Source organism: Cryptomeria japonica, chromosome 7 (assembly GCF_030272615.1).
Source record: "Cryptomeria japonica chromosome 7, Sugi_1.0, whole genome shotgun sequence".
NCBI classification, from domain to species: Eukaryota; Viridiplantae; Streptophyta; class Pinopsida; order Cupressales; family Cupressaceae; genus Cryptomeria; species Cryptomeria japonica.
Window position 1 is genome coordinate 231799475 of NC_081411.1, and position 72089 is coordinate 231871563.

The following is a 72089-nucleotide window of genomic DNA, read 5'->3' on the forward strand; positions in this document are numbered from 1 at the left end:
GATCCCCTTAAGCCACATGTCCCAATTGTACACCCATCTCCTTAAGTCAAGTCATGTCCTAATCAATTAATTTCCCCTTAAGCCATGTCCTATAATTTAGTTCAAATGATCCTCTTTTAAGCCACATGTCATATTTCTAGTTTGATCCCCTTAAGTCACATCCCAATTATGCCCATCACCTTTAGCTTGCCACAGGTGCATCCTAATTAGTTAATTTCCCCTTAAGTCACATGTCCTAGTTTTAACTTAAATTCACCCCCGTAGATTTAAATCCTATATATAATATATATCTAATTATTTTTTGTTGTTGGTGGCATGTGAAACAAGTTCATGAATCTTTAGAATTAAATCAAGATTTCCAATGAATTGGTAAGCATCATTTTTTTTTGTTAAATGTTTAGTTTTAATTTCTATATTTGATGTTTTTCAATGATAAATTGTTCAATTGCTAAAATAATTTCCCCTTTTAAGCCATGTCCTAATTGGTATGTATGCATCATTTTTTTGATTAAATTTGACTTAATTAATTTTTTTTTGTATTTTTAATTAAATTTGACTTAGTTAATATACATGCATTTAATAATTTATTTCTAATTAAGTTCTTATTAATTTTTTTGTGTGTGCATGTCAGTACATCTTGTAACCAGGCTTTTAATTATGGAGATCTAATTTAAAATCTCTAAATTGCTTTTGAAAGTGTGGAGATCTAATTTATCTAGATCGCTTTTGAAACTGCTTTTAATGTGTTAGATTGGATCAAACTTATATAATACTTTAGATTTCAGAATATTGAGTTAGACTTTAATATATAGATTTAAGACATGTGGATCTTGAAACTTTTAAATTCAAGAGATATGGATGAAGCTCAATTATTATATATTTAAGAGATGCACCTGGATTAAACTTTTTTATATAAGCTTTTATTATGTATATATGTGTGCATGTACATGGTTATTTTAGAAATTATCAATTGCTTTGAATTAAATTTTTAATGTATACAATGTGTGTGTACAAATGTGTTATTTTGAAAAATATCAAAATTGCAAGTATTTTATTTTTAATGTATATGTGTACGTGTACAAGTGTGCTAGTTTTATAAATATCAATTGCTCACATGTATATGTGTTCAATTCCACTTGCTTCATTTATTTTTAATATATTTATTTATTTTATCTCTAGTTAAACAATAGCAAGCTTCATTTATTTTTAATGTATTTATTTATTTTTAGTATCATGAACGTACACATACACATGTCTATAGATTTAGATTAAAAATAAATAAAATTTGCATAGCTCCAGATGATTATAAATAAATAAATATATGTATAAATATAATGTCCATGAAACACATGTATGTATGTGTACTAGAAGTGAACACTCAAATGTAAAGCACACACACACAGACCATTCACCATCTTTCACCTCCTTGTGATGAGGTGGGTTTCTCTGGACATCTATAGGCAGGGTGTCCCAACTTCTGACAGTTGTAGCATTTCATGGTGGAGAAGTAGGACCCTCTTCCTACTCCACTAGATCTACCTCTACTTGGGTTGCTAGATCCCCTTCCTCTATAGCTGCTCTTGCTATATGAATCCCCACTTTTCTCAATAAGTTTGGATTCTCCTTGGGACCTTCGATCTCCTCTTCCACCAAAACTTTCTCTATGGCCTCTACCATCTCTACCCCTACCTCTACCTTTGTTTCTTTGCTCTTTATTTCTCTTAATCTTCTCTTCCACTTTGAGTGCTAGTTGATAACACTTGTGAACTGTTTGTGGACATAGCAAACTCATCTCTTCTTGTATGTTCCATCTCAGTCCATTCAAATACCTTGCTACTTTTATACTCTCATCCTCTACTACCTTGGATCTCATGCATAGTTTTTGAAACTCCTTAGTGTAGCTACTGACATCTAAGTCTTTTTGTCTCAAATTTTGTCTTTTCCTATGTAGTTGGATTTCATAGTCTTCAGGAAGATAGGTTTCTCTAATCTTGGATACCATTGCTTTCTAGGTGGCTATTGGTTTCTTACCTTCTTTCACCCTTTCCTCTTGGATGAACTTCCACCAAGTTAAGGCTTCCCCTCTCAACCTTGATTTTTCTACTTTAACCTTTTGTGCTTTAGTTATTCCATCACATTCAAAATGGTTTTCTAGGCCTTCAATCCATTCTATAAGAGCATCTGGATCCATCTTTCCACTGGAAAGAGCCACACCCTCTAAGATTCTACCACTCATAGCTCTTAAAGCCTTCAAGAATGGTTCTTACTCAAGAATAGGGTCAAGTATGGGAACCTCATCTTCTATTGCCACCATTTTGCCCTTATCTCCAACCTTATCATGGACTTCTTCAGTCTTAACTTCAACTTCAACTAGTTTTGTTGCTAGTTGCTCCAACCTCTCTCTAAGTGCTCTATTTTCTTCTTCTTGGTCTTCGACCTTCTTGGCTAACTCAGCATTAGTCACCATGTTTGCTTCTAAGGATTCTACTGATCCTAAGTCAACTTGTTTTCTCTTTTCACCTGAATTTTACTTAGGCTCTGATACCACTATGATAGGGAGATTGAGTGAGAAGTTACTCAATGAGCCTAAATTGGTCTAATTGTCAAATGGACCCAAGGTTATGCCTTTTTTTATTGTATTCAGTTTGTATTGGCAACATCCAACTAAACTCTAACACCCACACTTCTCCTCAAACAACCTCACTATTGCGTGTTATGCAGCATTGTTCTTGTTTGCTTTCTCAAGTTGCAAAGGAAGTCACTCTTGTACCACACACCAAGGTTCCAAACTCTTTGATAATATCTGCCCCATCACTTTGAACTACTTTCTAACTCTGCCCTGCACTGTCATTACACCAAACACTTGCCATACAACATTAAAATGATTTAAAAAAACACTGTCACTGTCAAACCACTGGTTTTCTTGCACTTTGCAAGGTTAGATCACCATAGAAAAATTCATCAATGCATATATAAAAATCTAATAATCTTTGTTAGCCCTATTACAAGATTCCAAAGTATGAGTGTGTTCATAAAGAAAACTTGGATTCACAAAAGCATTAATTTCCCAAAACTGGGCACTTGCTGCAAGCCACTACTTCAACACACTCAGACATTAATAACTTCCAAACCAAAAAATAATAGTCCAATCTCTTCGGTAGAGTTTTAGACAACTGGATTAAAAGAAACATATCAAAAATTCATAAAGATCCAACGGTGCAATAAAAGGTTATCATCTCTGCACCTAGACCAATTTCGACAGTAATAAATCTGGAAATGTATGCTTGCTTCCAACTAAAGTTAACACACACTTGCAAGATGGAAAGCACACTGTTTGGAGCTCAAAATGCATCCAAAACCCCTTGAATGGTAGTGCATACATCTTCCTCAAGTTTTTTCACTCAATTGACCTCTGAGCACAAACTTATTTGAGTCTTTTTCAAATGTACTAGCCAAGTTCATCTCCAACTTGCCTAGCATGGACTCAAAACACTTCCTTTGCACAACCCTGACCAAAAGATGAATTATATACACTTTACATTAACAATACAACTTGTATAAGTCCATCCATGGGAGCCCAAACCTGGAATTAGACAAGTTGATGCATTTTGGAGGCCAAAACCCTTGACAGGGCAGCAAAGGAGCCAAAAATGAAACCTTTTTGTACAACCCACTTCCAAACACAAAAATTGCAATCTAATTACATGAATATCATTGAATATACATTAAAATAACTTCCCAAAAGGTACAAAATGAAAATGAGAAGTCCCAGTACAGACTGCTATACAAATGGAGTGCAAAACATGAGAAAAAAACATAAAAATTGCTGCTCTTTTGATTGATTATGATAGAAAGTACAAATTCCAACCCTATACAAATGAGAGGGAGGAATATATATAGTATTTGGAGGTATTTATCAAGTCATTTATGGACATAAGACATTTTTTTGTCTTCTTTTTACAAAAAAGTGTCTAAAATGATAACTTTTACAAGCAAAATGACAACTTTTGTTGTTCCAAATGGTAGTTTGAGCAACCTAACACAACCAACCTTCCAAAATCACATAGAAATGATTAAAAAAACTTTCTAAACATGTTTCAATTCTTTCCAAAGCATGCCTAATCCTATAAGGCAATTTTCCACTTTTTAGCCCTTTTAGGCCTAAAAGCACAAAATTGACAATTCAAGTCCTAAGAAAGAAAAATTGATCTCTCAAGCACAAGATGAGATTAAAAAATCATGAATTGACTAAACAAAAACTATGACAACATTCAAAACCTATTACAAGACATACAAACACTTAAGTGCATGAAAATACTAAAAAATGGAGAGTAAAGCATGACTAGGTGCTCCTGCACCAAGGACCCTCTATCAAACTGGTTTGATCATCTTTTTCTGGTCATGCTATTGTAACCGGCTATCCAAACCGATGGACCGCTTGATCTTGCAGGGGCATTTCTCCTTTTGTTCCATGCAACCCTTTATCTCTCATATGCTCTATAACCATTTTTATACTAAGCATAGTTGCTATAATGGTTGCCATATGACTGCAAGTTCTTCTTCTTGCATTCATACACTTTGTGGTCAAATCCATTGCATCTCTGACAGACAACATTATTATATCTAGGAAAAACAGTTTGTCTATTCCTAGACCCCTTTTTCTATTCAACTGCCCTTTGGTCATAATATTTGCAAGAGAAGCAATAACCGATAAAGGATGGCATATGACTTACAAATTTATTCTGCCATGCATGAGGAGATCTTACCAATTTGGTATCTCCCTATCTTCTTCTCCTAGCGTGGATCTTAGATTGTCCATGCTCTATAGTTCTTCCATCTGATCCCTTCTTTTCCCACACTTGCTTTGTCTTGTGTGCAGAAACATTTATTTTTCTTCTACCTGTAGGAGGTCTTCTTTGTTGTCTCCTTCTCAGGTTCTTGCTTTTGGTGAATTTGCCTTCTCCTATCTTTCCTTTTCCTTTTGAATCAACATTGTTCATCCTTCTTGCAACACCAGTCTTCATTCTTAGCTTCATGTCTTCACTGGTTGTGGTTAGATCAACCTTCTTCTTGGGAGTATTCTGAACAGTGAAGATTTGTCCTTTGTTATCTCAAATTAAGGAGACAAATAGAATGTCCTTGTGGGGGACATTTATGCTGGTGGAGCATTCACTGACACCACTTCCTAATCCTTTGGTATCCTTGGAATGCTTTTGCTTCTTCAACATTTTGTCCAAGGCATCACTGTTGCCATCAAATTGGATTCTCACCTTGATCTCATCCTGACACTTCTCAAGGTCACTCCGAAGATTCTCCATATCTCCTTCTAGCTACTGATATTCTTTGTCCTTGGCCTCTAGCTTTGATGCTATATCTTTACACCTACTCTCCTTGGTGTCTTCTCTTTGACTCTTCATCTTTGAGATACATTTCTCAGATTCTTCAAGGCATTTGATTAAGTGATTTTGTTCCACAACCACAACATTATTGAATAACTTCTATTCATTCCTCACTCTACTAAGTTCTTCGAGTGCACTTACAAGTTCTCCTTCAAGATAAACTTTTGTTTCATATTCTTCTTCATCTTCACTGTCACTTCCAAATACATCTTGCTAATAGGATTGATCTGCATGATCACTTTCAGATGTGTGCCTCTCATTCTTCGACTCTTGAGCCATGAAGAGGTGGGTTCCTTCTTCATCATTGTTGCTACTACTAATAGATCTACCTTCATCTACAGACTCATGTGTTACATTTTCCTTCTTGCTTCAACAAACCGGTTCTGCAGTGCTAGGCTCATTTCTATAGAGCTTCTTTAATCTGTCCCATAAGCTCTTTGTCGATTTGCATCTATCCACCTATTAGGTAACATCATCTGAGAGCCCATAGACTATAGCCTTCATTTCTACATCATTATATTCAAGTCTTCTTTCTGTTTCAGGACCAGTGGGAGGACTAACCGGTCTAGAGGGACCATTTACAACTGACATCCACACATCAAACCTTAATGAGGATAGGTAGAATTCCATCTTGCAACTCCAAATAGAATAATTTGAGCCATCAAAAAATGGAGTAGGGGTTGACAATAAATAAACCATTGTGTTCAAATACCAGAATCTACCCAAGCTGGAGAAATCTTATCAACCGGAAACCTACGCTTTGATACCAATTGTTGAACACAAGATGCCACTAAGAGGGGGGGGGTGAATTAGTGGTTTCCAATTTCTTAACCTCTTAATATTGAGAGTGATTACCGGTTATCAATCCTAATGCCAAGTTAACCTCCTGGTAAGATAAAGAAAGATGTCGCAATGCAAGCACACATAAATGCACATCACATGACACTGGTATATACGAGGAAAACCCAAGAAGGAAAAAACCTTGGTGAGAAATGTTGTTGGAGTCTACTACTCCAATCTAGCCTCACATCAAAACATATTGGTTGCAACATTTAGGGCACCAACCCAAGGAGCACCGACCCCTAATTTAGGGCACCAACCCCTGCACTAAGCTCCAACTCAGTGATTGACAATGAACATTATAAAATACAAAAGTAATAATCTAATTACAAGTGAATCTTGTAAGCACTGCATACATTTCACCTTGTCGGTTTCACTTCTCCTTTGCCTTACCTGCTAACTTCTACTCTTCCTTTTGTCACTCTACCTTTGTTGTGTTCTCAGTCAGTTTTTTGTCCCCTCCTTTCTTCTTCTCACTTTCTCTATCTGCTTACACTCACCTACTGATGCGAATATACCGGTTCAAACTCTATCGGTTGGTTGTCTCTACAAATGACTCTACATTGAGCAACCTAATGGATTTTCATTATTAGATGATGGAGACATGGTATCTAAACTGAAGAAATCTCTTTATGGATTGAAACAAGCCCCTAGAGCCTGGTGTGCTAGATTGGATAAGTATTTGTTGAAATTGGGATTTACTAAAGGGACTGCTGATAGCAATTTGTACTTTAAGATTGATAATGATAACATCTTTATTGTTGAAGTCTTTGTTGATGATATTATTTTTGGTGGAGATGATGATTTGATTATGAAGTTTTCCGATGATATGCAGAAAGAATTTGAGATGTCTATGATAAGTGAGATAAAAAATTTCTTAGGTTTGCAGATTTCACAGACTGGAAAAGGTAAATTTATATCTCCAACTAAATATGTGAAGGAATTGCTGAAGAAGTTTGGGTTGGATGACTCCAAACCAGTTGGAACTCCTATGGTGACTAGTTGCAAACTATCTAAGAATGACGAGTCTCTGAAGGCTAATCAGACCTTGTACAGATCTATGGTTGGTGGACTGCTATATCTTACTCAGACTAGGCTGGACATTATGCATGATGTGTGCATGGCTGCTAGATATCAAGTTGATCCGAAAGAGAGTCATGTCACTGTTGTAAAGAGGATATTCAGATACTTGAAGGGAACTGTGGACAATGGTTTGTGGTATCCGAGGAATGATGATTTCATGTTGTGTTCTTACATTGATGCTGATTGGGCTGGTGATGTTGATGACCGGAGAGCACTTCCGGTGGAGCATTCTTTTTGGGTAAGAAATTGGTTTCATGGGCTAGTAAGAACCAAGATTCAGTGTCCTTATCTACTGTTGAAGCTGAGTACATTGTTGCTGCTAGTAACTGCACTCAAGTAGTTTGGATGAAGTAAATGTTGAAGGATATCAGAATTATCTATGATGAGCCTACTATCATATATTGTGATAATTCAAGTGCTATTAACATGTCAAAAAATCCAGTGCAACACTCAAAGACTAAGCATGCATCAATCAAATATCATTACTTGAGAGAACAAGTCAGTGAAGAGAAAGTGAAGTTGGAGTATGTATCTACAAAGGAACAAATTGTTGACATTTTCAGTAAACCTTTGCTTGCATATACATTTTTCTATTTGAGAGACAAGTTAGGGGTATCTACCCCTCCTGATGAGAAATAGATGCATTGAATTGCATCAATCTGGAGGACTTCATAATCTTATTCCTTTTATTTGGATTGATGAGTTGGTGCTACATCGCTGCTCCTTTAGTGGAGTAGTCTATTGATTTAGTTTCCTATTTTTAGGTGGAGAGAATCATGATTTGTTTATTAGAGAGAGTTTGGTTTTCTATTTTGAGGACCTTTGTCATTGATGTCAAAGGGGTTGAGAGATCATGTGAAAAAATGCTTTATCTATCTTGATCTTAGGGGGAGTTTGTTCACTAGTAGAAATATAGCAAATAAATGACCAGGTGACTAAAAATTTTAGTCACGCCAAGTAAAAATGACCAAGTTCTAGTCATTTTTTGCAACACAACTATAACTGACTAATTTGGTCGTTGGGTAAGAAAATAGAACTAAATAATTAGTCACGCAAAAATAAATTACTAATTTGATCATCCAATAAAATGCATGACTAAACATATGATTTATGCTTGAAAAGCAATTATATGTGTGTATGCATATATAAAATATATTATACACACATATGTATGTATGTTTTATTGTATGTATTTATGTGTGCATATATGTATATGTATACATATATACATATATATATTTATATATTTATAGATCCAATGATTAGTACAAAAGAACAATGTTTTCCTTCTATTCATTTATGATAAGACAGTTACCTTGTTTTTTTGTCCTTCAAGTAAAAAAAATGGCCCATATAGGATCTTAGGCCCTCATAGTTAAAATTTTGCAAATAGTTAAATGGGGATTTAAATAAATTCAAATGTCTTTGATTTATTAGTTGATAGGTTCTTTGTGTGGGCTTTTGCTCACCGAAGTGCCAGCCTTCAACAATTACCGGACCTCCAGCCACTTTTCGATGGTTGTTCTTTGTTTGATGACCAGCTTGCAATACGGTTTCCCTTACCTTACATGCTAGACTGTTCCTTGTTGTCGTATGTCAGTTGTGCAATTAATTTGAAACCCACTTGGAGGAGTTGGGTTTTCAACAAAAGAACAAAAATATAGTGAAATTGGGCTCATCGACATGCAGCATCTCACTTCACATCTTGAGTCAGGCCTTTCTTTCTAAACCACAACACAATTTTTTTAGGGTTTGAAATTTTGAGACTTCTGTTGTATTTTGAGACTTTTGTTATACAGGCACCAAAACGGAGCTGCCCCATCCGCCCATCCTATCCATGCATCCCATGGATGCAGTACACGACAATGATTAATTTGACTGATTGGATTACCAAAATTTTCTTGTTATTTGATTGGGTATTTTTTATGTGTGCTAGTGGTTATTTGATTTTAAATAGTGAAGAAGTTTTTAATATTGATTTTAAATATCTTAGTTAATAATTTTTTATATAATTTATTATTTATTATTATTATCCGTCTAAAAACTAAAACTAAAATTATAATTATTAAATATATTCATAATTATTAATTGGAAGTTATTTATAATATTATTTAAATTATAATTATATAATAATATATTAATTAGATAATCATATTTAATCTATTTTAATATTATATTTGCTAGTAATATTTATTTTATATATTTTTTAAATTGTACACATATATAATTAAACTAAAAAATTATATCTAATATGTTAGTTGTCTCTAGATCTTATCTAACAAGTAATTATTTAATTTTTTTTGCTTTGTTCAATACAAAAAACGTAATTTTTTTTACTAATGTAATTCGATTAATTTCTATGTTAATTGACCAACTCTCCTTATATTTAATGTCCTTTTTCCCATCTAAATCATAATTTTTCCTTGTTTCCATTTTTAAAAAATTATTGTTTAGATCTTCCCTACTTTTATTTAATTCATTTTCTTAACCTTCTTCAAACATTTTAGTTTACTAACACCATTGTTCCATTTTATCTTCTTGTTTATCTAAACCAAAAACAAATAATAGATACTAATAAATATGTAATGATATATAATGTTTATGATTCATATATAGACTTTGTGGAAGAAGTATTAAAGATATGAATAAAATATATAGCAAGCTTAATAGTTATATATACTTTTATTTAGTAATAACTACAAACTCTATTCATATAAATATCTAATTTTTCAATTCTAATGTATCAATTCCGCTTCAAACCAATTGATCAAAATTATAGATAAATAGCATTTTATAAAATACAAAAAATATTATAGATATATTTTATAAATATTTTCTTTTATTTTATTGTAGATAAATGCATCCTTTGTATTTTATTAAAATGCTATTCACCTTTTGAAATTGTATGCTCATCATTATGGTTCACTAAACTCTCAGGTATTCCATGCAACACAAAAAGGGAGAAATTGAAGAGAATCGGTAGCAGAGCCAAAAATGAAATTAAGAGCAGTGCACAATCTTCCACAAAATTTCCGAATCATCACAGTAATCCAGGTATGCATATATTTGTAGATTCTTGTGGTTAGGGTTTTATATTTCCTATTTTTCAATGTTTGTTTATAAATCTTAGGTTAACTTTGTGCTTCTCAAAATCTTACTTGGAAATTTCAAATCATTCCGATTTTTTTACAGCAGCTTACTTGGCAAGTCCCCTGCTTATAACTAAGGTTTCAGGGCCACATCAGCATGTTTTTTGCCAAGGTGTCCAAAATAGCCCCCAAAAAAAGTGAGACCAATAGGCGTGCAAAAGAGACCCCAATAGTTGTGCAGCTGATATGGCATCACCTATTGGTTATTTTTTACAATATTAGTACATTTCTTAACAACTATTGGTACATTTCCTAACAACTGTTGGTACATTTTCTAACAAAAATTGATATAATTTGTTTCAAACAATAGGTTTTATTTGTTCAATTTTTGGAACAAAAGATATCAACAACCCTCACAACAATTGGTACATGCTCAACTACCAGTGCTCTTCCCCTAATAGAATTTCAGGTTCATTTGCATAGCTCAACAAATTTTGCTACAAAAGCATTTAATTTATTTATACACTATATTTATATAAATAGTTAATTACAATATAAATAGTTAATTACAACATGTCTGACTACGATCTCTTTGAAATTTATTTCCCTGTAAAACTTCACTCTCAAGCATTTTTGCAATAGGACTCCTCCATATCATGGCATTAAGAAACATAACGGTCATTTTAGTGGTGTTTGAAACTCTTGATATGGCTCAAGTCATTCTTCCCATGGTGAGAAAAATGACAAATTGGTATGGATATGTTACCAGTTTTTGTATTTGGGTTTAGAGATGCTCTTTCTTCTGTATGTGGATTTCAAGAGACACACAATTTGCACAATTTGGGATTCATATTTTGTATGCACCTATTCATCTTAACAGTGGGTTTCATATAGGCATCAACATTGGCACAGTTATTTTGCTTCCCTTGTCCCTCTCCATGGACAATTGTTTTGATCCTCATGGCACAACTGTTTTGATTCTTGTGTCCATTTATAGATAATAGACTTTTCCATAGATTTCACTTTTATCTATATAGATATCTGAGTATATATAGATATCTGAGTATGTGTGTATATACCCTAGCATTTTAATGAACATTTCCTATAGAATAAGAATTTTTTATCTATTTTTTTTTTAAAGATAACTGCTATCATTGTAAGGATAGCTCCCTCTATTACCTTCCAACAAGATTTACAAAAGATCATAAAATACTTAATAGAACACCCCCTTAAGGACCCCTGCAGCTTACAGAGATAATCACCGACTCCTTCCCTCCCCCTAATCACTACCCCTGCAGCTTACAAAGATAGTCACCGACTCCTTCCCTCCCCCTAATCACTACCCCTGCAGCTTACAAAAATAATCACCGACTCCTTCCCTCCCCCTAATCACTACCCCTTGCAGACACCCATGAAATGGTGCTCCATCTACCTTCCACCTCTCTTCTCCTAATCTTAACAAAATCTATGGGAACAAAGAAACTTAACTTAAAAGTTATTTCTTTTAAGAACTTAAAGTTCTTAAATAGCATGGGATATTAAAACAAAGTTTTTTGGGGGAAATTCACGGGGGATGCTCCACTGCAAATTATTGGGTTCGGCTCATGCAACATTCCAGGGGGCAACGATGCCTCTGTAAATAAGGGAGGAGCATGCGGTTATGATAATGTATACAGTGATGGCCGATTTTGGAGAAAATGGAAACCAGAGAGTGATGAGGAGACTTGGTTCGAAGGATTTAGAGTTTCTTTCAGGCTATGGTCTTTTGAGTTTCCAGGTACGTTTGAATTTCTTCTATGCAATGTTATTTTTTTTAAGGATGCGTAATATTCTGGAATGAAATTTAACCTGACCAATACCTTTCTCAGACCGTAGAAACCAGAATTGGCAATTATGGGGGTCGTTCTCCTCCAGAATAAAAAAAATAAAATTATTTAGAATACTTTTATCTGGTCTGGGAAATTCCTCTCTACATCTAAGATTCTTTGTAGTCTGGCCCTGCAAAGAAATTAATATTATTCGCATTGTAAAGCACCCACTTAATGCGTTGTTAGGAACAAAATCGCCTTATTCACAGGGAAATGGGGAAATAGCCTATAAGGTATTGTCCGCTTTAAACCGCCAGAAAGAATGGCGTTAATATTCATGATTTATGATATATGGTTATTTAGATCTTTCTCATTATTTCTGATCTTTCTGAGTCTATAATGACTCATCTGCTTTGCTCGATATTTTACCATTCTCTTGGAAACTTTCATCTGCAATGAATGTTAAAGAAAATTAAATGCACCTTTCAAGCTTCCACGTCCAGGCCACAATGCATATCGTCCCTGGTGCAATCTTCACACCTTACGCCAACCAGTTTGCCACGCCTAGGCAGATTCATGGAGTGGGAATTTTGTTCTCCTTTATATGGAACATATTTGGGATCAGTCTTCTGTTGATCCATGGGTTTTTGGATGCCAACAAAGTTGTCATGTTTAGCTTATCACAGACAACTTTTATCATGTTTTTTTAACATCTGTGAATGAATAATTGGGGGATTCTGAATACTCATTCCTTGTGATGCACACGATGAGAAGAATGCACATCTCAAATAGCTTGAGGGGGCAGAAGAAAGGCTAATTTTGGTAAAAGCAGATCTTCTAGACTACAAAAACCTTGCAGAAGCGAGCAATGGCTGCCAAGGAGTATTTCATGTTGCTTCTCCAGTCACAGATGACCTAGTAAGGTAGCAATTTTTCTGCAGAAGTTGTGAAAGTTTTATGAATGCTACAATAAATTTAGGGCACTGTAGGAAGTCTTATTATGGGTTTGTGTGAAGTCTTATTATGGCATGAAGTCAAGGGATTGTTAAGGTTTGTGTCTAATTAATGAAATTTTATTATTTTACTAATGAAATTTGATTTCAGCTTCAAATGTTGGAGCCTGTTGTAAATGGTACAAAGAATGTTCTAGATGCAGTTGTAGATGTCGGAGCATGCCATTTGGTGTTCACGTCATCTATTGGGGCAGTATACATGGACCCAAAGAGGGATTATGATTCAGTAGTTGATGAGAGTTGCTGAAGCAACCTTGATTTTTGTAAGGATACTAAGGTATGTTTTACAACTACTAGCACACATTCCAATTATTTAATGTTGATCTAGTCTCTGCACATTTCCCATTGCATCTAGATCTTAAGCACATGCTTCGTTAAACCTAATTATTCACATCGTCAGGGGATTGTTAAATTTCATAAACCAGAGGTGTTCAGATATCAACCTAACTTGTTCTCATAGCCTGTAAGGGCTAACTGTGAATGTTTTTAAATTCCCTTCTCTTATAAATTTCGTTCATATTCCCATTTACTCAATTTTTTAAATTTTATCTTAATGTTATAGTTACTGTCTTTCAATGAAATCAGAATAACTTCTTTAACAGACCTCATTGTCCTCATTGTACTGTGATTTCATACAAGTCACCTAAACAAGTAAAGATATTAACTTATTAAGTGGCCCATCTGAAATCACACTAGCTTCTCTAATAGAATCCACCTATTGATGTGATTTCAAATTTCTATCATATTACAGTTAAACTTTGGTGGTCACCACACCCTATATTATGACAGATTCCATGCACACCAGTTTCATGGTAGATTCCTGAGTGAACTTAATATAAGTCAAGCATTGATTTTCTAAGGGAGATAATATTCATTGTTGTTTAAATCATTGTATGTATTAGTTCTAATACAAGGAATATTTTCAGCGAGGATCAGATTGGTTGCATACCTTTGTCTCTCCTTCAAAACCTTTGGTCATAAACTATGTATATCCATTACTGCTACAGAATATCTCTGTTTTGACTGCTTTACAATGTATAGAGGGCTACATCTCTTATTTGGTCTTGTCCTGTGTGTGGAGAAGACATACATGATCACTGTCTTTGCATCTCTCCTTATATGATTGAGATTAATCATTCATAGCATGTGAAGGGGTATCTTTGAGTTTTGTTCGCTGTTTCAGAACTTGGAATGGCCTCTGTGATCCTTGAAATTAGCTCTGTCGTTTGTTGCTTCTAAGACATTTTGTGGCTCTTGACAGTGTATGGATTCATATGAGGCCGCAAGCTCCTTTCCTTGAACCTGCACTATTTTGATATTGTCTTTTAATATCACATATAAAACTGTTCTTGTGGACTTTGGCTATTCATTTTCCTTGTTTTGTCCTTGTAGATCTTTTCTTACGTTTTGGGTCTTCTCTCTACTCTGTAACAATGAAAGCTCTAAATCTTTTGACATGAGAATGTATGGTAAACAGAGGGGTTGTTTTCAACGAGAAGAGTTATTGATTGCATTCTACACTCTATAGGTTGAGACAAGGCTGACAGGCAAATCTGAAACCATGTATCTCTGATTGTGTCTTGATCACTATATTTGTTGTTTTTTCTCTGTATGTTGCTCCCAAAGTCTAAGGCTTCTCTACTTCCTTATTAAGCATCCCAGGCAATGAAGGCTGCTATCTTGAATGATAAAATACTTAGACATTAAATATTACTATTTGGAAGATTGTATACCTCAAAGAATACTCTGGGCCTTCTGAATCTTTTGATGGCTCTGTGGCTGCACTTTAAGGCTTTTGAACATTACTGCTCTCTGATAATGATCTCCAAATCCCTTGAAGAGCTCTGTATGGTCTGTCCTCTGAACCGTGACTAATCAAATAAGTATAGTGTGCATGTTGTTTGCAAGACCTGATCCTTGTTAATCATCATGCATCATAAAAAGCCTCCTTTCATGTGGAGAAGTCTTGAAGCAACTTGCTAATGCCTATGAACATTTGGATATTAATACTAAATAAACTTAGTATTCTTAGAAAACTGAATCTGAACGAACCTTTATGGGACAGTTCAAAGAATATGGTTGTGATTAGTTGGATGGTTCTTTGTTTTGAACTAATCTGTGCTTGATGAGTTGACCAAACTTTTCATGGGGATTGCATATCTCGAGACACACATAATGTTTATCATTTTATCACTGTTAGCTACCTCTTCATCTATTGTTTGGCCATCATTATAGCATGAACCTGCATTAAAGATGTTCTTGTTTCTGGAAGGTATAAGGCATCTATAGTATTTCATTCCGACAGGATGTTGACTGACATTACAAAATGTGCAACATAGTTTCTTCTCTTCATGAAACGTACTTATGCTATGGCCCTACAATATCTTTTGACTACCATATTGCTTTGGAGATATTTCAAACTATGTCTTTATATGTAAGAACCTCAAAAGGCCCTCAACTCTGACAACTGAAGTTTAGTTGAACCTGTTGTGTTTTAAGTTTGTTCTTTGCAGATTTTTGAATAGCAAGTATAACTTTGACTATTACAAGCTCAAAAAGCAACTATAGGGAATTGCTAGAAAACAATTATAATTCGATAGTAAACTAATCAAACCCTTATTACATTTATTCAACCTTTATTTATCCTCAATACATAAACAAACAATATTAGAGAGGAAACTGATAAATACCAAGAAATTCTGGAAACCCTTATTTCTTTCTTGCTGGTCATACACAGTCCATTATGACAGCTTGTTGTAACTTATTCCAGACTGGCCCAAACAGCTTGCATGATAGCTTAATGGAAGACTCCAGGCTAGGCACACCTTCTACTTATTTTTAATATATTTTTGCAACCCTCCAACATGCAGATCACAATCTCCTTCAGGTGATTGGCGCAACTCCCAAACAGCCATACAGCCACCAAATGATATCCCCTTTGTCTATCTCTATTTTCCCTCTTGTTGCTGCAACAAAACATTGAAGATTGACGGTGCCTCTCTGACTAATTAGCACAAACTTGGTCCCTGAATGAAACCAACTAAATAAGCAAGATCAACTGATATTTCACAGCCTCTGATGGATGCTATTGTACAAGAATCCCATGTTTTCCTGCACCGATACCTCCAATCACTGCAGAAGAATTTTCTGCTAAAACCCTTGGCCAAAAACTTCTCTCAGAGCTCCAATCAAAATATCAAAAATTAGCATAATGAAAACAAGACCTAAAATCTTCTTTTATCTTCTCCTCTTAGGGTTTGGCATGATTTCCAAGAAAGGTACGATTTTGGCATTAAATGAAATTCTTAACTTTTATTATTTATTTTTGACTATTCAAGTATAAAAAATAAATCAATTTAATATAAAAATTGGCCCCATCGAATGAGAAATAGACCCTCACTTAAGTTATAACTTAAAGTGACTTTTTAAAACATTAGAACATAAAAGTTCACCATTTAATATTTAATTAAAGTAATTAAATATTAATATCTCTCTAAGTATCCATCAGAGTTGCTTGCTGTCAGAATTGGAGACTGCCAAACCATACTCTTCTCTTGCCCAACCCACTGGCTATAAATAGTAGGACTGCTAAAAATAGAAAGTATCTCAAATGGAGTCCTGGAGACCCCAAACGAAAGCCAGTCCTGGAGTGCTTAATCTGAAGATGAAGAATCAAACTCCGAAGGACCCTCTAACCAACCTCATCAGCCTACAAGGGTCAGTGATAGGCTAATCTACTCAGCTGACAAATGTCAACTAGAAGGGGACATCATAGTCCGCCCCTCCTGAAACTGCTTGTCCTCAAGCAATCTCAACTCCGGATGCTGTAAAATCTCCTCGCTCTCCCAAGTAGCATCCTCTATCGGCAAATCCTTCCATTTCACCAAGTACTCTGTGATAGTACATCTCCTGAAATTACTCTCCCTAAAATCAATGATAGCCGAGCAGGTACGAGTATCAACTTCCCCTCATCATCCAAGCGTGGTAAAACCGTGGAAGGTAAAATATGGTGTCCCAACACCTTTTTGAGACGTGACACGTGAAACACATTGTGTACTCTGCTATCTACCGATAAATCCAACTCATAAGACACCTCACCTATACGCGTGGTTACTCTAAAAGGGCCATAATTATGTGTCTTGAGCTTCTCTGCTCCATTCCTCCTGAGAGTAGATTGTCAATAAGGCTGCAACATCAAATACACCATGTCTCCTACCTCAAATGACCTCTCCGTCCTCTTCTGATCAACATATTGCTTTTGTTGATTCTATGCCTTGGCTATATTTTCCTTAAGAGTCTTCATAATGTCCTAGCTCTCCTGTACCATGTCTCCTGCACTTGGCACTCTTTTGTCACTCAACAATAAGTCAATGAAACTAGGAGGCTCATACCCGTATAGTGTTGTAAATGGTGTCATCTGAATAGACATGTGGTGCGTGGTATTGTAACAATACTCACAGAGGTAAATCCACTTAACCCATGCCTTTTTCTGCCCCGAGACATAGTTCATGAGGTATCCCTCCACCCATTTGTTAACTATCTTTGTTTGACCTTCAATTTGAGGGTGGTAACTAGTGCTCGCTGTAAGCTCTGTCCCACAGAGTCTGAAAAGCTCCTACCAAAAGTGGCTCAAAAACCGAGTCTCCCTATCACTGACAATAGTCTAGGGCAAGCCATGTAATATGAATTTCTCTCTAAAGATCAACTCTGCTACCTAAATAGTTGAATAAGTGGTGGTGATTAGATAGAAGTGAGCATACTTCATCAAATGATTGACAACCACAAATATGCAATCACGTCCCTGTGCTCTCGACAACCCTATGATGAAATCCATAGACAAACATTCCCACTTCCTGTCAAGAATTGGAAGTGGCTGACATAAACCAGCAAGGTATGTATGCTCCTATTTATTCTACTGACAAACAGAGCACTCTCTAGCATATTGTAGAACATCTACCTTGAGCCCTTTCCAAGTGAAGCGCTCACGAACCTGTCTGTAGGTTTTGAAAAACCCAGGATGTCCTACCATTGGTTCATCATGAAAGAACCTCAGTACCCTACTCCTCAACTCTTATCCTGGGATCAAGTACACTCTGCCCTTGTAAATGATCAAGTCATTTACAACTATATACCTGCTGTCCACTATTGATCCCTCTATCAACCCTACAACCTAGCTATCTTTGGCATACTCTGCCAATATAATATGCTGCCAATCCTCTGCTATTTGGACCATAGAACTCAGGTGGGGATGACATGATAAGGCATCTGCAACTACATTTTGTGTGCCTTTGATATAGAAAATATCAAAGTTATAAGCCTGAAGTTTGCTGACCCACTTTTGTTGCTTGTCATTTAAGTCACGCTGCCCAAGGAAATGTCTCAAACTATTGTGCTCAATCTTAATGCAAAACTTGCTGCCCACTAATTACTGTCTAAATTTGGCCAGTGCATGCATTATAGCCAACATTTCCTTATCATAAATGATGTAACTCCTCTCAGGTCCACGAAGTTTCTTGCTCTCATATGCAATAGGGTGCTTGTCTTGCATAAGCACCACACCAATGCCCTCACCAGAGGCATCACACTGTAACTCAAATGAATTCGAGAAGTCAGGTGTAGCAAGTACTGGACATGAAGTCATGAGCTCCTTGAACCTATCAAAACACTCTTGGGCCTTAGGAGTCCATAAGAAGGCACCCTTTTTCATCAAGTCTGTTAAAGGTGTTGCATGGCATGAATAAACGTTAACAAAATGGCGGTAGAAACCACATACGCCCAAAAAACCATGCAACTGAGTAAGGTTCACTAGAGTAGGCCAATCTACAATAGCACAAATCTTCTCGGGATCCATCCGCACTCCCTCTACACTAATAATATGTCCCAATTACAATAACTCAGTCATTCCAAGGTCACATTTGGATTCCTTGGCATACAAAGACTCCCTACTCAAAACGCTCAAAACTATATCTAAGTGACTGAGGTGATCCTCCCAAGTACAACTATAAACCAGTATATCATCAAAGAACACCAATACTTATTTCCTCAACTGATGTCTGAAGACTTTGTTCATTGTGGTCTAGAAAGTAGCAGGAGCATTTGTTAGCCCAAATGGCATAACCACAAACTCAAAATATCCATAGTGACAACGAAAAGCAGTCTTCTCAATGTCCTTCTCACAGACACTGATCTGGTGATAGCCTGATCTCAAATCAATCTTTGAAAAATAACAGGCCCCATGTAATTCATCTATGAGCTCATCAATATGTGGAATAGGATATCTATTTTTGATCACCTGCTTATTAAGAACCCTATAATCAATACACATCCGCAATGTGCCATCCTTCTTCTTCACCAACACAACTGAAGAAGCAAAGAGGGACTTACTAGGCCGAATATGTCCCATGGCCAGAAGCTCCTGTATAATTTTCTCTATTTCATCTTTTAGGTGCTTTAGATGTCTATATGGAGTAATCATTATTGGCTTCGCACCCTCCTCTAGCTCAATGATGTGCTCAAAACCCCTATCTAGTGGCCTCCCTAATGGTATGTTCGGTTCTCAGTATCTGAATGTTAGGATGATATTCAACTTTCTGAGCATCCTGTTGTATGGGTATGATCATACACTCTGCTATCCACTCAGTTTGATCATGGCGTACAAACCTCTCCATCCGCCTGAGTGTAATCATTCTGAAATTGCTATCCTTAATCACTTTCAGCACATGTGTCTTTTCATTAATGGTGAAAGACATCTCCATCTCTTCCAAGTCAAGTGTAAACTTCCCTAGTTCATGCAACCATTTCATACCAAGGACCAAATCTGTATCTCCCATCTGAACCACATAGAAATCAGTCTTGAACTCATAATTGTTTACACGCAATGGGAGTTGTGTAATCATCCTATTACACTTTAAAGTGTAACCATCTGCCACCCTCACTTGGATGCCCTCAAACTCCTCTGTTTGGATTCCTATCTTCTCTACTAATTTGGCATCAACAAAGTTATGTGTGGCTCTGGTATCAAGCAGTGTAATAACTTTGTGACCAGCAAGTACTCCTCTCATTCTGAATGACCCTTCCTGTTGAATACTCATGAGAAGTGCCTCCTTAAGGTGTTCATCACCTTTTGCATCCATCTTGTCAAGTCTTGGAGGACCCTGTGTGTCATTTTCATCCTCTAAATCATCATAACCAGCAGGCTAGCCTTCATGATCAGATTCTGAATCTTCATAATATGCCCACATTACTCTGTTTGCCCTACCCTTAGGTCTCAAAGGATACTCATGGTTGGCATCATATGGACCTTTACAATATAAACAAAGTTTCTTCTACCTTAAATCGTTAAGTGTCTCACGATCTAAGGGAGGGGTTGTTGGCTTTGGTTTGTAATTATTTCTAAAGTCTGATTTTTCTTTCCCTTTGCTGAAATTCTTATTATCTTTGAAAGATGTTGATCCTTTTGACCCAAATTTATTCTGAGTGGCTGTCACATCCATACTCTGTGCCTTTTTAATGGCAAGTAGAAGTGTTGGGGGATCAAATGCCTTTACCCAACCTCTCAAAGGCTCCATAAGTCCCTCTATAAAAAAGACTACTAATCGTTGATTTGACATGTTATTTACCATGTATGACAATTTCAAAAACTCTGAAATATATGCCTCCAAGTTCCCTATTTGTTTCAGTTGTGCTAACTCCCGGAAGTAAGACTCGGGATCTTTCTTATCAAACCTCTCTACTAACAAATCAGCAAACTCCTGGTAGGTGGTAATCTCATCATGTTGGAGAGTGATGAGTCCATTATGCCACCACTCATGTGCAGTACCATCCAAATGTAAGGTTGCAAACTTAATTTCATCCCTTTCAGTCATGGGTCTCAGTGTGAAGTATGTATCCAGTTTACGGATCCTGGACCTAGCTGTGACTACATATCCTGGACCTACCTGTGACTACGTCACTGCCATCATAATAAGGTAGAGTGAGCTTGCTTGTGGCAAACTCAAGATCTCTATGCTAGAAATGAGGCCTCCTCTCTTGCTCGTTTCTCTCTACCTCCTATTTTTGCCTCATGAACTGATCAAAATTCAGATTCTTCCTAACATCAGGTGGAAGAAGACTCCACTCATCATGTACAGTCATGATGTTATCAACAAAGACAGGCTCTGCCTCAGCTCTAGCAACATCCTCGGGTTCTTCTACTAAGAAATTAGGCCTGGAAGGTCTATCAACTGTGTGCATAGCTGCCCTGTGAGGTCTAGGAATATTGGCTACACTCCTATTGTCCTCTAGTTCCTGATTGTTTTGGTTTGGAGGATTCATATGCTCCATCATGGTGGTGAGTTCCTGTAAAGCCTGAGCAACTTGCTGCTGCCCCGTAGCGATAGTCCTAAAAAATTCTCTTGTCTCCTCATCCTCAGCTCTGTGGCCTCTGGGTGGGCTGCCTGTATGCCTTTCATCCATAGTGTCTGACTGCCTGTTAAGACTCTGTTCTCCTTCAAGGAGTGCTCTGTTGTGTGTGTAATACCTATATGAACCCATTTCCTATGACTGCATGTCACTGCTAAACCCTTAGGATGGCAAGATTTAGCTCTAATACCACTGTAAGAACCTCAAAAGGCCCTCAACTCTTACAACTGAAGTTTAGTTGAACTTATGTTTGTTCTTTGCAAATTTTTGAACAACAAGTATAACTTTGACTATTACAAGCTCAAAAAGAAACTATAGGGAATTGCTAGAAAACAATTATAATTCGATAGTAAACTGATAAACCCTTATTACATTTATTCAACCTTTATTTATCCTCAATACATAAACAAACAATATTAGAGAGGAAACTGATAAATACCAAGAAATTATGGAAACCCTTATTTCTTTCTTGCTAGTCATACACAGTCCATTATGACAAAATGTTGTAACTTATTCCAGACTGGCCCGAACAGCTTGCATGATAGCTTAATGGAAGACTCCAGGCTAGGCGCACCTTCTACTTATTTTTAGTATATTTTTGCAACCCTCCAACATGCCGATCACAGTCTCCTTTAGGTGATTGGAGCAACTCCCAAGCAGTCGTACAACCACCAAATGATATCCCCTTTGTGTATCTTTGTTTTCCCTCTTGCTGCTGCAACAAAACATTGAAGATTGACGGTGCCTCTCTGACTAATTAGCACAAACTTGGTCCCTGAATGAAACTGTAGCGTCGTAAATTGTACGCACTTGCTAGGGTGGTACAATTTCACACCTAGTTTAGCACCTGCCTTGGCGCATTTTGCATTTTGCATTGCATTTCCCCTTTAGCACTTAATTAATTAAATTAATTAGGTCTAAGGTCCTATTTTATCATCTCCCATATCATAAAGTTGGGCCCTTTTCATTAAAGTGTGCCCCTTTCATTTTATTCCTCCAATACATCATTTAATCAAAAACCCTAATTAGGTCCTATTTTGAACTTTAAGGCCTAATTTTGGGGGTCAAAACATCTCAAAATCACCTGTAACTTCGGGATTCTCTCTAAAATCATCATATCCGATGGCCCTGAAAATTTGGTGAAAAGTTGTCAGGACCATGGCGCCCGTAGTGCACATGGTCCCGGACATTTTTCCCGAAATTTTAGGAGCATGATCCAATCATAAAATAAAGCTTAACCCTAAGAAACTGGCAGGAGATTCAATCTCTAGGTCGGCCAAAAGTTGAAATTAAGACCTAGGGTTTCATATATAAGAGCTCTCTTTCTTCATTTGAAAGGATCAGAAATTTTTGGTTTAAAGGACCTTCTATGTAGCGAAAGAGCAGATCTTTGAAGACTTCAACAACATTCAACATCCATCCATCAAGCATTCATCAATTTCATTCATACATTTAGGGCTTTGAAGACATTGAAGAGCAATAGGGGATTACCTACTGAAGATTGGCTTGTACCCCTCCCTTGGGGTTGGGTATGATTCATGTTGTTTTCATGTCTTTGCATAAGCCTCACTATATCATTTGTATTCATGCTTTAGATCACTTTGCATCTTGATTTGGAGCATTTACATTATCATTTACAAGCAATTAGGGTTTACTTTCTAGGTTGCTCTAGTTTGCTTACTTGCATTTTAGGATCTTGCACACACACAAGGTCTGCACACACATTACTTTATAATACAACTTGGCTATTCATGGAGGTGGAAATCACCGAAGAGGGGGTTGGACTAAGGCAAAACCCTATATAGCTACCCACCATACCCTTTTCAGATATAAGTGCAGGTTTCGGGATTCAGACGACGCCGCAAGTTGCAGATCCGGGAAAAGCAGGCTGAGATAGCACTCCACACCAAGTTTCAGAGCAAAAGACCAGGACAGGGGTGTGGGATGCCCTGGTCCTGCCAGGACAGGGGCGCTGGGTGCCCTGGTCCCTCTGTCAGACAGCAGTTTTCAGCATTTTTGACAGCTTTCTAGGTTGCAAAACAGCAATTTTCGGAGTAGTTTCAGGGGCAGAATCAGGACAGTGGCACCCATGCCCCCGTCCTGAACATTTTCACTTATATTTTAACTCTGGGTATGCATTTGCATTCTTGTCTTGTCCTTGTGTTTACAGCTTTCCATTGTTTAATCTCAATTCTGCAATCTTGTTACTAGTTCATACTTACACTTTAGGGTTAATAGTTGAACTTACATCATTCTATCTATCATTTGCAACAAAGGAATAGAAATCCTAATAGGTAGCCCGTGGCTCTCTCTTCGACAAAAAGAAGTAGCCAATTGTGTGATACCTCTAGGCTCTTTCGTATTCCACAAGTGTGTGGTTGAAAGTGAGATTAGGGCATGTTTGCTTAGTGTCACTTTTTTCCCCACACATTTTGGTGAACCCGACGTGAACTCCAATCTTCTCTAATTCTGATTTATGTTTTCAAATTTGAGTGTTTATGCTATTTCAAATTCAAATTTGTAGTCTTAATTTCTTGCAAGATTCAAAAATTTAGAGGAAATTTTTGCTAAAACCCTAAAGTTGAACTTGTGGATAGCTTAATTGGGATCGATAATTTCAAATCTGATTTAGGAACTCATTTAAATCATAAATTTCATTTTCTAAATCTACATTCTAAGTGCTTGCATTGGTTAAAATTAAACATTTCTTTCTATTTTGCATGTGTTATCATTTGAAAGAGGAAAATTGTTGTCATGATGCGTTCATCTCATAGATGTGATAATGGGTTAGCCTCCCTTGTTTCAATTTTTCCTTCTCCTAAAGAACCTCCCCTCATCTATAACAACATTTTAGTGCCTAAAAGAGTTGCTACCAATCCCTTTGAGACTCTCCCATGCTCTAAGGATGAAGACTTTAAGAGTGGTCTGGACAACTCTCCTAAAATGTGCCCTTCCTATTTAGCTATCCTAGAGGAAGAGAATGATATCATAAACACCTTTCTTAATGTTACTTCACCTTCCCTACATGATGCCTCTCTAAGTGAAAAGGTATTGATGGACATTGACTTATTTTCTCCTAAAGTTGGTCCTTCCAATGGGGGCATGTTAGTGCAACAAGAGGTTATGAACACTTCTTTCAAAGATCTCCTTCCTAAGCATGAATCTTTGGAGAAATATGTTCATGTTCCTCCTAAAAAACACTCCCTTCATGAGGATTCTTTTGTGCAAGAAGATGACATTATCCCTACATTTCCTAGTGATGGCATCTCCTTTTCCAACAAAATTCCCACTAGAGATGATGAATTAATGATAAATGCTTACCCTTCTCCTAAAGTTTGTCTTACCCATAAGCATCCCTTAGAGAAAGAAGATGAAATAATAAGCAATTTCCTTAATTCTCTCTCCCCTAAAGATCATATTGAACATATTTTGAGGAAAGAGGATGAGTTTAACACATCTATTGATGCTCTCCCTCCTAAGGATGAGGAATTAATAAACAATGTTATCTTCTCTCCCAAAATTGACAATACTTCAAACATTCCTTTCAACAACCTCACTATTTGGGATGAACCATTAGAAGAAGGTGTAGATTATTCTCTACCCCGTGAGAAAACCCTAGCCAAAGGGGATGAAATCAAGATTGAAAACTCCCTTGATAGTTTCTCACCTTCCTTGAATCTTAATTATTCTCCCTCTAAAAATAAAGCATCTCCCTCTCCTCAACTTGGTTCTACTCATAAGGATACCCTAGTTCAAAGCAAGATGGTTAACATCTCTCTCAAAGATCTCCCTCTCGAAAGTGAGACTTTAGAGAGTAATGTTGATCCTTCTCCTAGAGAGTTTATTCCCCATGTAGATCCTTTGATGATAGAGGATGATATGACCTTTCCTAGTATTACTCTGCCTACTAGAACATCAATGCCTACCCCTTGTCTCCCTCCTAAAATTGATTTAATCCGTGATAAGATTTTAGTGCAAGAGAAGACTATCAATAATTCTTCCAACACTTTTGTTCATTCCTCTAAACCATCCTCAATCAATTTGATATATGTGAATGAGACACCTAACAAACCTCTCTTCACTGTCCAAGGTGCTTGTCCTTCTCAAAATTCTCAACCTTCAAATAAGCCTATCTTAGTGGTTCAAGGTGGTTATGTTAATGATTCTTTTTGCACTCCTAAGAAACCTATTATTACTGTGCAAGGAGGTTATTCTTCTAAGAGCCCTTATGAGTATGCTAAGCAACTGACTAGAGAGAGTTATCATGTGGTTGCTCATACCTATAACACAAGAAACAATAGGCAACCTAATCCTCCTCCAGTTAGCCCAACTTAACTTCCTCCTTCTCAACCAATTCTTCCGCAAGCTCCGCGTATTTCACAAGTTCTCGGTAAGGACTATGATCTCATAGAACAACTTAAAGCTACCCCTGCTAAGATATCCCTTTGGGATTTGAACCAAACTTCTTCCGTTCATCATGGAATGTTACAAGATTCCTTGAAAGATTTGAATGTTCCTCCACCTAATATATCTAGTAAAATAGTATCTTTGGTTAACTCTGTGATGAATCCTAAAGCTCAAATTGTGTTTACTCAAGATGAATTGCCTACTAGTGAAATTCAACATCAATATGATCCCTTGATGATTGTGGTTATCATAAATGACTCTGCTATAAGACGAACATTGGTAGATAATGGTTCTGGCCTTAATGTGTGTAGCATTAATCTATTGCATAAGATGAATGTGGATACATCCCTTATTGAGCCTGACTCTCGTCCCATTCGAGGCTTTGATAATGTGGCTAAGTCTTCATTAGGTATTATCACCTTACCCATCACAGTGGGACCTGTTACTTTGCCTACTCCTATCCATGTTATGTCGGGAAATCTAACATACAACTTGTTATTAGGGAGACCTTGGATTCACAGTATGCAAGCTGTCCCCTCTACATTGCATAGACAAGTTAAATTTATTTATAACAATAAGACATATACCTTGATAGGTGATACTAATTTTCAATCTTGTTTGCAAACATCTACTTCCAAAGGGAGTTCTTCTAAATCTTCCTCTTCTAATGATGACTCTTTAAACAAGATACCTATGAACAAATCATCACCCTCTGATAATCAAAATTCTTTCGATGAGTCTGAAGTTCCTGAAGAAGATTCTTCTCAACTTGAATCTACACATGAAAAGGCTTTCGATCCTGAGAAGGTTCTCACAGAAGATGATTGGGGATCTCTTGATTTTAATCCCACCTTTGTAGGTGAGTATAGGGTTCCTCCTAGAGAGCTTAAAGTTAAAAAGAAGGAAGAAACTAGAGATCAATCAGTCTTACCTGAACCTATGAGCAATAATTTTGTGGCCGCTTCTCAAACTTCTTCTCCTCACACCTCTAATTCTGAAGAATTTGATTCTTTGTCTTATGAAAAACCACCTTTTCTTTCTGAAATGGCTAATCGTTATGGTCGTGGTTTCCATATTTTGGCTAAGAGTGGCTATAGTGGAAATGGTTGTGGCGCAAATGAACAAGGAATTAAAGTTCCTTTAGAACATAACATGCATGAATATTCATTTGGACTTGGATATAATTTTTCTAAGCCCACCAAAGCATCTAAAAGACCATCTCTCAATGTGAATGCTATATTTAGTAGTGATGATGATCTCACTTCAACTAAATCATCTTCTACTTCTATCAACTCTCATTCCCCTCATAAGGAAATCTTGGCGATGAACAAATCTCTTTATGAATCCCCTCAAATTTCTAAATCCACTTATGAATCTTTATCTCCTATTCATCATAAAGTCCTTTCCTCTAGGGATAAGGCTCTAATAAATTACACTCATCCCTCTTCTAAGAGTTCCTGTGACTTTTCTTCTTCAATTTTATACATGTTTTTTATCTCACTTATAGTTGAGCATTTAGCATGTCATATTCAAATACCTCATTCAATCTATCATGTCTTTAAATAACATTAATGGTTATTATGTTGCTCATCATTATGTGACATTGGTAGCTCATTTATTGGGGGCTCATTGTCATTCATGATGGTACAATTTCAAGTGCAATCATATTTTTGAAGCAACATAATAGCCTAATTTTCTATGTTATCTCTTGTTCCTATGGGGACAAGAATGATTTCATACATCTCTTCTTTATATGGTTAAAATTTCCCTTTGGGGTAATAGTGTGGAAATATTGATCATCTTTTCTTTAGAATCCTCTTTTCCTAGATATGGGAGAAGGTGTGTATTCTCTTTCTTACCTTACCCACTTGTTGTGAGGAGCATTTTACATACACTAATGTCTTGCTTGCATGAACTCATGTGAGTATGTAGTACATTTTGTTCATGTCTAAATCTCTCCCTGGAAGATTGAGTAATTCCTTCTTATTGTCCTTATCCTTGGGAGGCAATGATCTTTCCTTATTTTTTTATCTAAGGATCCACTTTTTCCTATTTTCGTGGATGGTGTGAACTTTATTACTTGATGTTATTCCTTGTATGCATTTGTTGTTGTTTGTTCAAGGATTCTCTCTTACAAGAGGTGTAAGTCCTTGACTACAACCTCTTTTTCACTTGGTAAAATACATCCATAATGAATTCACTCTCCCAATTGGGTTAAAAAGAGCATCATCCTTCATTAAGAATCACTTTCACCTCGCAAAATAAGGAAGTATTGCATTCTTATTCTCTTCTTTGTCTTATTCTAGAAGATGTTATATTTGTCTAAGACAATTCCTCTCGGGATAGGTGTCTTTTGTACAAAGATCTCTTCTCCTCTAAGGATCTCCTTTACACATACTACAAAATATCCCTTTTCAACTATCTTATCCTTGCTTAAAGAGTGCAAAACTCTCTTGCTTGGATCTATGACATTGTTGCACTTTTGGGGTATCTTCTTTTGTGATGAAGGTAGGTATCCTTGTTCTACTTTTCTTATGACATAAACATTACACTTTTTGAGCAATGGGTCATTCTCGAAACCAGAGCATAGACTCTTAGAGCGAGATGTCTCCATTTTTCTTTTATGCAAGGTGATTATTCTCGGAACCAGAGCACAGACTCTTAGAGCGAGATGTCACGCTTTTGTACTATACATATACAGGTTGTAGCATACTCGAGCGTAGACTCCTATGAGGTGCTTCTAACCTCACTTACACACACATGCATGAGGTGGAGTGGAACTAGTGGCATAAGGCTAGACTTTCTCACTCTCCTCCCTTACATGGATCACCTAGACAGACTCTAGGGGCTAGTTTTCCATGTCCTTTTTCCCATGGATCACCTAGACAAGATCTAGGGGCAAGAAGTCCATGTTTTCTCTCTCACTATTCTTCTCATGGATCACCAATGTGTGTATTCATGATTTTTTCCTTTCTTTTCTTCTCTAAAAATGTGTGGGGGAAAAAGTGACACTAAGCAAACATGCCCTAATCTCACTTTCAACCACACACTTGTGGAATACGAAAGAGCCTAGAGGTATCACACAATTGGCTACTTCTTTTTGTGGAAGAGAGAGCCACGAGCTACCTATTAGGATTTCTATTCCTTTGTTGCAAATGATAGATAGAATGATGCAAGTTCAACTATTAACCCTAAAGTGTAAGTATGAACTAGTAACAAGATTGCAGAATTGAGATTAAACAATGGAAAGCTGTAAACACAAGGACAAGACAAGAATGAAAATGCAAACCCGGAGTTAAAATCTGAGTGAAAATGTTCAGGACGGGGCGCGGGCGCCACTGTCCTGATTCTGCCCCTGAAACTGCTCTGGAAACTGCTATTTTGCAACCTAGAAAGCTGTCAAAAATGCTGAAAACTGCTGTCTGATAGAGGGACCGGGGCGCCCAGCGCCCCTGTCCTAGCAAGACCAGGGCACCCCACACCCCTGTCTTGGTCTTTTGCTCTGAAACTTGGTGTGGAGTGCTGTCTCGACCTGCTTTTCCTGGATCTGCAACTTGCGGCATCGTCCGAATCCCGAAACCTGCACTTATATCTGAAAAGGGTATGGTGGGCGGCTATATAGGGTTTTACCTTAGTCAAACCCCCGCTTCGGTGATTTCCACCTCCATGAATAGCCAAGTTGTATTGTAAAGTAATGTGTGTGCAGACCTTGTGTGTGTGCAAGATCCTAAAATGCAAGTAAGCAAACTAGAGCAACCTAGAAAGCAAACCCTAATTGCTTATAAATGATAATGTAAATGCTCCAAATCAAGATGCAAAGTGATCTAAAGCATGAATACAAATGATATAGTGAGGCTTATGCAAAGACATGAAAACAACATGAAATCATACCCAACCCCAAGGGAGGGGTACAAGCCAATCTTCAGTTGGTAATCCCCTATTGCTCTTCAATGTCTTCAAAGCCCTAAATGTATGAATGAAATTGATGAATGCTTGATGGATGGATGTTGAATGTTGTTGAAGTCTTCAAAGGTCTGCTCTTTCGCTGCATAGAAGGTCTTTTAAACCAAAAATTCCTGATCCTTTCAAATGAAGAAAGAGAGCTCTTATATATGAAACCCTAGGTCTTAATTTCAACTTTTGGCCGACCTAGAGATTGAATCTCCTGCCAATTTCTTGGGGTTAAGCTTTATTTTATGATTGGATCGTGCTCCTAAAATTTCAGGAAAAATGTCCGGGACCATGTGCACTCCAGGCGCCATGGTCCTCTCTGGACGCCACGGTCCTTTCCGGGCGCCATGGTCCCGACAACTTTTCACCAAATTTTTAGGGCCATCGGATATGATGATTTTAGAGAGAATCCCAAAGTTATAGGTGATTTTGAGATGTTTTGACCCCCAAAATCAGGCCTTAAAGTTCAAAATAGGACCTAATTAGGGTTTTTGATTAAATGATGTATTGGAGGAATAAAATGAAAGGGGCACACTTTAATGAAAAGGGCCCAACTTTATGATATGGGAGATGATAAAATAGGACCTTAGACCTAATTAATTTAATTAATTAAGTGCTAAAGGGGAAATGCAATGCAAAATGCAAAATGCGCCAAGGCGGGTGCTAAACTAGGTGTGAAATTGTACCACCCTAGCAAGTGCGTACAATTTACGATGCTACAGAAACTAACTGACTAAGCAAGATCAACTGATATTTCACAGCCTCTGATGTTGTTGTACAAGAATCCCACATTTTCCTACACCGATACCTCTGATCACTGCAAAAGAATCTTCTGCTGAAACCCTTGGCCAAAAACTCCTCTCAGAGCTCCAATCAAAATATCAAAACTTAGCATAATGAAAAGAAGACCTAAAATCTTCTTTTATCTTCTCCTCTTAGGGTTTGGCACGATTTCCAATAAAGGTATGATTTTGGCATTAAATAATATTCTTAACTTTTATTATTTATTTTGACTATTCAAGTATCAAAAATAAATCAATTTAATATAAAAATTGGCCCCATCTAATGAGAAATAGACCCTCACTTAAGTTATAACTTAAAGTGACTTTTTAAAACAATAGAACATTAAAGTTCACCATTTAATATTTAATTAAAGTAATTAAATATTAATATCTCTCTAAGTATCCATCAGAATTGCTTGCCGTCAGAACTGGAGACTGTCAAACCATACTCTTCTCTTGCCCAACCCACTGGCTATAAATAGTAGGACTGCTAAAAATAGAAAGTATCTCAAACGGAGTCCTGGAGACCCCAAACGAAAGCCAGTCCTGGAGTGCTTAATCTGAAGATGAAGAATCAAACTCTGAAGGACCCTCTAACCAACCTCATCAGCCTATGAGGGTCAGTGATAGGCTAATCTACTCAGCTGGCAGATGTCAACTAGAAGGGGACATCACACTTTACCGATTATTGTCTCTTTACATTAATTTGAACTTGAACATGAGCTGAGATGGTGAAATCAATCTAATGTAGAAAATCAAATGAAATATGTCACTCTAGTGAACAATTCTGCTTCTACTGGTCTAGATGAGCTTGATGTTTTTGTTCTATAATGGAGCCTAACATTTATGTGGTTTCTTAACACCTAAGCTTGACAAGGCTAGCTAAGGTGAATAATTTTGCTTGTTAATATGGGTTGGGCTTCCCATCCTAATCAGTAATGGTTATTCAAATGGTCCAACCTTCAAGAGCCCATACCATTTAATCATACTTGGTGTTGTGGAGATTACAATAGTGCTTTAATTTAGTATTATAAGGGTAGATGTTTCCAAAATAAATAGCATTATAAATAATAGATATGTATCAAATTAAATAAAAACTCTATAAGTTTTAAAAGCTTAAATAATAAGGTTACACAATTTTTTAAAAAGTTTACGAATCAATGAATATATATTTTTTATTCGTGAATTATTGTTGAAAATTGTATGAACACAAATTGAGTAAACATAAAAAAATTTCATAATTTAATGATAAACAAATAAAGAACAAATGAGATTTAAATAATGTAGGCAAAATAAAATTTGCGTCCACAAATATAATAAACATTATTACTCTAAGATAAATTAAAATAATTCTTGAATAAAAAGGAAAAACTTAAAATTGATGTCTTTAAAACTTTTTCGATAAATATATTTATGATATACATATTTGTTTTGTATAATAGACTTAGAAATATGCTTTACCTAAACAAATAAAAAACTAAAGACATTCTCTTTAAAAAAAATTATGTGAAGGAGGACTAATATCCTTATATTATGTGTAACTTCTTTTTAACAATTTTTTTTATTATTTATTTTCAGACATTCAATTAAAAAACAAACTATCGCTCAATTGAAGTATGGCATGAAGTATGACAATTTATTTTATGCACGCAAGGGTCAAAAAGATGTCAGAATAACGGTACACTTAAAAGAACAAATGCCCTAGTTGTTATGTGTTATGGGTACCAATAAAGGTGCACAAATGGATCAATTATGGTCCAAAAAAGCTAAAAATGTAAGACTATTGATACATGAGAAATTTATTAATGAGCTTTTAGTTATTTATTTTTTTATTTTTTTAAAGTTAATAATTGAAAAATTAGGTGTGAAAGCTTATTGAAATATGAACTGTAAGTGCTCATCCCTTATCAAAATAGACATGCAAACTGACAAATCTAAGCTAACAATAAGAAAAAAAAGCATCAATATCATATACAACTTTATATTTAGTGTGACACACCTGCCAAAAACATTTGATGTGAAAACATATATTTTTCCTCTGTATCATTACCACATACAGATTTACTGTCATAAGTTTTTGGTAGATCTTTTTGCAATGATGTGTCTTTTGCTCCATTTGATTATTCAGTTGAAAACTTGTTTGGCTGTAGGTCCTCCACCATTTCAAACATTACTACCTAATGAACGAAGCTTATTAAAGATATACCACAAATATAGTTTTAATAGCTTTTTTAAATTAAAAAAAGTAAAAACCATAAAATCACAAGATATTTTGCGAAAAGCATGAAATATAAGCAGAGGCTGCCTAAATCTGGGCGAGCGATTGATTAGGTAACTAAATATAAGCAGAGGCTTCCGACATAATTTAGGTAGATAGAGTAACTAAAATCTTTAGTTAGATAGAGTAACGAAAATGGTAAAGTAGCGAATGATTTACGATGTTTTGGCAAATACAAAAATCCATGTTAAAATGGAGAAGACATTTTTTAATATTATCGATTGTAAGGAGAAAAGTTAATTATCATCGATTAGAATTATTATTAATCGTCTTGACAATTCTTATCCTCATCTGTAGGAGTGGGTTTAAGCAGAGTAAACCAAGGAAATCGGCACTTCTAAATCTATAAATTATAAGAAGTTCGCATTGTTAGCACAGAAGCTATAGTGCCTGCCCTTCTAATGCAGCCGCACATCCTTCCTCTGTCAAATCTAGATCTCCTTATTCCTCCAGTTTCTGTACATGTGTTTTTCTGCTATAAAAATCCCTTTCCTAGGACTTTTGCATCAGCACTGTCTCATCTGAAGACTTCCCTGTCGAGGGTCTTGGTGAGCTATTATGTTTTTGCGGGAAGATAGTTTACAGATAGTACTGGCCTACCAAAGGTCCATTGCAATAACAAGGGAGTTCGCTTCACCCAAGCTTATGCTAAAACTCCACTTTCTCACCTGAATCTATACAAACCTGACGAGTCTGTGCAGGGGAAGCTCGTTCCTCTACTTTCAGAGCCCTTTCAAGAAGAAGGCACTCCTGTCTTTGCTGTTCAGGTAAATGATTCTATAAATCCCCTTGTAGTCTTTACTGCATAACGATCTAAACGTTATTTGGTATTTGCAGGTTATAGAGTTTAGCTGTGGAGGTTCTGTTGTTGGCTGCACATTCGACCTTGAATTGCAGATGCATACTCTGCAAACGTGTTTTTCAGAAGCTGGGCAAAGCTTTCGAGAAAGGACGCAATTGTATCTCCGAATCCAAGCTTTACACGCTCCATATTATGCCCTCGAGATTCCCCTGCTTACTGTGTTGAAATTGAGAATATGTATGTGAGGTATACTCCACATGAATCCGTCCACGAAAATCCTCATCCACCTTGTTTAGCAAGTAGAATTTACTATCTAGATGTGAAGAACATTATGGATATCCAATTTAATGCAAACAAAGATGGTAACAATTACACCAAATTAGAGGCATTCAGTGCTTACTTGTGGAAGCTACTGATATGCACCCAGAATGTCAAGGACACCGTAAATTGTAAAATAGGAATAGCTGTAGATGGCCGCCCACGCTTAAGGGAGATTGGGATTGCGCCTAATTACTTTGGTAATGTTATAAGTTTGCCCTTTGCTGAATCTAACGCCCAATGTATAAAAACGAAATCACTTTGTTGGAGTGCAGGGTTGATTCATGATGGCATACAAAGTGCAGCAAATAAGGAGCATTTTCAAAGCTTAATTGACTCCGTGGAGACAATAAAGCCAACACCTGTCTTAGCCAAGATTTAGTGCAGAGCAGATGGACCCGCAGTTTTGGTGTCTTCTGGATTGCGGTTTCCTTTGTATGAGATTGATTATGGATGGGGAAAGCCTACGTTTGGAAGCTACCATTTCCCTTGGGGTGGTGAAGCAGGCTATGTAATGCCAACTCATAGCCCTGCAGGAAACGATAGTTGGATAGTATACCTGCATCTTCCTCCCGAGCACTTGAATGCAATCGAAGCTGATCCCAATCGCATTCTACTTCCAATGACACAAGATTTCTTACATTTGGCTTAGGAATATCTTAGAAACCTAGTTGGGTATATGTTTAGAGCAGTGTACCTAGACAGCAATACAAATAAGTGTTGTAGATAACTCTATATCATTTATTTGTATGTTCTTCTGTGTTGTAGTGAATTTGAAGAATTGAATTTCTTAATAGTATTCGCAGTAAGATTCTTTTAAAGCATTCAAATTAAATATTTATGTGTTAATAAGTCACACAATGATGAGACTTTTAATTCATTATTTATGAGAATTTGTTGTATTTGTATGTTATTATTTAATATAATTATTCAATTTAGTTTGAATGTATTTTTTTTTCATATTGTTGTTATTTTCTTAATTTTATCAATAAAATAATATATTGTATAGTAAAATCATTATAATAGGCAAAATAACATCCTTTCTTAAGAGAGTAAAATGGAGGTTTAGTTTGATGGTAAGGAGATTTCAACATTTTAAAATCTTCAACAGGTGGGAAATGAGAATTTGAATTTGGAGGTGGAGCTAGTAGGCGGAAGCGGTGTGGATCCTCGTGCGGATTCAAGGTAAAAGGTTGTCCTTGAGCTTGCTCTTGGTCAAAATGGTGCATATCTGGAGATGGTTCAATCTAGTGAGTCCTCGAGTATCAAGGACTCTATTCCTCTAGCCCATTCTTAGGCATGTGAGGAGACAATTGACATTCATGAGATTGCCTCTTGGACCCATCATCTTCATGGAGGATCTTCAAAAGATGTGGTAGGTGGGACCCTTGCTAGTCATGAACAACCTAATTTCCTAGAGGAAGCTACAAAGTGGTCTAACTTTTTTGAAGTTAAGCCTAAAGACAAATCCTTTTCCTCCTATTCAAAATATTCCGAATCTATCAAATCTAAATCTTCTTGTTTCATTCACAATGACATATTTTATGATACGAGTAAACTTAGATCTCTATCTACTAGCATGTCTTCCATCTTGAGCTTCTACAACTCAACATAGTCTCCACTAAATTTTTAATCTCTATTCTTAGGTGAGTCTCCATAAAATGGTGGATGTCTGGAGTGGCTCCAATCTAGTGAGTCCTCAAGTATCAAGGACTCTGTTCCACTTACCCATTCTTAGGGATGTGAGGAGATAGTTGGCATTCACAAGATTCATCTTGGACCCATCATCTTCATGGAGGATCTTCCAAAGATTCTTCTCCCAAGGATGTGGCAGGTGCGACCTTTGCTAGTCATGAGCAACCTAATTTCTCAAAGGAATCCACAATTTGGTCTTCCTTGTTCGAAGCCCTAAAGACAAAAGTCCTTTTCCTCCTATTCAAAATATCTCAAATCTATCAAATATAAATCTTCTTGTTTCATGCACAATGACATATTTTATGATACAACTAAACATATATCTCTATCTACCAGCATGTCTTCCATCTTGAGCTTCTACAACTCAATGTAGTCTCCATTAAATTTTTAATCTCTATTCTTCTAGATGTGATAGTCACCTCCTTATTGCAACAATATCATGAAATCTATTGCAACAAACTCCCTCTCAATTAATATTAATACAAAAAATTATCTACCCGAATATGAGACCAAAATTGGCTAGATTTTTATACCAAATGAAAGGAAGAAATGTATGCAGAAATGCTTCCTACACCCATATATTAAGGAAAGATTGTAAAAATTGTAGAACCTATGATATATTAGTGTGAAGAAGATGCAAAATATCATAATTATTAAGATAACATCACATAGATAAATTCCCACATCAAAATGATGACTTGTTTCAAGGCAGATGAAGGCACCTTATTGAGTTTTCTTGTAAACTCACTTTTCTTCTTATCATTGAGCATGAAATTTTGACATTGAATATTCTTGTTGACATGTTTATGAATATACAAAATGATGGAACTGCTCCTATCTTCAAGTATAATGTTCATGAGGCTTTGGCCTTGAGACCTTATTAAAGTTGATGACAAGTTTAAAGTTAAGTATCTATATTTTCAAAAACAAATACTACAAGCAATCATAGCTATGAGATGAGGAGGGATGCTAGTATTGATTCTAACAAAATCAATAAGAATAGCAGTAACAATGAATATATGTAATACCATTTATATTTTGTAATGTTGATTTAAATTTTTTGTATGTAATCTAGTTTATTATAGTAATATAATTTCTACTATGAACTATTTGTAGTGATGTTGATGTAGCTGGATATATTTTATTTGTAATCAAATATAATATTTTTTTTATATTACATCACAAGATGTTTGTGAGGAAAACCCTTTCTAGAAAAAAACCCCATTCTAGAAGCCTACTCAATATACTATGATAAATAATTTGATTACATATACTTGTAGAAAAGGTTTCTTGAAAGGATACAGAAGTGTTGAATTCTAAAATAAATCCAATAGAATAACAACATCTATAAATAATATCATCATACAACTCCAATCATAACCCCTATATTTATAGAACTTACAAATGTAAAGCACATGCATGTGCAACTGAAATACATAAAAAATGAGCATACAAAAAATGAACCTCCTATAGAAACTTTCCATTTGTCTAATAAAAAATAGTTTAACAATTTTTGTATTAATCAACAAAAGCAAGGTGCATAAATGCATCCCTACACCAATCTATTAACAAAAGATTGCAACAATTTTTAACCATTTTAACAATTATTGTGCAGAAGATGCAGAATAAAAATATATTCAAACAATGTCACATATAAATGCTCATAACACAAGACATACATGGGTCAAACCCTTCTAGAATAAATATCCCAAACTCTAAAAATCTACTCAATGTATTATAGTAAACAATTTGGTTGCACACTCATGTGGAGCAAGTTTCTTCAAAGAGTACATAAGTATTGAATTCTAGAATAATTTATGAGCATAATAGTACATGCAAATAATCTCATCATACAAATCCAATCCGAATACCTATATCTATAGAGTTTATAAAAAAATGCCATATGGACATGTATATGAAAAAAAAAAACCTCTCATAGCAACTTTTATTAAAAAAAACCATATGGACATGTATTTCAAAAATTAAAACCTCTCATAGCAACTTTCCATTTCTAACTCTATCTTGAGAAATGATGACAAAATTGAGCCCACTAAAAATAAATTATAAAATAGGCAAATAAATAAATAAACATGGTATGTTGGAAGACTCTAATGTTGGTAGAAGATCATTCCACTCTCAAATGAGCTTATCACATCTAGATCATGTATACGTCATTAAAGGTACCTTATACAAGAGGATATGTTTTACTATTTAATTTTTAATATTATAATTGTTCTTAAGTTATCGTTGTTGAGTGTTGAGAAAGATTAGTTATTTGGTCCTATCATGTCATTCTATATACTACATCTTGACTGATGATAGATCTTCATGGTTAGTCATTAAGTAGTTATACATCTTTGACAAGTGTGGTTAGATACTTTGGCATTGATTGGTAATATGAAAATTGTGACTACGGAGACAATTGTAAATAATAGCTGACAATGATGAATCAAGTTAATATTATGTCTAGTGCAAATGATCAAAGGTTTGATGATAGATAAATTCATGATGATCATGTTGAATTAAATAAATAAATAAGGAAGTGGGAATTTAGAACTTTAGATTGTAGGAGACACTACCACAAAGAAATAGATTTATAGGACTATTAGGTTTTGATCACAAATATATATAGATAAAAGTTGAAAATATAGAATGTGCATACAAGTGTCAATCATAATTAATTAGTATGAACAAATGAAAGATGAAATTTATAAAATAAATCAAATTAATCCACACTCTAAATCATTTGGTTGTTTCTCTATTAAATGAAAATATATATACTAAATTTTGATGATCCCAATAATTAATTTCTAATTACATATCAATAATATTTTTCACATAATATTCATCATTTAATTCATTCTTAATTATTAAGATGAAAATTAAGAAGTCAGCTTTTGATTGAAATATAATTTTTTCATATTGAGAAAATAATTCAATTAAACAAAAACATTTAACACTAGTAAGGCAATACAAAATATATCATTATAGAAGTGCGTGCTCATTCTTATAATAGTTTGTTTATTTATTTAACTTAGGAATAAAACACTGTATTGTCCCAATAATCTATACTCGTGCTTCCCTATGGAACATCTACTATACAGAGGATTCAATTTTTGTTTCTGGCGGGTTTACTTTGCAGATGTCAAGAAACTCATCAATAGTCGTAAACTTATATTCTGGATAAAGTTTAGTAACCTCCAGATCTTCATTTGTCACTGCGTAGTTGGTTTGATCACCTTAACAAAAATACTGTGCAAAATTGAAAATGGGGATGTTATCTGGACAAGGCAAAGCTGCAATGATACACAGTAGAGTTAGAAACTATATTTAGAATTATAATCTTGATTCTGTATTTGAAATATGAACAAATAATGAAGACTATGTATGGAATGATTTCATCTTACTTCAATTCTGAGAGCTTCACCATCTCAGCTTCAGGCAAATAGACCCTTTTAAGAGTCCGTCCAGTTTTCTTCTCCCACAGTGAAACAATCTCACTCTGGCTAATCACATTCATTGGAGGCTTGTATATCGCTAGCCTGTTCGGTGTGCTGGGATCATTGGCTACCATTATGTTTAGAGCGGCGATGTCATCCTCAAAATTCATGACAGCTGAACAACAACATTAAGAAACATTCAAACTCTTTAAGTAAGACCAAATATCAGATAAATGATAATATCACAAAAGAATTCTATGATAGGTGATGTTTAACCCAAATTCTCTACCTGAACTCTGAAGTACTGCATATACCTTTAGTAAAACCATCTCCATATATAACAACCTCCTCTGGTGGTGGTTTCTGTCGAGGATGAAGGAAGTAGTCAACGAAATAAGCAGTATACGAATTGGCTGAAACGAAAGTTTATGGAATCCATGCTTCTTCAGTTACCCTACGAATGGTCTTCTTAATATCATTTTGTCTCTGAAAGGGAGGCAAAGTCTTGATTCTATCCACTTCATTTCCGAATTCTGATGGCAGGAACTTCTGTTTCAACCAAAACAGGACACAAAATGTTATGAATGCACTAATAAGTGGGCTGTATTGCTAAGTGCAAAATATTATAAATTATAAGTTTATTGAAAATTCACAAGTGATTAAATTTTTAGTGGTCTAGCGTATAAGCTACTGATCACTTTTTCTGTTACTAGATGATTTACCATTCTGACTATAAACAGTGGCTACAAGTAGTTTGGAGGAAAAATAACAATTGTGAGCAGTCGTCTCTCCAGAAGCTACGAAAGATATGAGGAAGTATCAGAGGGTTCCTTGGATTCTGTTAGTCCGAACAAAAGATGTTTGGGGAAGATGGTTGCTCCTGCTATCTTTCTATGCTTAACGTTTTATTGTAAAAGGCTCGCGACCCTTTGAAAATCCTGCTCTCCTTTGAGTCCATGGTGGATTTTGGCTTGCTTTGCAATCCTTTTTTATAGTTTCTATTTCTTTATCTTTAATAGATTAAGCTCATTTCCCACTTATCTTAACAAAAATGCAGATGCTTCATAACAGCAACTGTAAGCATTTGCTGCGCTATTAGAACAGCTGGCTATTTGAGACATAATTCAGAAAACTTTTATGTAAGACCATAACTAGCTGGTGCGTTATTAGTCAAACGGTTGTTAAAGTGAGACAGAAATTCAGGAGCCATTTATATCTTTATGTTTCCTGCCTCCTTGATAGCCTTTATGATATTGAGTTGATCTAAATGCTGGGGAATGGCAACTGCAGATATTACTATATCCACTTGCTTGATAGCCTTTATAATATTCAGTTGATCTAACTGCTGAGGAATTGTAACTGCAGATATTACTATATCCACTTGCTTGATTGCATTGACAAGGCTGTTATGGTCATCTAAGGATCACTGCATCCATCAACGAAAGTGTTAAATGTTTCCTTCTAGTTAAAGGACATAAGAGCAAAACCAATATGAATATGCTTGTGAGATTTTCATTTGAATCACTAACCTGGAGAATGAAAATACCATCATCTCTAAATTGTTGGAGTAATTGTGACTTGGAGGAATGAGGAGCTGCAGTGGAAGGACGCACAAAAGCAAATGTTGGATACTCAAGTGATACACTGGCATTCGCCTTGTATTTGCCAGTTGCTCCAATTATCAATATTCTATTCATCTTGCCACCTTCCCCTTCAACAAATCTAAAATCACAGCTGATTGTGTAAGAAACGTATCAGACAACTCAAAACGACAATTCAAGACAATCTAAACAAACGCAGCTAGTCATCTCGATCTGTTCGTGAAACAAAACTGAAACAGAAGTATAACCAGTTTCTTCAGTGAGCACTTCGCTAAGCTCTAGACTTGAACTTTTTCTTTGTATGAAGGAGATATTAATAGGAAGGGATTGAGAATGAATATAAAGAATCAACGCGGTGACTATTTGATGAATGGGTAATGGCTTCCCAATGTTTTACTATATCTCTAATATTTCGGAATTCACTACACGTTTCGTTGCTTACAGCTCGACTGATTACGTTTTTATTTTTCACAGTAACCGAATATGACAAGCAATTAAATAGTCTGTCTTTCAAACATGAAGTCAATTTTATTTTCAATAACACTTTCTAAAAACCATTTTTTTTTTTGACAATTTAGGTAAGCTTATCAATTGCAGGAATTTGGTGGAATGATTAATATCAATGGTAATCGAAGAAATCGCAGTTTCCAATCAGCTTTAGAAACGTACGCATAACAGATTGCCCAATTGCCGTCCCTGTACTAGTAGCCATTCATTTCGTGCATATCTAATCTTTCAATTACTATTATTTTTATAATTATTACATCAAAATTTAAAATTTATTTAAATATTTTATATGTATAACATATAATTATTTGTATATGTGTAGTTTATTATAATAATCAAAATGACAAAATCAAAACCTTATTCAAATATTTCATATGCATTTACACGTGTCATGGTCATTTGGACATGTATAGTTTATTATAATAACCAATACAACAAAATCAAAAGCTTGTGAAAACATTTCATATATATTAATGCATCGTAATTTTTGTACATGTAGTTTATTAATGATGGTGGACAAATCACATGCAAGTACATTTGCAATATAGGACAAGTTGGTCCAAAACACAAACTTTTTGAATTACATTCAAAATTTAACGGTTCTAATAACCAACAACTTGGAGAGAGTACGCCAATCAATTTATATTTGGAAATCTATTCATAATTATTGGTGCCTAAGCTATCAAAAATTCAAGTTCCTATCAACTAGATCGGTTGCCATCTTCAAATATTTTTTGCAAACTCTAGACTTCTCCAAAATTATTCAAATTTGTACTTTCTATGTCAACATCATCATATGCATATATATGTGATTTGTGTACAACATTATAAAATTTATTACCTTTCTAGCAAGTCATATTTTATAATATGAAAACAGTAAAGGACATTCAATAAAATTACAATTACATGCCTTTATAAATACAAAGATGGATAAATATTATATTTAATATTTCATATTTAAAAGTATATAAATACATTATGCGTATGTGGGTATATAAATAATATTTTTTTTATCATTGTTTCATTATTTATACAATTTTCATACATATACACAAAATGATTGGGCTTTGCATGTATATAAATACATCGAGATAGATATATTATATCCATTTTCAAGGTTTCATATATAGAAGGATATCAATAGGTCACGCATATTTGAATATGTACATATACATTTTTAATCATGATTCCATTGCTGGTATACTTTATATATATAATGAAACTTGTGCATACATGGTCTAGTTATTTTGGTAGGTTTGATTATTTATAGGGCATGATATTTGTGTGTGTGTGTGTGTGTGTGTATCATATATATTTTGGGTTTTCAAATTATCCGTATGTATAATCAAATTAAGACATTAAAGGCTTACAAAGCTACCCTATTTTCTATTTCTTTATGTCATTTTAAGGATTTGTCTTGGCAAAGATTGTTGGCATTTTGATGATGTTTTGATTGTCATTGATGGACACACACTTTCTTGATGTATGAGTTATGCTCAACCAGTAATTGTTCCAACCGATATTATATGTTATTGAAATGTATAGTCTTTAGACTATCAGTACTTTGCAGATGAAGGTTTACCGATCACAGGTTGACTGAAGACCCCAAGCAGTATGAAGACCAAAGTGGTTCGAGGATCTCAAGCAGTACGAAGGAACCAAGCGGTAGTTAGCTTTTGATCGGAACACTATGATCTACCAGTCTTCATTTTTTACAATCGGTAATTAGTATATTGTATTAATCGGTATTACTCTGTGATGAGTTACCAACCGGTATATAACTATGACGAGTTACCAACTAGTATTACTGTAATATGTGATGAGTTATCATCCACCGACACTTTGGCGGTGTTTTTGTGTCGTGTTACCAAATGTGTCTAGATGCACTAAACCTAGGAACTTGTAGTCTAATCCTATTAGACCGACATGAAATCAGATTCCTTTGTAAGGACATCATGTCTAGGGTTTCATATATGAGGGTTTTGCATGTATGAGACTCAAAACAAGAAAGATTATGTGCGATCATTAAAGAGATAGAGTGTGGAGATATTGAAGACTAGAGCAATGTTGAAATGCATTAACAAGGAGCTATCAAGGATCTAATTAAGTAGACTGTGCTATTAGCTTGATCATTCACTTGTTGATTACTCACATCTTCGACAAGTCTGAAGCCCTTAACCGGGTAGGCTTGGCAAAGCCTTTGTAAATCCTCTAACAAGGTGGTTCACAACTGTGGATCTTAAATCCTCTAAATGGGTAGTCTTTAACAAGACTTATCTCCTAACAAAGATCTAGATTCCTAACAAGATTCTATTCTGGTGAAGAACATTGTATGACCTTAACCTATCTGACCTTAATCGGTCTGGTTACTATTCTGTAGATAGTTACTTGTGAGTTTCTGCTCATCGTGGTTTTTCCCATTTGGGTTTCCACGTCAAATATCTTATGTTATGGTGATTGTGCTCTTGTGGATGAATGCTTTGTTTGCTATTTGGTTTGCATTTATCTTAAATGGTTTATTAGTGAATCTGTTGTACCGGTTATCTGCTAAACTGTTTAGAAGTTTGTTTACAGTATTTTTAGGCATACTAATTCACCCCCCCCTCTTAGTATTCATCAATTGGTATCAAGGTCAACCTTTCTATAAGTCTAACCACTTGGAAGGAGATATGGGGGAATATAGTGTGAGGGAACTTACTCATCATCTCACTCAGACTAAGAGAGACTATGATGAACTCAAAGTCAAGTATAAAGCCTCTTTGGCCAAGAGAAGAGAGAATGTTGAGAAACTGATGGAACTTATTGAAAATAACTCTTCTGATGAAGCCGACATGGATGCCCTAGTTGAAGAAGTTGAAAAACTGAATGAATGTAAAGTCAATCTGAGAAGGGAGTTGGAAGGACTGACTATTAGAATGAGTCAGGAGCTTGAGAATAGAAGGAAAGCTGAAGATCTGGTAAAACAAAAAGATCATGAGATCTCCTAGCTGAAGCAAGAAATCAGTACCCTTACCGTTCATCTCCAGGAGAGTAAAGTGGAAAAAGAAGAAATACAAGGTGAACTAAACATGTCTATCTCTAAGAATGCAACCTTGATGGAGTCCAATGCTGCTATTTCCAAGGAGCTTACTAAGTCAAAGGAAATACTTGCAAAATTCAATCAGAGTACTGCTAAGCTAGAGCAAAAGCTAGAATCAGCAAAGCCACTAAAGGATACCACTAGACTTGGTTTCTCTGGGTATGAGAAAGGTGAGACCTCTGGAATAAAAGTTGAAACATCAAAGAAGCAACCGACATTCAAGGATAAAGATAAGCAAAAATTTAAACCTGTTTTCTTTAATTGCCTCAAAGAAGGACATACTGCTAATGTGTGTAGAATCAAGGCCTACAACAATTTTCATTACTTTCAAAATAATATGCCTAGATCCAATAGGTTCAATGGAAACTGCTATGCATGTAACAAGTTTGGGCATAGAGCATTTGAATATAGGTTAGTTTTGCACAACATCAGGAGATATCCTCCAAGGACTCAAGGAGTTATTCCGGAACTTCCTATGAAGTAGAATCCCAACCGGTACAATACCTATGACCATCGGTCAGTTGGTTATCAAGCGGCAACTAGTTGGAAAGCAACCTGTTTGATCTGTCATGGTAGCGGTCACACTGTTGCAACATGCAGAAGGAAGAATAGAAGTATGAATAACGGACCATGGAGAACACCTAGAATGGTATGCTATCATTGCAACAAACCGGGACACACTGCTAGAACTTGTAGACTGAGAAAGAACCTATCGGATGATATACCGATCACTCTAGAAGGGAAGATTGATGTTGAAACCGTTCAAGTGGAAATGAACAAAACTTGGAAAAAGAAATCAGAAAGAGAGTCACAGGATGAACATGCTTCTGCACCTAGTGTGGAAGTCACTGAACCGGCAAACTGAGCTTCAGAAAATATTAGGGAGAACATATCAGTGAAATATTACAAATCCCTAGTTTATATCAGTAAAGACCCTTACCGGTATATGTTACCTGTTAGACGGCAGAAGATCTGAAGCGGTAAAAGGAAAAATTAGGGTTTATGCCCTAACGGTGATGCATTTATTGTGGTAGGTGAGAACTTGTTTTAAAAGGGATTTTCGTTGTCATTCTTCTCACCAGCTTCCAAAAGAAGAATTTTCAAGAGTAGAGTGACAAAGAGCGATTTGTCTAGTGATTCAAAGTGAATTCAAAAATCTTGCAGAAGGAATCCATGAATCTTTTTCAATCTATTAGTGAAGAACACTAAGCAGTGATCTAGCAACCGAAGTGGTGTATTGTGGGTGACATTGGCAAACCCTAAATTTCAGATCGTGAAGGTATTTCTCAAAATTCATTCTTATTATTTGATCATGGCTTCTATATCGCACTCTAGTTCTAGTGCACCTGTAGATTCAGCCCAATTTCTTCAAAAGAAAATAAAATACAATGCCCTATCCCAGATACCTGTCGAAGTTATTGTTGAGGGAGACATTTCTGGGTATATAGACTGTAAGTTGGAAGACCTAGGATCCATAGGCATTCATTCCTAGCTAAGTCTGTTATGTGGGGATGACAGGAAGATCAAACCTAAGTATAGTGTCCTTGAGAAGATGAAACTACACAATGCAGTATATTTTCTAGAAGACTTCATAGAAGAACATATTCGCATCATCCTTAGCAGAGTGCATGGTGACAAGATGTATCTCGAGCGGACACATGATATCACACTACAAGTAATTCATGTCGTCACCGGTTTCTGTAATGTTGGAGAGGTACTAGCTCTAAGAAAGGTCACCAAAATTGAAATGACAAAGCTCACTAGTTCTGTGAGTGAACAATGGGTGATGACCGTCAACACCATCTTTGATGATCTGGTGAAATATGCTTGCATGGTGATTGGTTACTAGATATTCTATTCTAGCAGTATGAATTATGTCCCTGCTGCTGCGGTGAATGCCGCTTACAGAATGATAAAGGAAAATACAACATTTGACCTATGTACCTATTTGCAGAAGTAGTTGTTGTTGAATCTGAAGTCCATCAAACAGGACAATTCACTGAGGTTAAGGTTTGGGCAACTTCTGGTTGGTCTATTCTTCTACTTTCAAGGCTATTTCCCTAGAGTAGTTGATGTTCAATGGTCTACTGACCTACCGATTTCCAAGCAGATCAAGGAGAGTCTACACGCAGTGGGAACTACATATCCTGAGGTTCTAAATAAGTAATTTGATGATTCAAATGAAAGATGAACCCGAGAATGAGGATATCTGATGATTTAGTGAAGACATATGAAGATGACAACTACTTCACAATAAGGATAGATGAATGCATAATGGAAGCGGTGGAACCCAGAAAGGATGTAGTTGAACCTATGGGGTATGAAGTGGTGAACGACATTTTGATCGGGTACGCCTCTACCCTACTTGCCTCACCACTGGATGCAAAGAAAAAGAGAACCAGTACCTACTTAGAGAGGGTTACATTGATTGAGAAACCAAAATAGAAAAAGGGCAAAGTAGTGCCATCAGCGTCTACACCGATTACCTCTAACAGTCTGAAAGCGACCAAGCGGTCATCAACGAAGAAGAAATTCTGAGACTATTCCGACTAAAGTATTCGAGAGGAAGTGGAAATCCAGGAATCAATCACCGGAGATTGAAAAAAAGAAGTCAAGGTAATCAAGCAAAAAGACAAATTCTACCGGTAATGCACCAACAACCTCTGCACTGATAAATATAGATATTTCCTCTTATAAACTGATGACACATTGTCAGAGGACAATTAAAAAATATTAGGAGGAAATTGCTTGATGATTTGAAAGAACATTTTGATGATTTTAATGATAATGAGAAAGAGGAGGTAGAATAGGAAGTCCTTAAATATGTATATATTAATGATCAATCACCATCTAAGATCAGATCGGTTACACCAGATTCTTTATATAATTCTTTGGATAATAAATGGTGCATTACCATTGAAAGAGAACATGAGATCAAGGAGAAAATTTTTGCTCAATACTTTCCTGATGCTTCAAATTTTGAATTATATGAAATTATGGATAAGAACAAAGGCCTCTTCTTCATGAGAAGGAGACAACTTAGGCTACTAGAAAGTAAAAATTCTAAAGTAGAAAAGGATACACATTTGCATTTTAAAGCTGCTATCAGGATGCACCAAGTAGCTAAAGCCACTAAGAAAGCTGAACAAGAACCCGACCTATCCGTAGGCAAACAAGTTGAGGTATTTGACAATCAAGGTGAAAGAGTGATAGAGAAAAATGATCTTGCTGATGTGGATGCATTAGACATTGAGGATGTCACTCCTGATAGAGAAAATGCAGAGAAAGAAAAACAAGACAAAAAAAAAGCAGAGAAGGAGAAACAGGACAAGGAAAAGGCTGATAAAGAGAAAGCGGAGAAAGAGCAAGCGGAAAAAGCAAGGAAAAAGAAAATCAAGAGAAAAGTGGAAGAGAAAAAGAAAGAAGAAGATAAGAGAAAGGAATAAGAGAAGAAGAAAGAGGAAATCAAGAGAAAAGAGGAAGAGAAAAAGAAAGAAGAAGATAAGAGAAAGGAAGAAGAGAAGAAGAAAGAGGAAGATATGAGAAAGGAAGAAGAGAAGAAGAAAGAGGAAGATAAGAGAAAGGAAGAAGAGAAGAAGAAAGAGGAAGATAAGAGACAAGAGGAAGAAAAGAAGAAAGAGGAAGACAAGAGGAAGGAAGAAGAAAGGAAGAAGGAAGAAGAGAAGAAAAAGCAAGAAGAAGACAAGAAGAAGGAAGAAACAGAGAAGAAACGAGAAGAGGAGCAAAAGAAGAAAGAAGAGGAAAATAAAAGAATAGAAGAGGAGAAGGAAGCAGAGAAGAAGAAACAAGCGGAGATCAAAACAAATGGAGGGCAAACTCCTAAGGAAACCGATGATCAAACCAAACAGGTTGATACCACCAGTCCTATTGATCTTCAATCAGCAGATGATTGTGAGTTGCTTCAAGGAATCAAACTTGCATAGGAGAGACTAGAAGAATTGCGAAGGAAGAAAGAACAGGATGTCATACAAATTGCTATTGACACCCTTACCAGTTTGATTCTCAGTACCAACCTCCCTAGTACCGATTCCTCTCTTTTTAAGCTCAAACTTCTTTGTACCGTAGTGGAGGACCAGGTACAATGCTTGGAAGATGTTGTTGAAGCAACTACAAAGAAGAACCATGAAAAGGCACCCAATGTTGCCTTAGTCAAGCAGATGAATGAACTGAGGACACGACTACTGAAGCAACAAAAGGATATCAATGTTGCTATGGGTGAAGGTAACTTACTGTTGAGTAAAATCTGCCAACCCCATCTATTTTGTGACTATGTGCTTAAATAGAAAGCTTAATTCCAATCGGAGTTACAGGCATATATCAGAAATTTCAAGATGCCATATGATTCATTCACTACTTATGGTCAAACCATTCATCATTATCAGCATCAGACTGCCAAGATGGACTTAGAGATTAGAAACAGGACTCAAGATTTGTAGGAACTTCAATACTCCTATTGCCAAGACTGCAGATTCTTCAGAAATGTTTTCTCAACCTGGAAGCTATCACAGTAACTCAAGAGATGAGTACCATTGATGCAATGGAAGAACTAGCATTCTAGATGAAGACTAAAAGTGAGGTTGCTACCTCATTTCATGAGTCATGGACATTAGCCATGAAAACTTTTGTGTAGGACTTTAAATCTATTTTTGAGAAGTTTCATTCCTTATTGTCATGAACATTTACACTATTTTTGTAAAAGGAAACAACGGTTACTTTGCATCACTTTGTCATTGTTGGCAAAGGGGGAGTAGTGTATATTAAAATTTTGGTGAATGTTACCATTTCATGCACTTGTAATGTTTGCAAAAGTAGGAATACATATGCTTAGGGGGAGTAATTTTTCTTATAGCATCTTTTTGTTATTATTGTAAAACACTTAGATGTCAAAATTTTCCTAAGTGTTGCCATCAATGCCAAAGGGGGGCATTGTTGGCATTTTGATGATGTTTTGATTGTCATTGATGGACGCACACTTTCTTGATATATGAGTTATGCTCAATTGGTAATTGTTCCAACCGGTAATATGTTATTGAAATATATAATCTTTAGACTATCGGTATTCTGCAGATGAAGGTTTACCAGTCACAGATTGACTGAAGACCCCAAGCAGTATGAAGACCAAAGTGGTTCAAGGATCTCAAGTGGTATGAAGGAACCAAGCGATGGTTAGCTTTTGATTGGAACACTACAATCTATCAGTCTTCATTTTTGACAACCGATAATTGGTATAATGTATTAACCGGCATATAACTGTGATGAGTTACCAACCAGTATTACTGTAATGTGTGATGAGTTATCATCCACCAACACTTTGGTGATGTTTTTGTGTCATGCTACCAAATGTGTCTAGATGCACTGAAGCTAAGAACTTTTAGTCTAATCCTATTGGACCGACATGAAATCAGATTCCTTTATAAGGACATAATGTCTAGGGTTTTATATATGAGGTTTTTGCATGTATGAGACTTAGAACAAGAAAGATTATGTGTAATCATTAAACAGATAGCGTGTGGAGATATTGAAGACTGAAGTAATGTTGAAATGCATTAACAAGCAGCTATCAAGGATCTAATTAAGTAGACTGTGCTATTAGCTAGATCATTCACTTGTTGATTACTCACATCTTCGACAAGTCTGAAGCCCTTAACCGAGTAGGCTCAACAAAGCCTTTGTAAATCCTCTAACAAGATGGTTCACAACTGTGGATCTTAAATCCTCTAAATGGGTAGTCTTTAACAGGACTTATCTCCTATAAGAGATCTAGATTCCTAACAGGATCTGTTCTGGTGAAGAACATTGTATGACCTTAACCGGTTTGGTTACTATTCTACAGATAGTTACTTGTGAGTTTCTACTCACCATGGTTTTTCCCATTTGGGTTTTGTTAGTGAACAGATTTGTCCTTCAAAGATAACTATACAAAATAAACTCAAAATGCCTAGAATGAAGGACAAAAAGTACTAACAGTTGGATAGATTATCATTGAAGTGATAATCTTCCTTTGAATTGAGAGGTACAGGTCCCTCTTAGAAGATTTACAAGGAATTAAATTGCTGATATGCTTTTAACCAGAACGTAATAAAGGAAAATAGCATTCATTGATAGCCATGAAAATGAATGTCAAAGACTTACAAAACATATATAAATGAAGACCATTAAATCAAAGTTTAATTTTCTGCACTTATGGATAGCATTTGGACTAAAAACTAACAGAGAAAGTCGTTGCTCCAATATGACTTACTTTCAAGCACACAGACTTGCAATAAATCCACATACACAATTGATTATAACAGAAAAGACATTAATAAACAACTACAAAGGCTCAAAGTCTAGCTACAGCCATGAGAAGAATATCAGCAACACAAAGATTGAAGATATCATCTACATTTTATTCATGTCTAGAAATCAACTCAAAGATTGATATTTTCTGTACAAAACATTGCTTAGAAAAGCTTCAACTCCTCCCTTACAAATAAAAATCTACTCTCCCTCACCCACAGGTTGTTGGAAGAAAAAAAGAAGAAGAAGAACCCTTTCTCTTTCAATCATTTCTCCATAAATAGCTACATGAGATCATTATTCAGTTTTATAACCGAATCTTGAAAAACCTTTGCACTTACGCTTTTCACTTTCCCCATTACTCTTTTTTTATAACATAAAATACTTATAAACATTAGAAATATAATTCTCTAAAGTTTATAATAATATTTGGATAGGTGGCACTTGAATATTTTAAACCAAAATGAAAATATTCAATATGTTGGGCAAGCTGAAAATATTTGTGACAGTCAAAGCCTGTCTTGGTACGGGGGCCATAACTTTTGTTTCCACTGTTGAATCTTTCGCAATTTTTGATATGTTGGCCAAAACCTAGTCTTCTCCATTCTGACTAGAGCGATTTCAAAAAAAATGTCTGAGTAAAATGATATGAGCTACTATGTGCGGGTCTATATGACTGTCATAAAATCAGATTTGCAGAGCTTGAACTTTGAACTTCATTGAACAATTTGAACATCACTAAACTATTTGAACTAGGTTCAAACGGGTCATAGTTTGGAGAAAGAATACATGAAATATCACTTGCAACCGTGAAATAGAGTTGCTGCAAAACACTTAAGTGAACGTTAGCCCGAAAATGTCTTAGACACAACTTAGAACCCATGGTACCTAAATGAACACTATAAACTTTGTTCAAGATGGTTCAAGGGGTTCATGAGGTTTATGAGGTTCAACAGACCATTGAAACTTAACTCTAAGGATTTAGAAATGATTTACAGGTGGATTAGGGATTGAACCGACAAATTTTTAATAAGACAAGGACTCAACTAAAAATTTTGCAAGGCGACTCACTCTTGTTATTAGGTATGAATGACAAGGTAACATTGGCTCTGATTAGGGACCGGGACTATAAAGGACCAGGAGAATCCAGAATGTCTTTGGAAGTGATCAGTGCCTAGCCATTGGGCAATAGAGTCAAGAAAAACAAAGCACAAGGAGCTTCTTGCAGAGGGCAAAGGCAACAAGGAAAAACTAACAAGCCAAAACCCACACTAAACCAAAGCTGAAAATTAAGACAAGCTACACCTAGACCACACCAAAAATATTATTTACAAAAATATATGGGTAGGAAAATCCCACCATGAGAGCTAGAGCCAAGAACTTCTTACACAAAACCATCCACCGGTTGGGAGAAGAAGGAGCCTATTCTGAAAAATGGCTTGTGTTTAAATGAAGCAACCCAAAACCATGCTCTTCTGATGACTTCTTCAATGTTGAACACCAAACTAACAATATGCAAGAACTTTGTGAATACACATTCATGCCCAAAAAGCCATGTTTCATCATGAACTTCTGAATTTTCTGGAAACATCTGCACAGTACTTCTCAAATAATGTTCTATTTCTGGCTGAAAAAAGTAATGCTTAGAAATTCCTAGGGAAAAGGCTGCATCATTCTCACAATCACCACTATTAAGACCATCATTCTTAAAATAATTTTCAGCATTTGAACTAATCTCAGAATAGAGAGACACTTCATCCTGCATGGGATCCAACTTAGCTGAAACAACTTCAACATCTTTTATTGAAATTAAATCTGCAAATTCCCTATCCAAACTTAATGCATGAAATGAATTAATACCTGAATCCTTCTCCTTGAAATTCCCTTCTTCAATGGATGACAAGAACTGCTCTATGATCTCTTCTTCACAAAAAGAAGTACTATCCAAACCGATCAACAGTTCTTGGGACTACAACTCTTCATTAGGAAGACATAATATTGCTTTACTGTCAAAATGAAATGATTCTACGAAGGACTCATCACAAGATTTTAAACATAAAGAATCAATTTCATCAATTTCATGTATAAGATTGAAAGCTTCATACTCTGGTTGCATGTAAATCTGAAAATTTTCATCCTTTATACTTTTTGGAACAAGATAACTTTCCATACTATCAAAATTGAAAGTTTCTATTTCTGGGTAAGAGAAAGATCTCAAAAAACCTTTTTCATTCAAGTTCACAACTTCTCCAATGTTGTCTTGATTATTCTAACTTGCCATTGTTTGACTTTCATGAGACTAAACTATTTCTTGCTGAACTTCTCGCTCATTCAAGACAAGGTAATTGTAGGAGTGAGATGAAACTGAGATGACTGGAGCCTCATCATCATCAAATTTTAATTCTTCTTTCAGCTGCAATATTTTCTTTGAATAAACTTGCAAGATTCTTGTCTTTTCTTTCAATTCTTTGAATTTGTGAAATCTGATGCAAAGACTTCTCCATAGAAGAGCGGATGCATGATCATCTTCCACACATTATTTTTAACTGCACGAGAAATACTTTCTTTGTAATGCTCCAAGAAGTCATGCAGTATTTTATCATCTATTGCAACAATTTCCAAGATCGAAGGATCTGGTCTTTTCCCTTTTCTCATTACTCTTGCCTTGAGCATGATGTTTATATGTAGAGTCGCCAATCTCCTGCACAGAGACAAATCTAAAAATCTGAGAAAACAAAATGCACTTGTCTTTGATTCTGAATCCCCAGTAGAGTCACCAAAAATCTGTTAGTGAACAGATTTGTCCTTCGAAGATAACTATACAAATAAACTCAAAATACCCAGAATGAAGGAAAAAAAGTACTAACAGTTGGATAGATTATCATTGAAGTGATAATCTTCCTCTGAATTGAGAGGTACAGCTCCCTCTTAGAAGATTTACAAGGAATTAAATTGCTGATATGTTTTTAACCAGAAAGTAATAAAGGAAAATAGCATTCATCCATAGCCATGAAAATGAATGCCAAAGACTTACAAAACATATATAAATGAAGACCATTAAATCAAATTTTAATTTTCTGTACTTATGGATAGCATTTGGACTAAAAACTAACAGAGAAAGTCGTTGCTCCAATATGACTTACTTTCAAGCACACAGACTTGCAATAAATCCACATACACAATTGATTATAATAGAAAAGGCATTAATAAACAACTGCAAAGGCTCAAAGTCCAGCTACAGTCATGAGAAGAATATCAGCAACACAAAGATTGAAGATATCATCTGCATTTTATTCATGTTTGGAAATCAACTCAAAGATTGATATTTTCTGTACAAAACATTGCTTAGAAAAGCTTCAACTCCTCCCTTACAAATAAAAATCTACTCTCCCTCACCCACAGGCTGCTAGAAGAAAAAAAAAAGAAGAAGAACCCTTTCTCTTTCAATCATTTCGCCATAAATAGCTACATGAGACCATTATTCAGTTTTATAACCGAATCTTGAAAAACCTTTTCACTTACGCTTTTCACTTTCCCCATTACTCTTTTTTTATAACATAAAATACTTATAAACATTAGAAATATAATTCTCTAAAGTTTATAATAATATTTGGATAGGTGGCACTTGAATATTTTAAACCAAAATGAAAATATTCAATATGCTAGGCGGGCTGAAAATATTTGTGACAGTCAAAGTCTATCTCGGTACGGGGGCCATAACTTTTGTTTCCACTGTTGGATCTTTCTTAATTTTGGATATGTTGGCGAAAACCTAGTCTTCTCCATTTTGACCAGAGCAATTTCAAAAATAATGTCTGAGTAAAATGATATGAGCTACTGTGTGTGGGTCTATATGACTGTCATAAAATCAGATTTGCAAAGCTTGAACCTTGAACTTCATCGAACAGTTTGAACATCACTGAACTATTTGAACTAGGTTCAAACGGTTCACAGTTTGGAGAAAGAATACATGAAATATCACTTGTAACCGTGAAATAGAGTTGCTGCAAAACACTTATGTGAATGTTAGCCCGAAAATGTCTTAGACACAACTTAGAACCCGTGGTACCTAAATGAACACTATGAACTCTGTTCAAGATGGTTCAAGGGGTTCATGAGGTTCATGAGGTTCAACAGACCATTGAAACTTAACTCTAAGGATTTAGAAATGATTTATAGGCAGATTAGGGATTGAACTGACAAATTTTTAATAAGACAAGGACTCAACTAAAAATTTTGCAAGGCGACTCACTCTTGTTATTAGGTATGAATGACAAGGTAACAGGTTTCCAAGTCAAATATCTTGTGTTATGGTGATTGTGCTCTTGTGGGTGTATGCTTTGTTTTCTATTTGGTTTGCATTTATCTTAACCGGTTTATTAGTGAATCTACTGTACCAGTTATCTGCTAGACTGTTTAAAAGTTTGTTTACAGTATTTTTAGGCATACTAATTCACCCCCCTCTTAGTATTCATCAAAGATAACACTTCTGTTAGTATCTAATTTATTACATTTTTAGTTTGAATACACATTTAATTTCACCATAATTATTTTTTACACTGCTTTCTTTATGGTTTTTTGCATTCTCTATCATACTAGATCCTCTTTGAATCCACTTGATTGCATTAAAGATAATGTAATTGGTAACCTTACACACACACACACATGTATGTGTATATATATATATATATGTATTTATGTATATACATGTATATGTATATGTACATGTGCATGTGCATGTTGCATGTGCATGTGCATGTGTATACACACACACACACACACACACACACACAAATGCATGCATACATTTAATGCTAGTCTCCATACTATATTATTATAGCCATAGACTTCTAAGCACATTTTAGTTCTAGTTACATCTAGTGTTGAGGCCATACATAGTGGCATCCTTTCATGAAAACCTATAGAGGTTATATAATAAGCACCAATATGGCTCCTAGAAAGTTTAGTACAATGATGTTTTATTAGTGTATAGATTGGACTTACAGATATTTGCAAGATTAGGTTACATATATGTCCCCCATTTAATATCCCCAAAAAGGAATAGATCATAGTCATAGCATGTGTCCGTGCAGTGAATCCTAGTATCCCCAGTTTCTATATTTTTAAAAATAAAAGACACATTAAGAACCATATTTATAAGTGGTAGCATGGGGCATGCATGGAAATCCAATAACATTTCTAGATGACAAAATATCTATTTCTTAATTGACTAGAACAATTTTTTGTGCCTTTCCTAAGAGTGGTTTCACCAAAAAATAGAGCTCCTCTTATTTATTATGGTCATTGTAACCATGTGTCTTTCAGGACAATTGAGGTAGTGAGGTGTATAGGCATTGAGATACTCAACTTCTCAACTCATATTAGTCACAAGTCGATGCCCCTAAATGTGACCATATTTCTTGTTTTGAAAAATTATTTCAAATGACAAAGGATATGATGGATGAAAAAATACTCCAAAAATTGAAATAAACATTATTTTATTAATCATATCCATGTACAAACCAATAATTTCATCCAAGTTCTCCTATTATCAATATTTATTGATTTTCTAGTTAGTATTGTCTAGAATATTAGATAGTCTTATCAAGTATATAAGATAGAAGCTCTAAATATCATTTATATTATGTAAATCATATTTCTTTAGTATTTTTTCCTTTGTCATTAGCTATTCATTCTTTATGCAACCTCTCACCTTCCTCCTCACTTCCCCACTTATTTTTATTAGTTTTCTTCCATAACTTTCTACTCTTAAACTTTCTTACATCTTGATGATAGATCAGAAATTATGAACCAAAACAACATTGATAAAAAAAATAAATACAAATGATAATAAAAAATATTACAACTCTTATTAAGACACTCTACAAAACTATTAATAACTTCGAAAGGATAAAATTTAGCCATTAAGTCACTTTACGCTTGAAAGGGACATGATGAAAAGTGAGGCCTTTAAAATTTAAGTGGAAGTAGCGATTATTGGAGTGGAAAGTGAGGCCTTCACAGTGAAAGAAAACAACCCATAAATTATGCAGAAGAAGCACGCTTACACATGGCTAGATATGGATTTAGTGAATGGCTACTGGGTTCCGATGTTTTTGCAGTATTTCTAGTTTTTCTGATTCCAAATAATTTGATTCATTTCTTTGTTGAAACGACCTGGAAGATTATTTATGTTGACTGTTTTGGGTCTTACATTCTTTCTAGATTGTGGGCACCAGTAATTGAATATGCCAGACAATAAAATAGTCTTCTCTTCAATTATAGCAACTTTACAATAAAGTCGTTTCATTCGCAATCTATTTTTTAGTAACACGTTAGAATAACCGTTTTGGAAAATTAAGGGAAATGATTATTAGAAAGGGTAATTTAAGAATGAGTAGAAAACATTTATTATCTTGGCCCAAACTCTCACTTAAAAACGTATGAATAAAACATCTGATGTTGGCGATTAAACCCCACAATTGTTATCATATATTAGAAAACTAAACAAAAATTTATTTTATGTAGTTCTTTAATTTTGTATTTTATAAAAAGGGTAGGAGCCAGTCTTTGTTTAGATTTTGCATTTATATTGTGGATGTTTTTTTATTAATTTTAGTAGGAAGGGCTCCAACCCATTATGGATCAGATATTGTATAACAGAAATAGAGAGAAAATAACTAGCTAACAACTAGGTAACCTAGTCAACAAAACAACATAGCTGAAATACAACAAAGATCTAGAGATCAAACATGGGACCAAGATATAGGCCAAGAGGAACATTCAGAGATCTCTATGAAGGAAGAGAATGTCCAATCCAAGTGAAGCTATTGTAGAGTAAGAAAGAGGTACTGTGTCAACATAATTCCATTCTCAAATTTGTACTTGTTGTCTCAATTCTATTAAATTATTAGTATGTTGTCTTAGTGTTCTAGTCACTTGTATTCATCTTCTTTGCATAGTTACACATCTCTTCTTTGCACAATTTCACATCCTCCTTGATTTTTTACATTCCCTTTCATAGGAGCAAAGGAATAGAAACCCTAAAAGTGTTCCTTGACTCTCTTTCACAAGCATTAGTCAAAGAGAATAATTCCTTTAGGTGTTTTTGTATTCCAATATATGAATGAAAGTGGAGTTAAGTCCTAATACACCTAATTTCATTTTCATCCATCACAATTCTAACAAAATCAATAAGAAATATATAAGCAGTAATGAGTAGAATACCAATACCAGTGAATATATGTATTACCTTTTATATTTTGTAATGTTGATTTAAATTTTTTATGTACTCTATTATATTATAGTGATATAATTGTTACTATTCACTATTTGTAGTTATGTTGATGTACCTAGACATATTTTATTTGTAATCAAATATAATATTTTTTTAAATATCACATCAAAAAATATGTTTGTGAGGAAAACCCTTTCTAGGAAAAAAACTCCACTCCAAAAACCTACTCAATATACTATGATAAATAACTTGGTTACATATACTTCTAGAAAAGGTTTCTTGAAAGGATGCACAAGTGTTGAATTATAAAATAAATCTAGTAGAATAACATCTATAAATAATCTCATCATACAACTCCAATCATAACCCCTATATTTATAGAAATTACAAATGTAAAGCACATGCAAACAAAATGCATTCAAAATGAACATACAAAAATTGAACCTCCTATAGTAACTTTCAATTTATCTAATAAAAATCAGTTTAACAATTTGTTTATTACTCAAGAAAAGCAAGGCGTGTATAAATGCTTCGTACACCAATCTACTAACAAAAGATTGTGACAATTTTTAACAAAAGATTGTGACAATTTTTAACCTTTTTAACAATTATTGTGAAAGATGCACGATAAAAAATATAAAAACAAAGGCACATATCAATGCTCATAACCCAAGACATACATGGGTCAAACCCTTTTAGAATAAAAAATCCCAAACACTAAAAATCTGCTCAATGTATTATAGTAAACAATTTGGTTGCACACACTTGTAGAGAAAGTTTCTTCAAAGAGTATACAAGTATTGAATTCTAGAATAAATTTATTAGCATAATAATACATGCAAATAATTGCATCGTACAAATCCAATCCTAACACCTATATCTACAAATTTTATAAAAGAAAACAATATGGACATGCATATGCAAAATTAAAACCTCTCATAGCAACTTTCTATTTCCATCTCTATCTTGAGAAATGACGAAAAAATTGAGCCCACTAAAAATAAATTATAAAATATTACTTTTTGCTATATTCTATTTTTCTAATGTTGTTTACATTTTCAAAAATATGTTGGAGGACACTAATGTTGGTAGAATATCATTCCACTCTCAAATGAGCTCGTCACATCTTATACAAGAGTATATGTTTTACTATTTAATTATTTATACTATAATTGTTCTTAACTTCTCGTTGTTGAGTGTTGAGAAAGATTAGTTATTTTGTGCTATCATGTCATGCTATATACCGCATCTTGATTAATGATAGATCTTCATGGTTAGTCATTAAGTAGTTATACATATTTGACAAGTGTGGTTAGATACTTCGGTGTTGATTGGCAATATGAAAATTATGACTACAAAGACAATTGTAAATAATAATTGACAATAATGAATCAAGTTCATATAACATCTCGTGCAAATGATCAAAGTTTTGATGATAGATAAATTCATGATAATCATGTTGAATAAAATAAATAAATAAGGAAGTGGCAATAGAACTTTAGATTGTTGGAGACACTACCAAAAAGAAATAGATTTATAGGACTCCTAGGTTTTGATCACAAATGTGTGTGTGTGTGAAAAATATAGAATGTGCATACATTTGTCAATCATAATTAATTAGTATGAACAAATGAAAGATGAAATTTATAAAATAAGTTAAATTAATCAACACTCTAAATCTTTTGGTCATTTCTCCATTAAATGAAAATATATATATTAAATTTTGATGGTCTAGATAATTAATTTCTAATTACATATCAATAATATTATTCACTCAATATTGACGATTTATTTCATTTTGAATTATTAACAAGAAAGTTTGCGTTATGAACCTAACGCTAGGAGAGTATCCTTATCTCCAATGCGACAATTGTGAAATTGACAGGATTGGTAGGAATGAAAATGTACATTTTCTAGATGTCCGCCAAGGCCTAAGACACATGGGAGTGACATTATCCTGGCGACTTGTCTTGTAGTTTTCTCAGGCGACAGGTGTGTTTCGTTCAAGAGAACTGGGTCGAAATTGTTTGGTCATTTTTCCTCCAATCTCATGGGAAACTTGAATGCAAAAGGGCTTTATTAAATTAACAACCATTTTCTTCTTTATCTGATAGTGTTCTATAATTCTGCCTCCTTACAAGATTTTCAGTGGAACATCATATTTCGTTGGCTGCATTTTAATCAGAGGGAAATGACGGTCCCGTAAGAAGCAAGTTTTTGATTGAAATATCCTTTTTTCATATTCAGAAATTGATTCAATTAAGAAAAAAAAAATTTAACACTAGTAAGGCAATACAAAATATACCATCATAGATCAAGTGTACGCCCATTCTTATAATAGTGTTTATTTATTTAACTCAAGGGATAAAACAATGTATTGTCCCAGTAAACTATACTAGCGCTTCCCTATGGAACATCTGCTATACAAAGGATACAATTTTTGTTTCTGGCGGGTTTGTTTTGCAGATGTCAAGAAACTCATCAATACTTGTAAACTTGTATTCTGGATAAAGTTTAGTAACCTCCAGATCTTCATTTGTCAACGTGTAGTTGGTTTGATCACCTTTAACAAAAATACTGTTCAAAATTGAAACAGGGATGTTATCTGGACAAGGCAAAGCTGCAATGATACACATTAGAGTTAGAAACTATATTTGGGATTATAATCTTGATTCTGTATTTGAAATATGAACAAATAATGAAGAGTGTGTATGGAATGATTTCATCTTACTTTCTGAGAGATTCACCATCTCAGCTTCAGGCAAATAGACCCTTTTAAGAGTCCATCCAGTTTTCTTCTCCCACAGTGAAACAATCTCACTCTGGCTAATCACATTCATTGGAGGCTTGTAAATCACTAGCCTGTTTAGTGTTCTGGGATCATTAGCTACCATTATGTTTAGAGCGGCGATGTCATCCTCTTAATTCATGACAGCTGAACAATAACATTAAGAAACATTCAAACTCTTTAAGTAAAACTAAATATCAGATAAATGATAATATCACAATAGGGTTCTATAATAGGTGATGTTTAACCCATATTCTCTACCTAAACTCTTAGGTACTGCATATACCTTTGGTAAAACCATCTCCATATATAACAACCTCCTCTGTTGGTGGTTTCTGTCGAGGGTGAAGGAAATAGTCAAGGAAATAAGCAGCATACGAATTGGCTGAAACGAAAGTGTATGGAATCCCTGCTTCTTCAGTTGCCCTACGAATGGTCTTCTTACTATCATTTAGTCTCTGAAAGGGAGGCAAAGTATTGATTCTGTCCACTTCATTGCCGAATTCTGATGGCAGGAACCTCTGTTTGAAACAAAACAAGACACAAAATGTTATGAATGCACTAATAACTGGGCCGTATTTGTAAGTGCAAAATATTATAAATTATAAGTTTATTGAACAATCACAAGTGATTAAATTATAAGATGGCTCACTAATCTGACTGTAAACAGTGGCTACATCGTAGTCTAGCAGTTGCTTGGTTATGTGAGAAGAAATTCAGAAGCCATTTATACCTTTACATTTCCTGCTTCCTTGATAGCGTTTATAATATTGAGCTGATCTAAATGCTGGGGAATGTTAACTGCAGATATTACTATATCCACTTGCTTGATTGCATTGACAAGGCTGTTATGGTCATCTAAAGATCCCTGCTTCCATCAACAAAAGTGTTAAATGTTTCCTTCTAGTTAAAGGACATAAGATCTAAACCAACATGAATATGCTTGTGAGATTTTCATTTGAATCACTAACCTGGAGAATGATAATGCCATCATCTCTGAATTGTTGGATTAATTGTGACTTGGAAGAATGAGGAGCTGCAGTGGAAGGACGCACAAAAGCAAAAGTTGGGTAGCCAAGTGATGCACTGGCTTTCGCCATGTATTTGCCAATGTACCCAGCTGCTCCAATTATCAACATTCTATTCATCTTGGCAATCTCCCCTTCAGCAAATCTAAGTCACTGCAAAATCATAACTGATTGTGTGAGAAACGTATCAGACAACTCAAAATGAAAATTCAAGACAATTTAAACAAACACAGCTAGCTATCTCTATCTGTTCATGAAGCAAAACAGAAACAAAAGTACAACCAGTTTCTTCAGTGAACACATTGCTGAGCTCTTGACTTGAACTTTTCCTTATATGAAGGAGATATTTATAAGAGGGGATTGAGAATGAATACAAGATCGGATGTCAGCGACTAATGTCTAAACGTTATTATTTGATTATTCCGGAGTTCTTTGTTTACAGCTCGACTGAATAATTAGTCTGAGCGTTTTGGGTCCTACGAGTATTTTATTGCAATCTAATACGACAGGCAATTAAATAGTCTCTTTCAAACGTGAAGTCTGCAATCTAATTTTCAATAACACGTTCCAAAAAGCTTCCCTGATAATTAGATGAAATGATTAATTATTGCAATTTGGTGAAGTGATAAATATCAATGATAATAGAAGAATCGTACTTTCCAATCAGCATTAGAAAACGTTTTTCATAGTGGCCAAAACTCACTGAAAAAAAACGTACGAATACAAGATCGGATGTGGGCGACTAATGTCCATAATCTTTAGTGGGAGGGCCCAATAGTCGTCGTTTTATCAATAGCCATTCATTTAGTGCACATCTAGTCTTTTAATGTAATAATAATTTCTCAAAGTGAAAGGTTTCTTGAATATTTTTACTTTGTAAGTGAAAGGTTTCTTGAGTATAAAGTATAATCTTATTTTTTTCTTATGTTTATTTTTATGCATTATCTTTAATTCATTTATAATTTTTCTTACAATAAATGTCTTTTATTTTAATATTTAACTTCATCACATAAATAATTAAATACTAAATGAAATCATAAAAAAAAAATATAGAAAAATAAAATAATAATCAATTCAATTTATATATTTATATTTAAGAAAGATCTATAAACAAGGAAAATGCACGAACACATTCTTAAAAAATACAGAGCTAAAATAAACAACAATTTTTTAAAATAACACTCATACATTCAATATTTTATATCTAAAATAAAGAAAATATAAATAATTATCTGTAAGTGGTAAAAATGAATTCTATTATATATCATAGTAGTATTTTAACATAATTAATTTATGTTAATCACTATTTTTTATTTTTAAAGAAAACCAACATTTGCTTAAAACAAATTTCTTTCATTATTTTTATATCCAAAACAAAACAAAAATTAATAGTATTTCGAAAGCATGAAAAGGAACATCATCACCAGTATATTACACATGCACAAATTATGTATATGTATATGTATATGTATATGTATATGTACATGTATATGTATATGTACATGTATGTATGTATGTATGTATGTGTGTATGTATGTATGTATGTGTGTGTCTATGTTTGTATGTATATGCATATGCATACAAATACAAATACACATGTGCATTTGCATACAAATACCCATACGCAAATGCATACAAATACACATACACATATGCATACGAATACACACATGCATAGGCCTACATATACATGTGTGTGTGTGTGGGTGGGTGGGTGGGGTATACTATTGACGATGTTTAAAATACATGCAAGTGCATTTTCAATAGAGAAGAAGTTGGAACAAAATAAAAAGATTTCTACTAAATTTTAAAATTTTATGCTTATAATAACCAACCGCTTGGAGAGAGTAAGTAAAGAAATTTATATTTACAAATATTAGTCATAATTATTGGTGCCTAAGCTATCACAAATTCAAGTCCCTATCAACTAGATGGGTTATCATCATCAAATATTTTGTGCAAGTTCTAGACTTCTCTAAAAATCTTTAAGTTTCTACTTTCTATGCGTCATCATCCTATACATATTTATGAGATTTGTGTACAATACTATTAAATTTATTAGCTTTTCAACAATTATATATTATAATATGAAAATGTTAAAGGACATTCCATAAAATTGTATAATTATATGACTATATAAATACAAAATGATAGATAAATATTATATTTAGGATTTCATATTTAAAAGTATATAAATATGTTATGCATTTCTAGATATAGAGAAAAAATAAAAAAAATTATTGTTTCATTACTTATACAATATTCATACATGTACCTAAAATGATGAGATTTTACATGCATAGATAAATACATCACTATAGATATATTATTTTCATTTTCAAGGTTTCATATATAGAATTGGATGTCAATAGGTCATCGACATGTTGATATTTACATATATATTTATAATTATAAATTCATTGTTTACATATTTGATTCCACCATAATCATTTTTTACAATGCTTTCCTCATGGTTTTTGCAATTTCTATCATACTAGATGATCATTGAATCATGTTTATTATGTTAAAGATGTTGGCATTGGTAGCCTAATATATATATCTGCATGCTTGTATGCATATATAGACAAACCATATGCATGCATACATTTAATGCTGGTCTCTATACAATATTATTGTAGTCATCAACTTTTAAATAAATGTTCATTCTAGTTATACGATAAGCACCAATATGACTCCAGTAAATTTAGTACTGTGATGTTTGATTGGTCTATAGATGGGTAGAAATTATGGCATGTAGGTAGTCACAAGATTAGGTGGCATATGTGTGCCCCATTTAATTTCCAAATAAGAGGAATAGATCATAGTCTTAGCATGTGTAAAGACTGTGAATCATAGTGTCCCTAGTTTCTATATTTTTCAAAAAAAAAGAAGACATATTAAGAACCATCTCAAACATGACAATCTAATAACATGTATAGATAACAACAAATCAATTTCTTGATTCACTAGAAAATTTTGTTGCATCTTTCTTGAGTATGGTTTCCTTTAAAAATATAGCTCCTCTTATTTTTTATGCCCATTGTGTAAAGACGTAAATTGAGCTAACTTCAAATAATAGCCAAAATACTCTTTATTCATAAATAAACTCAAAAATCGGTTGATAAGTCTATTTTATTCCATTTTTCCATTCATAGCTTCAATTGAACATTCCATTTAGATTGTAATAAACACAAAATTTTCTATAATAGATAATGATTCCTCATTCAATAAATCGATATAAGTAGTATTTCAATCATACAATACTTACGCATTTCAAGTTGTCGCAAGTTCAATAATGAAATAATACAAAGTAAAGGGTGAGATGCGTTCATTGATCTGCAACCCAAGCTATCTCCAATGCAATCTTTAGCATGAAGATGAGAACAAGATTCAGGCGCTTTTTTCGCCCAACCTTGAAGCTTACGCTTCCCCAGAATTCTTGGTCAATCAAGAATACCCGACCCTGCACGAATTGCTTAGCAAAAGAATTCGAAAGGCAAGATGGAATCTAGTGCGTGCCTAGATGATACAAGCATTTTCATTTTTCTAACTCTTTTAAGAAACAAGCATTCATTATCAATCTAGGATATGGTAGAGAGGATAAAATAAAAGAATTCCATTATTTCAATGGTTAATTCAATTTGATTACTCGGCCGAGTATAATGCCATGCATAGCAAAAATAGATAGTTGGAAAAGCAACTATACTCTCTATAATCCACATTCGGCACCCGTCCTGGAAGGTAACTTTCCACAAACACAAGCCTATCTAGCTTTGTTCACATACATTCATACAGAAGACAATCTTTCACCTTTTAATTCTAGCTTCCTATTTCTTGTAAGATAAAAATACTATGCTAAGAAGACAATCTTTCGTTTGAATAGAAATTGATAAAATAAATCTTTTATTACAACCAATCCTATCTGACAGGAAACAATCTTTTATGGATAATCAAATATACATCTAAAAGAAGACAATCTTTCCCTACTATCTTTCAAGCAATTTAAAGACAAGATTAAAATATTAAGAAGGTGTAACACATGTATGTATCTTACATATAAATTGAATAAAATGAGTACACATTCTTTTATTCAATTATCAAGACATAGTATAATAATTAACATGCATTCCATTTCTTATGGTTTAGAATTCTAAGTTTATCTCATCTAAACTCTCTCTATCTTTCCAAGTGTCGTGGTTTATTTACCACTTTTCTCAAAACATCATATTTAATTTAATACTAATATTTTACTTTTCATGATTTAAAACTTAACACACCGACTTCACTAATTTACCATATCAACAATCTAATATGATACAAGTTCATAAACGCCTATCTATAAGGCTTTTTGAAATGAGACACTCGATAACCATCTTTACTTTTCATGCAAAATTCCAAAGTGTAAGTCTTTCCTTGTGATATCAAAATAACTTCATTATTTAATAAGTCGTTATCCTATTATTTCATCTTCTTCATGGTTCAATCTCAAAGTTTCTCTCTCTATCCTCTTCCTTTATTTCTAGAGGATTGGGTGATCTATGAGAGTTTTACTAAGTTTATCAACAAACTTAAGAAAATATTTCACTATTGTATCTATATTTACATGAACGTAATTTTGAACAATTAACAATGATTCCTTTCACGATTCTATCTCTTCCATTAGAATATTGCATAAGTCTAAAACTACATCATCCTTTAGAGAATATCTAAAGCAACCTATGATACAATTCCTATCACTCTTTAGCATTTTCCATGCATCTTCATAGTTATTTAATCATATGTACCTCATAATACGTTTCTCTATAAGGCTATTCAAAAGAGAGTTCACACAATTTTGTTCTAATCATGGCTTGTCTCAATCAAACTTTATTCTAATAAATAATTATATATAACTTCATGACTCACTCACTATCCTTGCATAATGACCAAAGAATTAAGGTAGATCCTACCTCCTTATGCTCTTGTTACTGGCTTGAGGTGATGGATTTACTTCCCTCTTCACATTTGCCTTCTCTCTTTCAAGATGGTACACAACCTCTTTGACGCTCTCCATCTGTCAATTCTTCTATTAACTCTATCCTTCCTTTCTATCTTTTATTTCTAACTTTACTCTGAAATTCGACTCTAAATCTGAGATGATCATGATCAATCTTTTACGATTCGATTGAAAACAAATCTAAATCTCACTACTTTTCTCTTCTTCATTCCATTCTCTAATCCTTGGTTGCATCTCTCCTCCTTTTTCCTCTTCCATCTCCCTCCCCCTCTCTTCCAACTCAATGGTCTATATATAGTGTTGTTGTCTACCTTCCTTTCCTACTTTTGGGCTATCTCTCCTAGAGGTGGATTGATTCTAAGTGAGACCACTCATGATCTAATTGCAACATAACAATCCTAAATGGTTTTGAACACTTATGTGTTATCCATGCATTGTTATCCATTATCCATTTCATGACACCACACCACTAAGCTATTAAATTCATAATTATTGATTATCTGTGTGGCTTTTAACTCCAAGACTAAGTCCACTTTACTAAAAATGACTTCCCTAAAATATGCAAAGTTTAAATAACTAACTTATACATGCCGATCAAGGTGTTTACGTGGGATGATAACCCATGTCTTTTATTAATTCATGCCACCTCACATGTAATAGCCATCACGGTTTATGCTTGCAATGTGGTTGATGTGAAACCAAAGTTGACTATGACTGAAATAAACCCCTAAACTACACCTACTACCATATTCTATCTGCATGTGGAGTTTGTTTTAGTATTTGCGAGGAGGGGTTCTTTGCAACGTGGTGCAGTTGTATACAAAAAGGGTGGAGGGATGGTCGTTGGTAATACCGACGCCTCCCTTTAATTAAGGGGGGTGGTCGATATTACTATCGACCACCCTCATCCTTGTTTAATTCTCTTTAAAGTTAACCTGCCACCACCATTATTATTTATTTTATCATTTTATTTTCTTTTAAATTTTTAATTTATTTATATTTATATATATAATTAATGAATTTTCATTAATATATATTAAACATTAAACTTTGTTTAATAAATTCTTTAATAAACTCTTTCTTTAATTAAATATATATATCGGATTTTCATTACATAATTTAATTTCATAAATACATATACAATAATTACATACATATTTACAAGTACATGATCAAATTATTATTATAATTCATATATATATATATATATATATATATATATATAAATATATATATAATGTTTATATATTTTTAATCTCAAATGATTACGTATATGTATAAACAAAATTCTTCACGAAGTCAAATTTCACGATAATTGGATATTGATATATGTATATGATTGAATAAATCTCTCATATATATATATATATATATATATATATATATTATACTATTATTCAACTTACAAAAGTAAACTCATAAGTAGAATTTTCATACATTTATACATATCTAAAAAGAACATAAAACCTAGGGTCGATATTCATTTTTGAATCGTTTATACGTTTCATCTCTTATAACAATAAAGCATAATATTTCACCATTACTCATGCAACTTAAATTCAATTCAATCGCCACTCACATCATGCAATCAATGCACATGTATAATTATTTAAATCAATCTACTACTCATACTAAATTTATCATTTCAATTTGAACAAACACTCAAATAAGGTCATTTAAATCATTCATCTTTCAAGATGCAAATATAAATCCTAATGTGGTGTGTGATAGATTCCATCTATCCTAACAAAATACAACAGCTAAGACAACTCTACCTGAACCATGTTCTCGCCTTCATCATTGTTCACCTGTTCCTGCATTCACTTTGCACTCAATCGCTCATTAGTAATGACGATCCCAATTTACAATAAAAATTATTACTGATCATTCAATTGTATTTAAATCATATCAGTACATTCGATATCCTTTCATATTTCAAAAATAGTTCTATTTTCATTTCATTTCAATTTCATTTGAAAAATAAACATTATTTTCCTAATTAAATAATTATGGAAAAATAGGGTTCGTGACACATTGTAACCATGTGACTTTCAAAAAAAATTGACGAAGTAATTTGTATAGGCCTTGACATACTTGTCCTCTTAGTACATATTAGCCATAAAGAGGGAAAACTTTAAGAAACCCCCCCCCCCCCCCCCCCCCTCGGACAAGGTGTAAAAACCTGGCGAAAGGTGTATAATTGCCAAGAAAAATTTTAATTTTACTGGTGAAATTTTGTGGTTTACGGAGAAAAAATAATAATCTCCATTGGTGAATCATTCGTGATCACTCAAAGTTTGTGAAAAATTCTAGCGAATTGTAATGTTTTTAAAACCAAAAAAATATTTGCATGGGTGAATTGTAATGATTTTAAAACCAGAAAAAATATTTGCATTAGCGATTTCAACCTATTATCAAACCATAAAATAAAAATTTGGCAATTTCAACCTATTTTCAAACCATTAAAAAAAAATATTGCCAATTTCAACCTATTTTCAAACCATAAAAAAAAAATATTGCCAATTTCAAGCAATTTTCAAACCATAAAAAAAAATATTGGCGATTTCAACCTTTTTCCAAAACATAAAAAAAATATATTGGCACCTCAGCAGTCCCCATCAAGTCATTAAAAAACATGGCACATAGTTGTCAACTCTCTTCCTGAAAGTCTTCCCATTAAAAAATCTCGCAACCTAGTGAGAAGCCCTTACGACTCTATCTCCAGCTCGCAAGATGAAAATGCTAAGCCTTCATAACCTCGAGATCTAGCAACTAGGGGAAACTGAACTGCCACTCACCAATTCTCGACCACAAAATGTTAAGTCCTCGTCACCGCAACGGCTTGGAGATAGTGGTAACTTTAACCCTTGTCACGTACTTGCCAACATAAAATTGTTTATCTCTTAACCTCTAGCACTTCACTCACAAGCTCGTGGCTTGATCAGGTCTTCATACACTTAACTTCGCGAGTTGGCGATAACCACAAACTGTCTATTCGCTAGCTCGCGACCTAAAAATGCTAGCATTAAACAAATATGAGAGCTAGCGACAACTATATGAAATGAGTTACTCACTCACTCTCGCGGCTATAATGTATGACATTAGACCAACTCGAGAACTTGCAACCAAAGCAATTTCATTAACAATCTCCAGCTCGCTAACACCCAAAAACCTAGAGACCTCATGATGTAAACCCAAACCAACTTGTCGCCAACTCATGACATGATCACGTCTTCAGACATTGAACCTTGTGAGCTGGCGATAACCTAAAACTTAACCACAAACTATCTAGTCGATAGCTCATGACCTAAAAATGCTAACATTAAACAAACATGAGAGCTAGTGAAAACTATGGTGGCTAGCTAATATGTACAAGGAATTTTTAAGGCTTGGAATTCGACTCATTCCTGAGGAACTAGTTTGAAGGTTTCTCCTGAGTTGAGGTTGATTAGACAAGCGAGGACGATGATTTCAAAGGCATAAAAGGATTGGATAGCTTCTGAGTTAAAGATGGGAGATCACGGATTTCTCTAAGAAATCAAAGGTTGCTTGTTGTCAGGGATTCTAAAGAAGAATTTATACAATCAAGGAGGAATAAAATCAAAATAAAATCATTCACATAAGATGAGCCTTAGCAGGATACAGTGGATTTGATAGGCATGACTTATAGAGTCTAGAGTCATGTTGAAAAGCACCAAAATGATGATTTTTCATGTGAATGAGCATCACCAGATGAAGTGTTAAAAAGTTATAAGTATAATGGAGTGGTGACTTAATTGGTAGAAGAGAAAAGAAACCTTTTTCATTTTCTAAGAGTGGTATTTCTTCAAAAAGGAAGATGATGTTTGAGAAGGATCGTGCATGGAGTTGCTGTGTGCTATGTGATACAGGATGGGTTTTTTTTTTTTTTTCCTCATATGTGAGTTTGTTTATTGTCAAAGGGGTTGTGAAAGTGAGAAGGATTTCCAGAGGGGGCATGAAAGCATTTTCTTATCAAGAAAGGCCAGTCATCTTTGTTTGGGTGGGGAATGGTAGCCAGTCATCTTTGTGATGACATGGAAGCTACGACCCCTCCCCAGCCTATTATGTTTACCCTAAAGATCCTCTTTCCACTTTCTCTGATCCTAGGCATGAAGGCTTAAGCTCCTCCTCTATTTTAGGTGTGACTTTACTTCTTCCCAAGTCCCAATATCCCTTCCAAGAAGGGAAATAATCTATTGGACAGAACGTAACATCTCACACTCCATTCGAAGGCATCAGGGTGATAATGGTATGGCTCAAGTAGTTTTTATTCTACCAATTTTCACTTGAAAAATTTGATTCATGGACAATGCATGGATAAAGAATATTTTTGTAACAAAATTGTATATGGCCTTTTAGACCTAATTGTTGAGATTAAATGTTCTATTGACATGTGTGTCTTGGCATGAAGCTTGTTGCTCCCTTTCTTTCTATAAAAAGGGGAATCAAGGCCATTAGAAGAGTTCCTTTTGGGGGGGTCTCTTGAGGGTTCCAAAATTTTGGTGCCTTTGGAGTTCCTTTTCTGGTTCCAGTAGCGAGTCTAGGTAAAGGGAGCAAATTGTACAGTCATTTACAAAGCAAATGAAAATCATTTAGTGTCAAGCTTTTGAATAGTTGAACTATTATAATTGTATCAGAGTTTTCAACATCAATAAAAGTGGCCAACTGGCCATCCCTCTCTACCGATCAAAAAAAAAAGTGGTCATCCCTCTCAAATTAATCTTGGAATCCTTTTATAAGATGAGGATGCAACAAGCTTAGGATTACTTTGAGGAATCTTGGGTAGCACTAGCAACCTGACATGTCTTATTTTGCTTTAGCATGGCTTGCCACCTGTCCACCTCTTTGTCTATTGACCAACTGAATGCCTTTACCTCTTCCAAATTTGCAACTGACTCTGTCCACCTAGCATCTGTAACCTCCCTCGCCTCAACAATAAACTTTGTATGGTCAACCTCAACCTTGAACAGTGAATCAAGCATACCGTTAAGGAAATCAACATCAACCTGATCATCTATATACTTGATTATTTCTCCTCCCTCCAAAATCAAATCAAATTCGCTAGTCCAATCAGAAAATAATTTCAATTCTCCATTACTACCATAAATTGAAGGCACCAATGTACTGTAACCTTCCCCAAATGTCTAAATTTTTTCATTGATAAGCACATCTTTCCCTATGAAAAATGCATAAGCTGCATTGATTACCTCCACCATGTCTTTAGTGT

At 34.7% G+C, this 72089-nt stretch overlaps 1 pseudogene; it reads left to right on the top strand.

Moving 5' to 3' along the window:
• The first annotated feature begins 33185 nt into the window (after positions 1–33185).
• Positions 33186–34822, top strand: LOC131028420 (coniferyl alcohol acyltransferase-like; annotated as a pseudogene).
• Positions 34823–72089: the final 37267 nt, after the last annotated feature.